The following is a 72,089-nucleotide window of genomic DNA, read 5'->3' as shown; positions in this document are numbered from 1 at the left end:
TCCTGACTGTAGCGCCTAGAACCGCACGGCCACTCCGGCCGGCACGCTTGGCATTCTCTGAGGCTAAAGATACTGAGATAATGAGCAGCTCAGTAGGCAGTTCAGTTGAAGGGGATTGGACATCCTCAAAAAGAACAGTCACAGAAATAGGAAAGAAAATCGTCGGTACAAGGAAGGAAAATGCGAAGAAACCACGGATAACAGAAGAAGTACTTCAGTTGATCGACGAAAGAAGGAAATATAAAAATGTTCGAGGGTATTCCGTACTACAGAAATACAAGTCACTTAGGTACGATGTAAATAGGAAGTGCAGGGATGTTATGGCAAAATGGCCGCATAAAAAACGTGAAGATATCTGAAAAGTAATGATTAGCGGAAGGCCTGACTGAGCATACAGAAATCTCAAAAGTCTTCAACGAAATTAAAAGCAAGGCGGTAACATTAAGAGTGGAATGAGAATTCCACTGTTAAATAGAGAGGAGAGAGGGAAGAAGTGGAAACAGTACACTGAACGCCTCTTCGAGGGGGAAAACTTGTCTGATCACATGACACGAGAGAAAACTCTTCAAATGTTCAAATGTGCGTGAAATCTTATGGGACTGAACTGCTGAGGTCAATCAGGCCCTAAGCTTACACACCACTTAACCCAAATTATCCTAAGGACAAACACACACATCCATGCCGAGGGAGGACTCGAACCTCCGCCGGGACCAGCCGCACAGTCCATGACTGAGGAAACTGTAGTCAGTAGGGAAGAGATAGGGGCTCTAAATATTAGAATCAGAACTGAAAGTAGATTTGGAAGACTTAAGTTCGAATATAGCAGGTAACATTCCAAAAAAATTTCTGAAGTCACTTGGGATGGGAGGGAGTGGAAACGAAATGGATATTCCCGCTGGTGTGTGGAATGTATGAGACTGGCAACAACCACCACACTTTCGGAAAAACATCATGCACACGATTCCGAAGAGGGAACAGTAAGACTGGATGATCACGAACTAAGTCTGGAATTAAAAATGGTCTAAGGTAAGGGTGTAGCCTTTCGCATCTACTGTTCAGTCTATACACCGAAGAAGCAATTAAGGAAATAAAAGAAAGGATCACGAGGTGGATTAAAATTCAATATGAGAGGATGTCAATGGTAAAATTCACTGATGATATTGCTGCCCTCAGTGAAAGTGAAGAAAGATTGCAAGATGTGTTGATTAGAATCAACAGTCTAATGAGTACAGAATATGAATTGAGAGTAAATCGAAGAAAAACTATAGTAGTGAAAAGTAGCGTAAATGAGAACACCGAGAAACTGAATATCTGGATTGATGATCACAAAGTAGATGAAGTTAAGGAATACTGCTACCTAGGCAGCAAAATTACCCATATCGGACGGAGTAAGGAGGATGTAAAAAGGAGGCTAGCACTGGCGATCAGGGTATTCCTTTCCAAGAGCACATCATTGCGTTGTAGTGAGACATGGACTGTTGGAAAACCGAAACAGACGAGAATCGAAGTGTTCGACATGTGGCACTATAGAAGAAAAGGAAATTTAGATGGAATGATAAGATAAGGGATAAGGAGGTTCTCCGGAGTATCGGCGAATTATGTTGGAAAGAAGAAGGAACAGCATGATACGACATCTGTTTAAGACATCAGGGAATAACTTCTGGTGTACTAGAGGGATGAGTAGAGGGTAAAACCCGTACAAGATGGGGACTGTAATTCAACCAGCATATAATTAAGGACATAGGTTCCAGTCTGAGATGCAAAGGTTGGTACAGGACAGAAATTCGTGACAGACCGCATCAAATCAGTAAGAAGACTGATAACTCCAAAAAAAGAAATGTTGATGACTTGTGAATATATAGAACAAAATAATTACACTTTGCGATTGTTATCCATGACACTGTTAGAGTTGTGTTGAAATTCTTTCATTAATGTTAAGTGTGACTTTCGTTTTAGCAGACTGGCTTTGAGTATTAGTTGTTGCTGTTCTCTGCCAGTCAGAAACTGAGCCTCTTATGCAGGAATGAGCTCCTGTCTCTATTTACTTATTTGTGCTCTGTCTATGCACAGCCTCATTTTCTTCCCTGAATGAGAAAACGAGCATTTCAAAACTCTCTCCGGTACAGTCACAGTGTTTGGTAGAGTGGTGTGGTTCGAAGTACTATAGTGCTGCCAACTCATACCCCTGGTAGGCTATTCTGGGACCAAATAAGGTAACTAGATGGCATAGTCAACCTCTGATTTTGTAAGAATTGTGGAGGGCAGTTGGTTTGGCACCTGCCCCCTGTCCCCGTCCCCGCTTCACCCAGGGCCTGACTATTAGGACAGGGAGAGCCGCGTGGATATTCGACTAGACAGCGAAGGTGTGGAGGTTCCTTGTAAACGCTCCCTTGATTGTCGGATAAAAGGCAATGGCCTTTTATAGTTTTCTCGAAATTCAAGCTCCAAATTGTAGATCTTGTTAGGGGGCATGTTTATTTTTCGGCGACTTAGTAAATTATTATATATTTCGTCCGTATTTGCGTGTGAAATTTCGTAATTTAAAATAGCATTCTTATGAACCACATGTTTGCTACTGCAGCTTTCAGCCAAGAACATGGTCCTCACACCACCCTTTGCTACGGTATAACCATAATAAAATGATTGCATGTGTTACGATGAGCCGAGTGGTACATAATTTGCGTGTACAATTTTGAATTTTTAAGTAGTTTTCTTTATGAACCGTGTCTTTGCTACGATGGTCTTCAGTCAATCACGTATTTTTGCTACCCTTGCCAGAGTGGAACCACAACAAAATTATTGTGTATGTTAGATAATATTTCCTGTGTATTAAACAATGTAGTGAAATAGTGAGAGAAAGTAACTTCGTAGTATGTCGCATTTGGTTTTTACTAGGAGTAATAAAACAATTCAAATTAAGTCAATCCAGTTTAGATGCTAATTACCTGAATCACTACTTACCCATCATGTCCTCCCTGAAAAACTGCACTATTTGTTATGATGGAAGTGCAGTGTTAATGATAAAAAGAGCTGATTATCTGTATGAAGGAGACAGAGAGAATCTCGTACGTTTGTAATTTCACTTTTACCAACGCTTTCTTGCTTGTAACAATTCATGGAGATTAACATACGCTTTATCCGTTGAGTAATTAAGTAATTATTAATGATCATTTTGTATCGTTAATAGAGCCAAGTTTTTCCCTCTGGGCTAAAATCTCTGCACGGTATCTCTGGAAACTGAATTTGGTGTATGAAAATAAAAGGTGAATGACCTCAGATAGTGGCAGCAACTATGGTAAAAATCAAAGAAAAACTGCAGTCGTATCACTCGTTTAAGCATGCAGTTTAATCTCAGACATTAATAGCAACCCAATTAGTATTGTGAATATAGTTCTATCATTGAGTAATGTCCTACTGAATTTGACACCTACATTTGATAATATTTCATGTATGTAATAACAGTCGCTGCAAGATACATATTTTATGTAACAGAATACTAAACAAAGAAGATTGTGAAATCATTAATATATTCAATGTTCTTTTTGTAATTTTTAGCTGCTTTTGCACAGGAAGTATTTAGATAGTAGGAACACGAATTTCTTACGTAAAATATCTGAATAAATTGTGCTGCACATTAACTGTTTGGCAATCGTAGCAGTCGCAATTAAGTGGTGTATAAAGCATTTCTGGTTGTGTTTTAGTTTATTCGTAGACAATTTAATTAAATTCAGATATGAGAATCTGATAATCCGTGATATTACAGTATCTAGAATTTTTCGATAGCAGTGTTAATTTGAAGCGCGACTGCACTTAAATGAAGAAAACCACTTACGTAATTTTAATATTCAACAAGTTGTAGTTTTCTAAGCACTCGAAAACTGAAATAAATATGTACAGGGAATTGTGATACACTAATAGAAAAAATGTAACTGGTGAACTTCATTTGATGTTCTCAGTCTTGAGGAATGAAGTTTTGTGATGAGGTGGGACTTGTTTCACTTGTTCTCTTCTGAAAATGAACTGTCCAAGCACATCTTACCTGCTTCACAATCTTTACTGGAGACTGGAGGTCTTCATTGTACTATTTTATGTTGCATGTACAGTATTTATATCTGGTATGTACTAAGGTCGATAATTACATAACGTGGCCTATTCAAGGTAACTGATGTGCTTATTGCGCAATAATTAACCAGAAACATTATGTAGTGATTTTGCAGTGTATAATAACTTAGCCCCTTGTAGAATACCTTCACCTGTAATTCATGTGCCCTTGTAAAATGAAAACAACATAAAAAACTTCCTCTTACCTCGATATTTAGAAACTTGTATATAAGAAAAACTTGCACAGCAGACAGGCCTTGCATTTATGAATGCAGAAATTGTTTGCTGTTTGAGGATTTTTTACTTTCCGTCGGTGTAAATGATTTTGGCTTGATGTTTTTCATTTACCTTTAATATTTCCTTTGTTCCATCTCAAGATGTCGTTTCACAAACTGAGTTTGTGCTTACCTATCCAGGCAATCTCGACGACACTAATTCCTTCTTAATCGTAACTCTTTGTAGACTAATGAACTGCATTTAAAAGTTCGATGCTCTTATTGCTCTATTTCTATAACAAACTTAGTAATTACTAAAGTCTCACTGTGCATTAATATCTAGCTGTTCTTAATATATACACAACGCTTGAATCTTCGTATACGAGTTAAGTCGACTGCAAGTGAAATTATCATGTCGTTTCTTTGCATATTGACAGATTTGCGTACCTAGGAATAAATGTTTTTTTTTTTCTTTTTGGCTTTAGTGCAAGACCAAGCTTGGAGTTCAGGTGTCAGCACTGAGAAGAGATTCATTCACTTTCAACGTACTCCGCAGTTCTGTTTAAACGTAATTATTCAATATCAGGTAGGGCTAATAGCGGTGTTTCAACCAAATACTAAGAAAGAAAACTAATAAACTCGTTTTTAGGCAGCAGTCTGTAACGCAAAAACTGAGAAATGCATACGATTGACTCTCAGAGAAAGAAACATAATTAGTCGTGGAAAACCGACTTAAGAAAATTTTTATCTAAGTTTGTAAGTGTAAGTCATGCATATTGTACAACAAAGGTGAAGATCGTGAAGATAAAGCAATTTTTTTACTTCGCTGAGAATTTCGTTGTCTTGTAAAGAGCTGCATGATTTCTCGATGCGTACAGAGCGGCCTTTCTCCATTGGTTGTAGAGAAACGAACAGAAACGTGTTTAACAACACACACATATTTTCGTGGATATACAGAAAGCCCTCGATAACGTAAAAAGGGAAATATATATGAGGTACTGTGAAAGTGGAGGTAGACTAAGGGACCCACACTTGGTATGAAACCTCTACAAAAACGAGACAGCTGTTGTTAACACAATAAGCCTCGATTTAAAAATAAGTCCGCCAAGAATGTATACAATTACCAATTATTTTAGAGGACAAACAGGAAGGCAGAGAACAGAGGTAGATGTAATAAAACATGACAGAAGCCGAGGAGGTAGCCGTCCTGTCTGAAATAGAAGTTCACGAAGCCATGCTACATAAAATCGATAAAGTTTTGGAAAACGAATAAAACATGAAAATAAAATAGCGTGAAACAAAGGAGAGAGAAAAAAGAAGGCAAGTGAAAACCCGTATACCTTATGTTCAGTAATCTGGTTTACCTACTTGTCATGAAGTGAGATGACGAGTGGTGGAAGAAGCAAAGCAGGATAATCTAATCTAATCTAATCTAATCTAAGATGCAGAATTTCCAAATCAACAAGTGCCACCTACAAATAGAAGACGTTAACACAAAGAAATATCAAACCACAAATCAGGGAAATATTTCTGAAAACATCTAGGATGAGGTAATGTGTGGCTTTGAGAACTGAATCTTAGGAAGTGAAGAAAGGAAAAGGCTGAATTTTACAGGCGCCCCCAGATTGTTAAAAAGATTCCTAAGGTCACAAGTCACGAAGTCCGCAACAGATTCAGAGATGAGTTTATAGACCACAAGTTTAAATACATAGTGCAGGTTATTGGCCATCTATTGAAACAGAACAGAGTCCTAAGACAATATCAACACAAAAAACTAGAGGAAGACGAGGCCTCAAGTAGATAAATTAAAACATAAATGAATTAGGATGTAGCTCCTACACACAGATGAAGAAATAAATAGAAGTACGTGTATACTGGAGATCTTCTGTCAACCAGACTGTTGTCAATCAAATCACAGAGTAAGCGCAAAAGGAAGAATGTTAGTATCCGTATCTCTGGCGCAATCGTAAAATTACAGAAGGAAGATCGCGACGCTTTTGATTAATTTCTCGATAAAACAGGGATATTTAATCTCACGTGAACACTGCTTGACAAGAGACGTGGGCATGCGCAAGAGGACAAACAATCAGATAGTTAGATTCTCTGTACTCTAATATAACCACATGTCTTTATTTAAACAAGAAATTTTACTGTACTTTTACTTGAACAAGGTAATTCTTTTTTGAGATACTATGCTGAAATATGTTGTTAGATGAATGACTATGTGAATACATAAAATGTGAATGCAAGAGCGAAGTTGAAATTTTGAACCTTTGCCAAATTAATTACCAGTTCAATTTTGTTACTTCAACAGAATGCGTCCCGATTCCGGATCAACTAACGGACTAGCAGAATTTCTCTATTCGTGCAGTGTTCAGTAGTGTAACTCTCAGATCAGCGCAATATATTTGGCTGTGATTCGCAAAATACACACGAACTATCTCACCAAAGAAGTTATTTGTCATGATCCCTTGCGCTCAAGACATTCACGACGAAATGAAAACCACCACCAACTGTACTGCTTCGGCAGCTTTCTAACAAGAATTTATTACCTCTTGTGACGTTAGTAACATCGGAACCGTAGGTTTGATAGTGTGAATTACAATGTAATAAAAAGCGACACACCACGAAGAAATGATCCGAATTGGATGGAAATCGGTAGACAAGACGTATGTGTATAGGGAGATTTACCATAACAGTTTCAGAAAGGTTGGGTGATTTATTGAGGAGGAAGAGCTTCTCAAATTCAGCAAGCCAATGACACGTAGGTCCATCTCTGGCTCTTAGGCAAGCAGTTATACGGGTTGTCATTGAATGATAGAGTATATGGATGTCCTCCTGAGAAATATCGTGGCAAATTCTGTCCAACTGGCACGTTAGATCGTCAAAACCCCGATCCCGTGGGAGGCCCTGCCCATAATGTTCCCAACGTTCTCAATTGGGAAGAGATTCGCTAACCTTCCTGGCCAGTCCATCGTTTAAAAAGCACGAAGACAAGCAGTAGAAACTCTTACCGTGTGCTGGCAGTCATTATTTTGCTGTAATGGGGCGTAAAATATCGTCGACGCACCGTTGTGCTGTAAAGGTGCCGCAGATGACAATCAGAAGAAATGAAATGACACACCAGACCAGACGGCTGTCGGACATCATGGCGGGCGACAGTCAGGTAGGTATCCCAACCATGTCTTGGGCGTCTCCAGACCGTCTTCGGCCTGGAATCTCATTGACTGGAGTAAATTGTCTTCATTGACGAATCCTGCTGACCCTATGACCAGCAAAGACGTGTCTGGAGATGCCCCGGACAGTGGTGGGATACCAACCTGATCGTCCCCTCCGTACTGCCCGACAGCCATGGATGATGATCTAGAGTGCCATTTCATTTCATAATAGGACGTCTTTGGTTGTCGCCCACTGCCTTCTTACAACACAGTGTTACGTCGACGATATTTTACGTACAGTTTGGGACACCATTCTAGGCTTACATTTCATCAAGATAATGCCCACTCCCACACAGCAAGAGTTTCTTTTGTGTGTAGACGTGCTTGCCAAACCCTACCTCGGCCAACAAGGTCGCCGAATCTCACCTTAGTTGAACGCGATTGGAGCATTATGGGCAGAGGCCTCCCACCAGATCCATTTACTAGAGACAGGGTTTTGGAGTGTCAACTTAGTTGATGATGGAATTCCCAGCAGATTCTAGAACTGCGGAGTTTCTGACGTTCCTAAAACGGTGGATAGGGGTCATTATGACTCCCCCCCCCCCCAAAAAAAAAATCATATTTGACTTAAACAAGTACTTTGTTTTAGTGTTTGTGAATCCATACCTTTCTTTCTAATAATCACAATGATTATTTAACACGATAATTAATAGTTACTTATTGATTTGAACAACAAAAATCTTACAAATTTATTGTTTCTGATGCTAAAAAGTTTAGTAAGCTGCAGATTTTCATTTCCTAACTATTTGTACAACCTCCTAGGCAGTATATTTAGTCCACATTACCCTCATGTGCGTTCTACACAGGGCTTTATATTACTTTTCACTGAAGTCATTGGAAAGTGCCAGACGCACTTAGCACACGTGACTTCTGTTTTACGAGGACATTTTCCGCATATGGCTTTGTGACAGTTTACTCAGTTTTCGCTGGTCTTGTTAACTTTGCAGAGGCAGATTTGGCACTTACACCACTTTCTAGGTAATTTCAGTCATATATTCTCTTCATTTGCCTGATGTTCTTGCTCTTTCATTCCCTTGAGTTCATTCGTCAGCTAAATTATGAACTTAGGAACTTGTTGCTTTCCATTTTCTTGTCCGATATTATATTGCAGACGACCCATGCATTTGCTGTCGGCATGTCCAAGATGTTGTAGAAGACATGGTTCAAATGGCTCTGAGCACTATGGGACTTAACAGCTATGGTCATCAGTCCCCTAGAACTTAGAACTAATTAAACCTAACTAACCTAAGGACATCACACAACACCCAGTCATCACGAGGCAGAGAAAATCCCTGACCCCGCCGGGAATCGAACCCCGGAACCCCGGCGCGGTAAGCGAGAACGCTACCGCACGGCCACGAGCTGCGGACTAGAAGACATGCATTGGCCATCTCCTACATTCAACCTTCGTAGTATATTTACCGGTCGTCTGGTCAACCACATCCACCCCATACTTCGTTGTACTGTAGACTGTAATGGTTTCACATTTCCTCTTTCTTTCCTTACTTCTTGCTACTTCAGCATGCAGTGTATTCATAAAAATGACATTTTTATTCTTCTATCCTTGGCGTAGAGTCATGGTACAGTCCGTGTTGCCACTATGGTGCATGATGCAGAGTATTTCTGTACTGGGCTTCCATATTTCATCGACGATTCCATGACGGATCTTGTTGATTTTACCAACTAAAGAAGTTTTCTTTTCTTTGAGTTTCTTAGCTAGATGGAGAGACGTAAAGTTGTCCGTCGCCACATTTCTTCCTTGATTTACAAATGGCTCCATGAGATGCAAAATGACGTACTCTCCAGGTGGTTGCTTCTCTCTAGGCCTGTCGTCTTTGACTAGGTATGGGAAAGCATTACATATATACTTTATCATTAGATCGACAGCCAACCAGAATCTGAGATCATGTTTGTCTGCTTTATTGGCCATGAACTGAATGAACCTGCATGTTGTTTTGCTTGGTAAAATTTGATCGTCAATGGTTTTATTTTCTACAGGGTGATAAGAACGAATACTTTTTTCAATGAAATTTAAACAAATTTCAGATACAAGAGCGAATTTTTTTGCCTGCCAAGCGTTTAGCTCGGGTTGATCTTTCTTCGAAACGGAGAAATCTGAGAAGCTTTAGAAATATTTCCCTTGACATAATATCTTTGATAAAAATAGGCCTCCAAGCGTGCAACCAGAGATCATTCACAGACATATCTTTTGTACAAATTATTCCCCGAGCATTCATGATGTCTATCAATTTCTCCAGTTCCTCGAGTGATACAGTCATGTCACTGTTTTTTAATACTTTTCGAGCATTTGATTCTGTGTATTTCTCCATGAGATGTAGAACTGTCAAAAAAAAAGATACTGGTGATACAGCCGTCTGTTCGTTGGCAAGCTTAAGGAATGGGACATTCTCTCTCCTTCCGAACGTTCACAGCTGACATTCTTCCAAAAGATGAAAAATTGGCAATCTCCCAAACGTTGCCATCCTTAGAAACTATCTTCGTAGACGCTTTCAAATGTGCCAGCTGAGGTGAAAGCGCTGATGATTGAAGTAGATCACAATGTCTCCATCTTCACGTGTTTCAAATACATAAATGAGCCGTGTGTGGCTCGTGTTCCCACCGTCATGTATTTTACACCCTGTTTTTAACGTACTTCCTCCTCACTACGTTAATTTAAGTTACTACTGTCACTAAGTTGCTGCTTTACCTGATCGTGAGCGGCGCTAGCAGCACGTATCGATATGTCACCTCTCGTGGTATCTTTGCTCGAGTGCTATTACTTCCCGGTCGTTGCCTGTCGTAAGGAGTTCGGGTTGCGGGTTCGGTCTGCCAGTCAGTTGGAACGCGTCTGGAGCACAGTCCGGACCTGCCAGTCGGGGAGTTGCAATGAGGCACAGGTGCAGTCGGGTTGGAGCAGCGGTGCGGTCTGGGTCGAAATGGCTCGCCCAGGCATTGCCGCCACGCGTCACGTGAGCTGGGCCACGGTCTTTGTGGATCGTCGGTCGGTCGTCCTACTGGACGGCGCGATTTGGCTCGCCGATCGTCCATGAGTCGGCTGTGTGTGTGTGTGTGTGCATCGATTCCAGATTTGTCTTCTTGCGTGCTTAGTTACTGTTGTGTATCGTTCAGGTCTTCGCGCAAGTGTTTTCAGGTTGTGTGTGTAGTTGACATTTTTTTTTCACTGACAACGATTTTAGATGTTGTCGGCATTCTGAGGCGAGTCGGTCGGTTGCTGCGGACCAGAGAAGTTATCTCCGTGCCGTGTAGTCGGCTGGGTACGCTGGCGGTCCCTGAACAGTGTCTGAGCGTGTATGGAGCAGTCTGTTCGCTAGGAGCTTCGTGGTTCACCGACCCCGGACGTCAAATTCGAGTTGTTGTTTCAACTACCCAAGCCACGTCCATTCATGTTGTGGTGGTTCGTTTCAGTGGCTCACTGTTCGGGAGGTTTCCCTGTGAGCAACACCGAGTGTTTCTATTGCTGAAATTTAGCCGCCATGCGGTGCAATTAACTATATTGGTTGACTACAATTCTAGTGCACCAGCGAAATTTGCTGCCTTGTGGCCGTTATTGTTCTGGTTACCTGCCCTGGCCACTGACGTAAATTCGGGCAGTGTTCTTATTGGGTGAAGTTAAGTATATCACCATGTTCCAAACTCAAGTGTACCAGTGGAATTTTCTGCCTTGTGGCCGTTAGTGTTCCAGTTACCTGCCCTGGCCACTAACGTAATTTCAGGCAGAGTCCTTTCCTCACCTGTTGTCGCTGTCCAACTTGATGTGTAATTTTGACAGCTAATATATATATCATTGTGGATTATCACGTTCGTAGCCTTTTGTGTTTGAGTTCTCATGTACTGATTGATATCAAGCAACTCGTTGTGTCGGTCGGTTCGTGGCTGTCCCCTGGTTGGCTTCCGATGGATCAAGTGTAGTTGGTCTCACCACCTGTCTCACGTAAGTGAACGAGGGCAGACCGACGTCCCTGGAAGCTTCTGAGTGTCGTTGTCTTTACTGTCTTTCTCACCGGTGTTTAGTTATCTTTGTTTAGCTATTTAACATTTAAGACTTATGGTTATATTTCTTTTTTAATTTTGGAAAATTAATTGTGGGCTTTCTGCCTTGCAACCTTATTCTTAAAATTATCTTTCAAGCTTAAACATTGCAGCCTTCTGCCTTAACAAATTGTGGTATTTTAAAATTTTGAAATTTAATTGTGGCCTTCATCCATTTGTATTGCACCTTGCATATGTTTGTTCTATCTATTTTTGCCTTGAGGCTTTCCACCTAGCTGTGATATGTTTTTTTAATTATTTTATTTGCTATTTTAACTGCATTTTTATCTTGTTTATTTTTAAGAATTCTTATTTGGAGATCTTCAGCCTTGAAGGAGTTGCATTTTGTAACAGTTCGGCTGTATGCCGCTTTGGCTGTAAATGTGTTATTAAATTACAATAAATTACAATTTTAAGGTGAAACTGACCCCAACGTTATTTGGCTCTTTCCAAAATCCTAATCACTTGTTCTGCCCAGCGGGTTTAGCTGGTGTTTCAATAATCATCATCTTCTCATTGAAGTCAAATTTTTATCCAGCTTCAGAATTCTCTAAGAGATGTAACAGTTCTTGATCAGAAAGTCCACGCTGAGGATACATGCTCGAAAACGTGTTTCGCATACAGAGATTACTGCCAATGACACGATAAAAACAGTGGTAGATTGGAATTTAAACATGTCAGGTTGCAACAATGAGCATCAACTTCTTTACATGATTGCTGACGGATGCCACATGATTGTTAGATAATTTACTTATATTCAGAAGAGAACTTAAAGTGGTGTCATACAGACCACTTCCGCCATTATCGGTATGTCGAGTGAAATGTCGAAGAAGATATAAATATTTTGTATATCCTAAGAATCATCGTAAATGGGATAAAAAATTAGGAAAAGTCATACAGTATGAATTCATTAACGAAGCAAATAAATTAGATATGACAGTGGAGGAAAAAAATGTGACAGTGGTCATTTTGACCAATTCCGCCGTTCTAGTGTTAGGAGGTAATAAGCATTTTAGAATGAGATTTTCACTCCGCAGCGGAGTGTGTGCTGATATGAAACTTCCTGGCAGATTAAAACTATGTGCCGGCCCGAGACTCGAACTCTGGACCTTTGTCTTTCGCGAGCAAGTGCTCTACCAGAGAAAGGCAAAGGTCCCGAGTTCGAGTCTCTGTCCGGCACACAGTTTTATCTGACAGGAAGTTTCAATAAGCATTTTGTTCATTAAGTTGCTATTTGCCTTTTGTATATCAGTATTCATATAATTCCGCTGAGATTGTTTAAGTACGTAAGCAATACAAATGCTATAAGCCTTTTGCATATCAGTATTCATGTAATTCCGCTGAGATTTTTTAAGTCGACTCTAGTATTAGTGATATGTTTGTGCTTCCCTCACTGTTACGTAATCCCGTGGTATTATATACAGCATGTTTGAACGACTTTACATTAAACGTCTACTGGTGATAGATCACGTCGTGGGGAACAACATTTTGGAGGAAAAATATTTTCTGACGCTTCCCAGCGACTCTAGGCGTCCATCGCCGGCACTAGGACGACGAGATTTCACCGGACTAGCACGGTCTATTAACCAGGTACGCTGCATAGTACATATGGCTCTGAGCACTATGGGACTTAACTTCTGAGGTCATCAGTCCCCTAGAACTCAGAACTACTTAAACCTAACTAACCTTAGAACATCACACACATCCATGCCCGAGGCAGGATTCGAACCTGCGACCGAAGCGGTCACGCGGTTCCAAACTGAAGCGCTTAGAACCGCACGGCCACACCTGCCGGCTGATAGTACATGCCTCAGTAAATTGGTAGAGTGGTTACCAACTAGGAAACCTTAAGAATTAGTGTCTGTAAGGGGATAAAGATACGTTAGAAGCGAATCGGCAACTTTAATTTTGCTGTTTCATAAAGAGTTGATACGTAGTTTATAGGCCCACTCACGGAGAAGAGTGCTTACGCCCTGCCGCCTGTCAGGGGCATAACCAGTACAAAAGGACACTTAGTCCTGACGGAAAGTGTCAAGGAACATTTTGTCTCTCACAAAAGTTGTTTCTATGACATTTGATGCAAAGTCTTTGAAGCACCCTGTATACACTGTGGTGACAAGTAGTGGGATAGTGACATGCACATTTGCAGATGACGCAGTATCGTATAAGCAAGTTGCAAAAGTGCAGTGCATTGGTGGAACTGTCATTTACACTTAGGTGATTCATATGTAAAGGTTTCCGATATGATTATGGCCGCACAATGGGAATTAACAGACTTGGGAATGACAGTAGGAGCTACACCCATGGGACATTACATTTTGCAAATCGTTAGGGAATTCGGTATTCTGAGATACACGGTATCAAGACTGTGCTGAAAACCGCAAATTTCAGGCATTACGGAGACACAGTGGCCGACGACCTTCACTTAAGGACACAGAGGAGCGCTGTTTGCGTAGAGTTGTCAGTGCTAACAGACAAGCAACACTGCCATCAATAACCGCAGAAATCCATCTGAGCCGTACGACAAAAGTATCCGCTGTAACATTATGACGTAATTTGTCGTTAACGGGGCTATGGCAGAAGAAAGCTGATGCGAGTGCCGTTGCTAACAGCACGACATCGCTCCAGCTCCACTCGCAGGCTCGTTTCCGTATCGGTTGGACCCTACACGATTGGAAAACCATGGCCTGGTCAGATTAATCCAGCTTTCAGTCGGTAAGACCTGATGGCAGGGTTTGAGTGTGGCGCCGACTCCACGAAGCCATTGATACAGGCTGTCAACAGTCACTGTACATGTTGGTGGTGGCTCCATAAGGAGATGGGCAGTGTTCTCACGAAATGGACTGGTTCCTCTGATCCAGTGGAATCGACCATTGACGAAATGGTTATGTTCGGCCGGCTGTTTGAAGACCATTTGCAGCCATTCGTGGAATTCGCATCTCCCCCCTCCCCCCCGAAACAACGATGGAATTTTTATAGATGACATTGCACCATGTCACCGGGCCACAGTGGTTTGCGGTTGGTTTAAAGAACATTCTGAACAATTCGAGCGAATGGTTTGACCACCCAGATCGCCCAGCACGAATGCCGGGGACTTCAAACGACCCGACGAGTCCAAGTAACGTCGACTTGCTGCACTACGCACCAGGAGCAATCGCATCCATTAAATATCTGGGAGTACGCGATTAAAAGTGGAACAATCACATAAAACTAATTGTAGGAAAGTCATATGCTCTTCATTACAAGAATCTTTAGAAAGTTTAGTGCACAACGAAGAAAGTTAGTTTAGATACCTCTCGCCCGCCCGATCTCGAGTATTGTCCATCACTTTGGAACTGTTACAAGATTTGAGAGAGGAAATGTAGAAAATCCGGAGTCACACATGTTCTTTCCGATTTGTCTAGTAGGGGCAAAATTATCACAGAGATCACCGTCTAATTCTAGTGGCAAACACCACAAGAGAGGCGTTTCGCATTTCGCTTTGGCCTATCGTTAAAATTCTGAGACTCTTCGTTCTTAGGACAGTCTACGAATACATTCCTCCAGCCTATGAATACTTGTATGTCATGAGAAGATCATGAAGGCTTATCAACAACAGGTCTTCCTGCGCGTTACTTGTTGACTTGAACAGGAAATAGAATAATGACAATTGTACAAAAACTACTCTCCGTGACATACCACAAAGTAGCTAGCGGAGTATAGATGTAAATACACGAATGAAACGTTTCAAGACTTACCAGCTCTTCAAAGTAGGCTTTCCAGCAGTCAGTGACTAATCTGTGCGAAGGGTATAAGGCGGAAAAAATCTCAGGATTTTGCAGAGTATTGCTCTTCGAGCGTTGAACCAGAGGCAGGATAGTTGCAGATGAACCGTATTTGTAGTCTCGTTCTTCTAGTGATATCTGTAGTTATGACTGCTGTGGATCGGAGACTAGAAACTGGAACTGCTTGCGTGATACGATGTACTGCTCATAGTACTGTGTTTTCCGATAGAATCCTTGTTCTGCACAGATCATCTGCACCGAGAAGTAGTGGGAATATTATCCTTCGTTCTTTTGGGCTTCGTTAGGGCCTGAGGCTATTACCAAAGGCGTCCTCCCAAGAAATAAGCTACGTCAATTGCGAACCATCTACATACCTTCATGGCTTGATCCTTCCTCAGTCGTTTACAGAGCTTTCCCAGCTGGTAGATTCGCCTGACACCAGAATGTTAAAATGCTTTGAAGGAAAACATCACTCCTAGTTGTAATCTTGGCTACCAAAACTTAAGATAACTCTGTTACTATTGAGTGTCACCTCGGAACTACTTGTAATCTGGTGTTAAATACTTCCATACCCAAAGCCAATTAGCAAGTTCTCCATTGTAAACAGGGTACTTCGCTCGATATAATCAAAGCAGCTGAGGATCTGTTGAATATCAGTCGGTGAAGCACTTGTATGGACAGTATCTCCAAGACATTCAGTGGCAGAGTGATGAAGGACTTGAGACACTACACGACGAACAAACCGGGGTTTCAAAATGAAACGTAGCATTTGCTGAGCCTATACGTGTTCAGTGACGAGATATACATATCCTGTAGTGCAAAATCATCTTAAAACATTGACTGTTCGGTAAATAGCAACACAGCAAAAATTTGTTTCAGAGACCTGCGTAAAATTAGTAAAAATTTAAACTACACTTCAACACGTAAATATAACGAAGGATGACTATAATACAGTTCTCCAATATTTTATTGGTATTGTTGCGTATTAGGATCTACGACAACATTTAGGACAGTTTCAGTTTGTGTTAAAATATTAAATCCTCATTCTGTTTGTACATCGTAGAGTCCTTGGAGGACTTGTGTGTCTCGGCTTGAATACCTTCATTTTCTGTTTACCCTTGTATCAGATGTGCAAACCCTAAGACAATTCGAGTAGCCACAGCAATTCCTTCATATTTAGTAACTATCGACATTTCAGAAATCGTGATTTCGAAAAGTGGCACCAACTGTGACAATTTTCTCCGTCAGAGAAAGTGTTGCATCATTACAAGACAGATTTTTTCTGCCCTGAGACTAAACAGACCCATTTTATAGTAGAGTAAAAGTAATGATGCCGTACAGCAATAGTATGACATTCGCTTTAACTGTCACTTTATTCAAATAAAACATAAGCGCATGTATGTGTGTACATTTAGGATATTTCTGCATTCGTGCATGAGGAGCGATTGTTTATCTATACTGTGTCTTCCTTTCCACGTGGTTTACTAACACCTGTACTGGAGAGTCATGTGTGTGTTGTCGTCATATTTACCATTGACAATATTGTGAAACAATAAACAAAACAATTGCTTCAAAGTACAGCTTACTGTCACACTCAGCCTCGGTTGTGCACCCGGCTCAGCAAAGCGTAATATGTATACGAGGCATTCACCAGCTGAAAAACATGAATTTACATCAAAAAGTAGCACTATTTAAAAATTGGTTTGTTTTATACACAGATAAATCCTTAAAAGTTGAATACACAGCACAGATTGTGAATGCAATAGTCATAAGAAGCAGCAGCTGAACAGTTATTGTCGACGGAGACGGTAGTTTTCGAGTTATTGAAGAAAAACGTACAGGAGAGCCCTTAGAATGCACTCCCACTCCCACACTCAGCCCCCACCAGTGCACTGTTCATGGCACTCTCCCCCACCACTGTTCAAAACTTTGGGACTGTAGGGCTTACTTCCACATCCGACCTTTTTGGTCTTCACTGACTGGCCTGTTTAGCCGAACACTCACAAGTTGTAAAACTGATGTTCGTATAAATTTTAACTGAAAATGTAGTGAATTTTAACAGTATAACAAAACAGTTACATCGTTGTATCCGCCAGCCCTCCTGATGGTGAAACTACTGTTTTTGTAAAGGTCGAATTGTATTTCTAAGCGTAGCACTCACAGAAACCGTTTCCCTTCCATTACACTCACGGGCATGTGTAAATCAATAATGTTAACTAAATAGCCGACTATGCTGGTGGCGTAATAGTGCAGTCAATAAAGACAAAAAAAAAAGATCGAATATCGGGAATAGTTCCATAGTCGGAAATTTTTTCACAGTGGTGGGAGAGAATACCATGAACAACATACTACAAATCGTGATTTCTCGTAAATGAGTGTGGGTATGGAGGTGCGTTTCAAGGTCAGTTCTGTACGTTTTTCTTCTTAAAACAGGCCATGTTCATTTTTTCTGTAGGACTAATAGTTCTCGCATAGCGAGCGAGATAGAATAAAAATCTCGCTTGTGGTTTTTGAAGGCCCGCTCCTGTATATGCATGAACTGCATCTTTAATTTGACTGAAAGTGCTAGGCGTATATAAGCAACTCTGCGGAAACTACATTGTCTTCACAGTAACCATAACAACTCGTGACTTGCTATGACCTATGAGCGCACTACTGTATTAGTCAAAAACTGGTTATGGGACAAAATCTAATGTCTCCAAATTCGGTGGTGTATTTAGTTTTTTTCTGCTGTAGCATCGACAACAGATAACTCATTCAGTGCGTTTTGAACTTGAAGATGTGCCCAGCAGCGAAAGACGGCCATTCCTAAGCGTCAGATGAGGGAGTTATCCACCTCTCGCTGCTAGCATAAGGAATGTGAGAATAGTCAATCCCTTGAGAACTTTTACGTGAAACATCCCCTTTAGCATTAATATCGAAGTTAATAAACGTTTTTGGAAGACAGTCTCCTACACACACACTGGGGAAACTATTTAATGACATTAAATTCAATTTAAGATTCTTTACATTTTGTAAAAATTCGTAGGTTATGTAGTATCTTAATGAAAGTACCTGGATGTGGCTGACTGTGTTACATCACGTTGAATTGCACGCTGAAATATAACTAGTCGGCACCTGGAACTTACAAAAATATCCGCGCCAACATGTCATCACCGGTTTCGTTCAGATTTCCTGTTACTTCTTTTATAAAAATACTAATAAATACAATTATTGACAATTATTTCGGCTTCTCTACAGTGTAAGTAAAGCTAAAAATGAAAATAAAAAAGAAAATTTTCCGCATAAAGAGTCGAACACGCTAACCACTGCCTGGAAACTAACATAAATGGCTTATGCCTCGCCCGATCCGCGCCAGAGACACTGTTTTATCTAAAGACTTGGCCATCTGGAGCTCCGACTTCTATGACTTCATTTATGGGCAAGCTTTACATACACCATAAATTTGAACGAAGTCGGTGATGACGGGTAGACGCGGTGCCCTTGTTAGTGGAGTCAGACACGCGAGAACATTCTAACAAACTGAGCCGATTTAATGTCATTTTGATGGGAGATTATTACTGCATGACCAGAGTTGGTCACGTATACCACAAAAAAACTGCAGGAGATAAGCGAAAAGAAAAAAAGAAATCGGACTTCTGTTTGATGATCACCCACCACTGTCCAAAATGCCACTATGATGATACATTCAGTGATCACAATTAAACCGCTACCTTGGGTACCAAAAGGCTGAAGGTCACGAAGTCAGGAATGAGATTACTTTGAGGCTACTCCTGAGTCAAGAGCCTCAAGAATGAAACAGATTCCGTAGCAAAGATGCACCTTGTTACATAGCTGTGCGGCATTAAGTTAACCCATGCCACGCAGTTGGCTGTGCGGTAGCTCTTGTATTACGTTCTGCTGTCAGACTGTGCCACAAAATAAACAACTTTCGATGCTTCGCCGCAGAGACGTGTGGGACTAACCGAGACGAAGGTGGCCCTGCTGATGGGGTATAGCTTGCCCGCGGTGACCACCAGCGGCTTCTGCGCGCGACACATGACGATGCGGAGAGCTCGCTTGAAACGCGGGCTGCCCTCGTACCACGAGCAGTCGTACGCCGCCTCCGACACCGCAGCCCCCTGCAACACACGGTGGTGGCACCTGCTCAGCTCCACAACCTGCTTTCATTAGGGATCATAATGAAAAAAAGGGACATGTCGTAAGTTATAGTACTAGACGGACACGAAGAGGGCAAAAACTCTAAGGGAAGCCACAGAATTAACCATATCTACTCTGAAATGAGTTGGCTCAGGAGGGGAAAGCGCTCATAAGACTGATGACCGAAAAGTATATGGATGGCTCTTTGTAAATGGGGATGGTGTATTTGTCGCACTAAAAAATGAAACATATTGACCACGATAAAACTTGAGACTGCTTGCACAGTTTCATCATTATGACAGTGACGTCCTCGGCAACGAACGCATTTCTCCCAACGGCAGAATACTGTCACTGTAGAATATTTCAGTTTGTTGACGGGGCCACAACCTCACCTGTACTTGCCCTGTTTCATCGCTATCAAAGTGGAATCCTAGAAGGTGTTGTTTAAGTTATGGAAACAGAGGAAAATCGGATGGGGCCAGGTCGGGATTATAAGGAGGATGATCATTGACAGTGAAACCCAAGGCGTCGGACTGTTGCAGATGTCGTGGCGCTGTTTTGTGATCTGACATTGTCATGCTGAAAGGCTGAAAGAGAGGGACCCTTCGAATTCGAAACTCGATTGCACCACGCTATTCGTCACACGCTGACGTAGTTACGATACATACCGCCATTTTACACGCTACGATATGGTGCCTTCTAGCGGCAGAGGTCTGCAAATATGTAGACATGAAGAACAATGAGGTAGAATGTTAATATCGTTTGTTTTATTGAAAAAGCTTTAACAGTTTCACATAAAAATTCGGAGCCATTACTTTTCGGCACGCTCTCGTACATAACCGTCAACTGACAATACAGACTAAAATGACATGGTATCAATTGTTCTTACAAGGGAACCTCCCCATCGCACCCCCCTCAGATTTAGTTATAAGTTGGCACAGTGGATAGGCCTTGATAAACTGAACACAGATCAACTGAGAAAACAGGAAGAAGTTGTGTGGAACTGTGAAAAAATAAGCAAAATATACAAACTGAGTCGTCCATGGGCTACATAAGCAATATAATGGAGAACGGGAGCTTAGGAGCGCCGTGGTCCCGTGGTAGCGTGAGCAGCTGCTGAATGAAAGGTCCCTAGTTCAAGTCTTCCCTCGACTGAAAATTTTACTTCCTCTATTTTTGCATAGTTATTATCTGTCCGTTCGTTCATTGACATCTATGTTCACTGTAATAAGTTTAGTGTCTGTGTTTTGCAACCGTGCGATTAGTAGACGAAAGGACGTGCCTCTCCAATGGGAACAGAAAACATTTGATCGCAAGCTCATAGGTCAACCGATTCCTCCACAGGAAAACACATCTGATATATTCTATACGACACTGGTGACGGCATGTGCGTCACATGACAGGAATATGTTGTCGACCCACCTAACTTGTACACTTGGCGAATGGGTAAAAAGATTTTTCTACCTTGCCCGATTTAGGTTTTCTTGTGGATGTGATAATCACTCCCAAAAAAGTGATGAAAACATAAGAGTTTGTCACATAAACTGAAAATAAAAAATTAAACTTTCCACTCGATGGAAGATTTGAACCACGGACCTTTCGTTCCGCAGTCTGCTCACGTTACCACGAGACCACAGCGTTCCGGCTTTCCCATTGTCCTTAATGTTGCCTATCTTACTTTGAACTACTCAGTTTGTATATTTTGCTTATTTTTTCACAGTTCCACACAACTTCTTCCTGTTTTCTCAATTGATCTGTGTTCAGTTTATCAAGGCCTGTCCACTGTGCCAACTTATAACTAAATCTCAGGGGGGTGCGATGGGGAGGTTCCCTTGTTAGTACTGGTTGCTTCACGCTAACAACCAATCATTTTCAGGGTCCCTGTACCCGCTACCAAAGCCAGTTCGACAACCACCTATTTTTCGGTAGGATCGCAACTCCTCAGTTTCAAGTCACATACACGAAGAGAGAGCGCTTTGTAAGAAAATTTAAGACCTTGGTATGCTCAGATGGTTCAAATGGCTCTGAGCATTATGGGAATTCACATCTGAGGTCATCAGTCCCCCAGAACTTATAACTACTTAAACCTAACTAACTTAAGGACATTACACACATCCATGCCCGAGTGAGGATTCGAACCTGCGACCGTAGTAGTCGCGCGGTTCCGGGATGAAGCGCCTAGAACCACTCGGCCACCACGGCCGGCACCTCGATATGCGGAGGTATGGTGTCCAAGAACGGTGATACGGCACATGCAGAAAGACAACACACCTAATATGCAAGTAGCACTAACAGAATACCATAGATGACGAAAGTCAGAAGTTAGCGATAGTGAATACTGACATCGTCAAGCAACAGACACAAACGGTTGATATTACCAAGTCAGTTGATACCACCTAGTCATCTGGTCATCAGTTAGTAATTAATATTGACTATATATAAAACTTCAGACTGTGCACTGCTATGATATCCCCGTCCCCCACTTACTGAAGTTTTAAATTTCTCTACACAGCGCTCTTTCGTTGCATTTATGGCTTGAAAACGACTGTGTGTGCACCTGTCAAAATATCGGCGGTAGTCCAAGATGTCTCCCAGCTGCAACCCAGTAATTTGTTACAACATTTTATGCGTAATGGAAACTCACGTTTCACGTGTTCCATGTTGCAGAACTTTCCTTACCTCTTCGAGAACGTTGTGTGCACTCCAGCAGTACAAATACACCTGGATGCCGGGTGTAGGCAGATAGGACACGCTGTTCAGGACGGAGCTGCTGTCGGGGCTCTGAAAACAGCGCACGCGTGCGTTCATCGCCAAATTTATCGTGTACCTAGCACATATTTATAGCAGTGTGTAAGCAGGAGTAATATTTTATGTGATAACATTAATTATGCACCTCATCTTCATATTATGCCTTGATTTCAGAGGGATAACACACCTCATATCTTCCGTGAACACAATAGAAACTTCACATAAGAGATAAATAAATATACAGAAAATACTGTATGAAGAAGGCAACATAAAAACACTTTGCGAATGGAATTTGTTCTATTGCTCTTTATAACTTAGAAGGAGAGGAAACGAATCATGCATCGATAGTTTTCCTTTTGCAGTGAATGACTTTGCCAACGGCCTTGCCGCAGCCGTAACACCGGTTCACGTCAGGTTATCAAAGTTAAGCCCTGTCAGAGTTGACAAACACTTGGATGGGCCACCGTTCGGGTCTGCCGAGTGCTGCCAGCAAGCGGGGTGCACTCAGTTCTTGTGAGGACAATAGAGGAGCTGCCTGACGGAGAAGCAGCGGCTCCGGTCACGAAAACTGATAGCGGCTGCGGGGGGCGTTGTGCCGACCACATGCCCCTCCGTATCCGCATCCGGTGACACCTAAGGGCTAAGGAGGACACGGCAGCCGGTCGGTATTGTTGGGCCTTCAAGGCCTGTTCGGACAGTGTTTCGTTTTTGATTAATCATTTCCGATGATAAGCAATAGTTTTTAGTTCACTGAAATGTTGTTTCACTATGCTCTATCCATGTTATCTAGAAGTTCGTACTTTCAAAACTTCAAGACAGGTAAATGTCTACTAACAAAGGTAAAATTGTTGATGCAATGGATGACTAGCAACCAGATCGAAATATGTAAGTCGCTCATGTAATGTGTTACAATTTTATCTTGATTCACGTAATAAGCAAACTAAAAGAATACAGACCGACTTAACAAAGCTTATGAGACGCTGGAACCTTTCATTTCCCAAAAATTTGCGACAACACCACAATTATAAGAATCCGTCAAGGGGAGATGTATTTAAAACAGCGGTGATGTGCAACAGGTCAAAGAAAACGCACTGTATTTCGAATTCAACTCCAAGTAGATGTTATGGTCATATTTTGTTGATGATTGAGTAGGTCACACAACAGAGATATACCTATAGGAGAAGGAATGAATTAGGTAACAAATGTTAAGGGAGAGAACGACACTGTCATCAGGTACTAGGCACTGCATAAGCAATAAGCGAACTGTGCTCAGAGAAGGATCAAAATTGGTATTGACCTATAAATCAAACCAGAGAATATGCTAAAATTTCGTCTGCATGAAGTAATTCGTTGATCTCAAAACTGTAATCTGAATATTAATGTTGATCAAATACACATTTGCGTGAAAGAAATGAAACAGATAGACGCAATGACTATTTCTTTTCTTTTGATTCATCAGACTTCTGACTGGTTTGATGCTGCCCGTCACAAATTCTTCTCCTGTGCCACTACTTTTATCTCAGAGTATCACTTGCAACCTAAGTCTTCAGTTATTTGCTGGATTCATTCCAATCTTTGTCTTCTTCCATAGAGTAAATATCTCTGGAGTGAGCATTGCGTTCTGCGCATGTTGTCAACATTAAACCAGGATTGTCACGTGCGGGACTTCGCTGCGCGTTTGTGCTTTCCGCAGCGTTTGAAGTTTGTGATATCAAGAGTTTTTGTAGTGTTTCACCGTTTGTTGATAGTGTAATAGCGATGGTGAATTACTGTTGTTGCTACGGAAGCAAAGAAAAATATGTGAAAGGGGGGATAGTAACTGTTCATGGGTACATACCATGTAGTTCTAATTATAGTTATCATATTAGTACGAGACACTGTATATGTTAAAAATTTCCAGACGCATTATAATTCCGGCTTGATTATGTAGACCTATTTTTCTACGATTTTATGACTATATAATAGATATAACGGCTCGCACAAAAGCTTACAAACAGTTGCTTCCTCTCGTAAATTTGCTAGTGGAACAGGAAAGGGAATGGTTAGTTGTTTCAGCAAATACTATCCTCCATGCATTTATGAGTGACTTTTCGATTATGTATATAGATTACTCAGTCTATTATTTATTTAACAAACTGGGAGGAAGTACGTAAAATGCATTAGATAAGTACTTCAAAGTGTCACCAGTAAGAAAAATTGTGCTTTAGGTCGCAAAAACGAGAAAATAAATACGCGCAAATAGCAGAAAAAATGACGAATTAGCAGGGATATAATCGCTAATGTGTGGCAAATTCGGTGTTTTTCGGACACTTGCAAAATTACTAGCGTACTGTCGAGTCTTTTTGCAAGACTATCACTGCAAAAATGTACATCAGGCTCTGTAATACTATAAAGTGCCGTATCATACCGAAAACTACCAAAAATCGAGTCCATCTGAACTATAACACCTATCGGAAAGAAGCAGAATGCAATATCACTTGCCTTAAAAGTTACGTAGCTCGTTTATTCCCGGTATCAAATGGATACTGTTAAAATGTCTGCGCAACATATATACATAATCCACGACACGTACCAAAAGAATCCGTCTGTACTAGGGATGTAGTGACATTCTAAATATACAGGGCGCAATACGGACAAACACACGACGTCCCGAGAACACGTGACCAGGCCGGCAATGTATGTTGACAACACAAAATCTGTTCTGCGCATGTGAATGCTCACTCCAGAGATATTTACTCTATGTCTTCTTCTATAGTTACTGCTCTCCACTGCTCCCCCTAGTACCACGGAAGTTGTTCCTCGATATCTTAAATTATGTCCTATCATTAAGTCCCTTCGACTTCTCAGTGTTTTCAATATATTCCTTTCCTCATCGATTCCTTATCTGATTACTCCAACAAATTTTCATCATTCTTCTGTAACACGACATCTCAGATGCTTCGATTCTCCTCTTGGCCAGGAATGTCCTTTTCACCATTGCTCGTCTGCTTTTAGGTCCTCCTTGCTCCGCCCATCAAGGGTTATTTTCTGCCTTGGTAGCAGAATTTCTTAACTTCATCCCCTTCGTGACCATCAGTCCTAATATTAAGTTTCTAGCTTTTCTCGCTTCTGCTACTTCTCATTACTTTATTCTTCCTTCGATTTAATCTCAATCCAAATTCTGTTCTCATTAGACTGTTCATTCCATTGAGCACATAATGTAACTCTTCTTCACTTTCACTCAGGATAGCAATGTCATCAACGAATACTACAATCAATATCCTGTCACCTTGAATTTTAATTCCGTTCTTTAACCTTACTTTTATTTACATCATTACATCATCAATGCGCTGATTAAAGAGATGGGGCGAAAGACTACATCCCTGTCTTATACCCATTTTAATCCTGGAACTTCGTTCTTGGTCGTCCACTCATATTATTTCCTCTTGGTTCTTGTACAGTCATGCTGAAAAGAATCCGAACGACCTGAATTGCATTTCGCCTGATTTGAATGCAACCCACATAACGCAGCTGTCTAGCAGGTCCTCTAAGCGCTCCTTGGTACAGTCGTTTGACTATTGAAAATGGCTCCAACAAGTCACCACTAGGAAACTCTGCTCTATATCGCAATAACTCAAGATGTAAAGTAATAACATGATACCACAAATATCAGGGAACACTTTATCACAGATAAGACTGTCCTTAAGGCTTGTAAGCTCACATTTATTGCAATAAATGACATACCTGAAATGTTACCACTCTCATTATTACGTCATTTTTACGTAGTAAGTTCGTCGTATTCATGATTTCCTCTTCGAAGTAACATACCGTACTTGTTATTTAACACAAAATGACATTAAAAACTAAGTAATTCACGAGCAGCTAGTTGGGAATATGTACGAACTTCAACTGACACGACGAACCGTCTCGTTCTGCATATGAATTCAAACCCAGGTCATGCAGACTAAGATTTCGTGACTGACGGAAACTAGAAGTCATTCATGATTGGCATACAGAGAGTGATATACCTCGATTTTAGACAGTATCAGTTAGCAAATATCAACTTTAGATTACATAACGTAAACATTTTTAACGGACGCGAATTCCTACCCAGCATCTATTGTCCCTGTTAACGAACTACGAGAGATGTTAAATATTGCTTCTTCACAAGTAACTTACTTGAAACGCCGTGAGGTAAAGCTTTGTGTTGGAAAGAGATTCGAACCCAGAAACTAATCGGATTGTTATCGAAGTTCAATCAACTGCGACATATCGGATATTCTCGGCAGTAGCTAGATGTTTTAATTGAAATGACGAGACGAAACATTATTTTTTTCCATCCCACGACTCCAGCCCAGAACCCATCTCTGTTATATTCTAGAGAAAACGAACTTTAAATTTGGGTTTGTTACATCATCAGCGACATGTGAGCATGATTGAACTAGAAATAATATGACGAAGAGTTCAGTGCTGACTGGGAATCGAACCCCACACATAGCGTTGTTAACTACACACAAAGAGACGTCAGCTACCGAATGTTTTCTCCACCACCAGCTCCGAATAACATCCTTGAACTTACAGTGATCTCTCAAATAGTTGTGTGTCTGACTGAGAGTCAAAAACGTCACATACCGTTAGTGTTGACAACCAATGAAAATGTATTAAAAATCAAAATTATTATCCACCAGCAGATAGGTGTTCTCATGCTAGAGCTTGATAATACATAATGAAAACTTAAGTGCCGGGCCAGCATTCGAACCCGTTCACGCGCAATATGTGGAGATTCTGAGGAATCTGCAGTTTTGAACTAGCAACAAATTGTAGTCGAGCTGTACTGTCACGAAGCGATCAAATTCCGCGTTAAGGGCGGTCTGAGTTGCATTCCAAGTTCAGAACCAATTTTATCGACATACAGAAGCTCAAATAAAAGATGGAATAACGGTCCTGTGACCCTACATTGCGTTTGCTTCGATATTAGAAATAGATAACTAGTATAAGAAAAGTTACTGGTGATAGAGTTCCCACATTTGGCCACTCCCGACTTTCGTGTGGTTCAACCTAACGTCTACATGGTAGAGAAGGAATATCATGTTTAATGTGAATTTCAGATCACAATGCCATTATATCTTCTTCACTTTGCGTAGCCAGAAGAGAATAGAATCTGTCTATCCCTATTAAAAATCTTCGGCAGAAGTCGGAATCGAACCCACACCATCAGCATAGGAACCCAGCATAAATCCAACGGACCACCAACTCCTCTGTCGTACAGCTCATTTTTCTATCATAACACCCATGCGGCACACTCGATGAGAATTCTGTCCCACAGGCTCCCTGTAGTGGTTTGCAGCATGTTCAGTACAATCATTTACTTGGTTGACCGTATCGCCATGAACTAGCTGCCTCGACTACCCAGTGCATACATTCGACTCTATTTTGTAATCACCGAAATAAAATCACGTAACTGCCACCTACACCGAACTGCTAACAGTGTAGGATGCAGAAATTTAAATTGGAAGTGTTCCTTTCCATTTGAGCTACTCTATTGCGCTATCTGTTTGTTGAAAACGTCCTGCAGTGAAAAAGAAAAGCTGTAACTGTCGGTCTCTCAGAAGTCTAGATCCGGCCATATGCATTATCTCTCAGCAATGTGGAATGCGCAAGTTCTGAAGGAACTGTTGTTGACTTCTGGAGGTTCTGTAGCTAGATGACAGCTAGTAGCGTCACGGTAAATGTCGCGCACTGTAGATAAAAAGTCGCAGGATCTATTACATTCGCTGCTACATTTTTTAAAACACAGTTCCGCTGTCTGCTGAAGTTACCAATTTAATGGAACTTTGAACATAATTCCCTTCACTTCTCAACTCAAAATAGCCTCATGTGGAAAAATGGGTAACTTCTGCGACATTTTGTTCTTTTCGGGTTTAATAGACGGCCCGGCAGCAGATGCATCTCGAAGCTTTTGTATTATGTATGGCGAGGCCGCATCGTGCCAAAATAGTCAGAAAACTATTTTCTACATTAACTGTCGTCTGGTAGTGGCATTTTATTCTTCTTCAAACCTTGCTTGACAGCTTTAACTCAGAACAAGTCTCGCTGAATGTAACGTTTTTATCCCTTCTGTGAAAGAGCTAAAAGCAGTCAGCTCACACATCGATAAGGAAATCGCAAGAAAATACTTTCAGCTAATAGTGCAATGGTGAAAAACTCACAATGTTGCACAAACAAATTTTGGGTCTCGAGGAATACATAACTTTATTTATGAAATGCCACAATTGCATACCTGTTGAGTATGACACAGCATACCAATTAAACACAGACCCAATAAAAATCAAAGTGAGTGGTATTTTACTAATTCGTGCCGACAGAGACACGCTTGTGCACAGATATTCAGTTTTATCAAAACAGACTTTCGTCGTAAGGTTATCGTGGGTAGTTTTATTTCATTTCTTATAATACAGTGCACAATTTTCGTAAAGTTTATTTTAGTGTTGTTAAAACAATACTAAACACGAGAGAGAAATTAATCATCAACGATATATGCGAATTCTCTGATCTCTAACAGTCTGACAATGCACATGCAGTTTATTGATTACATGCATGTAGAAAACTTGTTCTGAGTTAAAGCTGTCAAACAAGGTTTGAAGAAGAATAAAATGCCACTACCAGACGACAGTTAATGTAGAAAATAGTTTTCTGACTATTTTGGCACGATGCGGCCTCGCCATACATAATACAAAAGCTTCGAGATGCATCTGCTGCCGGGCCGTCTATTAAACCCGAAAAGAACAAAATGTCGCAGAAGTTACCCATTTTTCCACATGAGGCTATTTTGAGTTGAGAAGTGAAGGGAATTATGTTCAAAGTTCCATTAAATTGGTAACTTCAGCAGACAGCGGAACTGTGTTTTAAAAAATGTAGCAGCGAATGTAATAGATCCTGCGACTTTTTATCTACAGTGCGCGACATTTACCGTGACGCTACTAGCTGTCATCTAGCTACAGAACCTCCAGAAGTCAACAACAGTTCCTTCAGAACTTGCGCATTCCACATTGCTGAGAGATAATGCATATGGCCGGATCTAGACTTCTGAGAGACCGACAGTTACAGCTTTTCTTTTTCACTGCAGGACGTTTTCAACAAACAGATAGCGCAATAGAGTAGCTCAAATGGAAAGGAACACTTCCAATTTAAATTTCTGCATCCTACACTGTTAGCAGTTCGGTGTAGGTGGCAGTTACGTGATTTTATTTCGGTGATTACAAAATAGAGTCGAATGTATGCACTGGGTAGTCGAGGCAGCTAGTTCATGGCGATACGGTCAACCAAGTAAATGATTGTACTGAACATGCTGCAAACCACTACAGGGAGCCTGTGGGACAGAATTCTCATCGAGTGTGCCGCATGGGTGTTATGATAAAAAAATGAGCTGTAAGACAGAGGAGTTGGTGGTCCGTTGGATTTATGCTGGGTTCCTATGCTGATGGTGTGGGTTCGATTCCGACTTCTGCCGAAGATTTTTAATAGGGATAGACAGATTCTATTCTCTTCTGGCTACGCAAAGTGAAGAAGATATAATGGCATTGTGATCTGAAATTCACATTAAACATGATATTCCTTCTCTACCATGTAGACATTAGGTTGAACCACAATAAAGTCAGGAGTGGCGACATGTAGAAACTCTATCTCCAGTAACTTTTCTTATACTAGTTATCTATTTCTAATAACGAAACAAACGCTATGTAGGGTCACAGGACCGTTATTCCATCTTTTATTTGAACTTCTGTACGTCGATAAAATTGGTTCTGAACTTGGAATGCAACTCAGACCGCCCTTAACGCGGAATTTGATCGCTTCGTGACAGTACAGCTCGACTACAATTTGTTGCTAGTTCAAAACTGCAGATTCCTCAGAATCTCCACATATTGCGCGTGAACGGGTTCGAATGCTGGCCCGGCACTTAAGTTTTCATTATGTATTATCAAGCTCTAGCATGAGAACACCTATCTGCTGGTGGATAATAATTTTGATTTTTAATACATTTTCATTGGTTGTCAACACTAACGGTATGTGACGTTTTTGACTCTCAGTCAGACACACAACTATTTGAGAGATCACTGTAAGTTCAAGGATGTTATTCGGAGCTGGTGGTGGAGAAAACATTCGGTAGCTGACGTCTCTTTGTGTGTAGTTAACAACGCTATGTGTGGGGTTCGATTCCCAGTCAGCACTGAACTCTTCGTCATATTATTTCTAGTTCAATCATGCTCACATGTCGCTGATGATGTGACAAACCCATATTTAAAGTTCGTTTTCTCTAGAATATAACAGAGATGGGTTCTGGGCTGGAGTCGTGGGATGGAAAAAAATAATGTTTCGTCTCGTCATTTCAATTAAAACATCTAGCTACTGCCGAGAATATCCGATATGTCGCAGTTGATTGAACTTCGATAACAATCCGATTAGTTTCTGGGTTCGAATCTCTTTCCAACACAAAGCTTTACCTCACGGCGTTTCAAGTAAGTTACTTGTGAAGAAGCAATATTTAACATCTCTCGTAGTTCGTTAACAGGGACAATAGATGCTGGGTAGGAATTCGCGTCCGTTAAAAATGTTTACGTTATGTAATTTAAAGTTGATATTTGCTAACTGATACTGTGTAAAATCGAGGTATATCACTCTCTGTATGCCTAGTCATGAATGACTGCTATTTTCCGTCATTCACGAAATCTTAGTCTGCATGACCTGGGTTTGAATCCATATGCAGAACGAGACGGTTCGTCGTGTCAGTTGAAGTTCATACATATTCCCAACTAGCTGCTCGTGAATTACTTAGTTTTTAACGTCATTTTGTGTTAAATAACATGTACGGTATGTTACTTTGAAGAGGAAATCATGAATACGACGAACTTACTACGTAATAATGACGTAATAATGAGAGTGGTAACATTTCAGGTATGTCATTTATTGCAATAAATGTGAGCTTACAAGCCTTAAGGACAGTCTTATCTGTGATAAGGTGTTCCCTGATATTTGTGGTATCATGGTATTACTTTACATCTTGAGTTATTGCGATATAGAGCAGAGTTTCCTAGTGGTGACTTGTTGGAGCCATTTTCAATAGTCAAACGACTGTACCAAGGAGCGATTAGAGGACCTGCTAGACAGCTGCGTTATGTGGGTTGCTTGCGATTCAGGCGAAATGCAATTCAGTTCGTTCGGATACTTTTGAGCACGACTGTACATATTGTATATTACCTGTCTCTCCTTATAGCCTACCTCTACTTTTCTGAGAATTTCGAACATGTTGCCCATTTCATTTTGTTGCACACTTTCTCCAGGTCGACAAATCCTATGAACGTGTCTTCCTTCATCTTTAGTTTTACTTCCATTATGAACTGAAACGCCAGAATCACCTCTCTGGTGCCTTTACCTTTCCTGAATCCAAACCGATCGTCATCTAACACATCCTCAGTTTTCTCTCTTATTCTTCTGTATATTATTCTTGTCAGTAACTTGGATGCAAGTGCTGTTAAGCTGAGTGTGCGATAATTCTCGCACTGTATGTCAAATTAACCTAAGAAGCCTTCCTACACGTTGGGCTGGGGCCTGAAGATGGCGTAGTAAAACACTGAATCTGGTAGCCAAATAAAATAAGTTTGGAAACCAGATCACTGAAATGTGTTTAATTTGACATCCTTTATCGAACAACAGAGTCCCACAAACATATCTAAAAAGATGGTCATAAAGAGAATTCTCGCACTTGTCTGCTCTTGCAGTCTTAGGGAGTGTATGGATGATATTTTCCCAAAGTCAGATGGTATTTCGCCCGAATCATACATTCTAAACACCAACGTGAATAGTCGTTCTGTTGCCACGTCTCTCAATGGCTTTGGGAATTCTGATGTAATGTTACCTATCCCTTCTGCCTTATTTGATCTTAACTCTTCCAAGACTTTCCTGAATTCTAATACAGGTTCCCTTATCTCTTCTAAATCGACTTATGTTTCTTCTTCTATCACATCAGATAAATCTTCTCCTCGCCTCATATAGGTCTTCAATGTACTCTTTCCACCTACCTGCTCTTTCCTCTGCATTTAACAATGCAATTCTTAATGTTACCATCCTTGTTTTTAATTTCACCGAAGCTCAATTTGACTTTCCTATATGCTGAGTCAGTACTTCCGGCAGTAATTTCTTTCTGTATTTCTTCACATTTTGAGCAACTTGTATTTCTGTATTCCTTTTCCAACTGTACCTCCTCCTCTTATGATTTTTCGACAGAGCATTCGCTATTACAGTGTTAACTTTATTGGTGATTAGTTATTCTCCTCTCTCATCCCTTGTCCGAAGCCCATATTGTCCTGCAACCTTTTCTTCTACTCCCTCCGCTACAAATACATTCCAGTCCCCCACGGCTTAGACTCTCATCACGCTTTACATACTGTATTAGCCTTTCAATATTCTCATATACATTATCTACCTCTTCATCTTCAGCTTGCGACGTTGGTATGTAGACCTGAATTATTGTTTCCAGTGTAGATTTGCTGTCGATTATGATAAGAACAACCCTATCGCTGAACTGTTTACAGTAACACGCTCTCTGCCCTATATTCCTATTCATAACGAATCCTATCGCCGTTATACATTTTCTGCTGCTGTTGATATTACCCTGTACTCATCTGACTAGAAATCCTTGTCTTCTTTCCATTTCACTTCTATGATACCTATTATATCTAGATAGAGCCTCTGTATTTTCCTTTTCAGATTTTCTAGCTTCCCTACCACGCCCAAGCTTCTGACATTCCACACACTGCCTTGTAGGACGTTATTGTTTTGTTGGATATTCAGTCTTTCTATAATGGTCACGTCGCCCTTGGCAGTCCCGTATATCCGAATGGAGGACTATTCCGATATCTTTTTCCAATGGAGAGATCATCATGACACCCTTTCAATCAAACGCCACATGTCCTCTGGATTCAGGTTATGTGTCTGTAATGCAGTGGATTCTGTTGCCTTCTCTGTCCTCATGCCGCTGATCATTGCTGATTCTTCCTCCTTTTAGCGGCAGTTTCCCACTCCTAGGTCAAGAGAGTGCCCTGAACCTGTGTTCACTCCTCTGCCTTCTTTGACAAGGCCATTGGGAGAATGAGGATGACTTCTTATGGAGGAAGTCTTCAGCCGCCAATGCTGATTATCAATCAAAATTTAAGCGATGGTGGTTTTCGAACCCGGGACCGAGGACTTATATAAAGACGCTACCCCTAGTTCACGGGTACAATGACCAGAATGTCCTTTAATGAATGAATGAAGATTGGTTAAATCAATATATGTAGAATTAGAAATTATTTAAAAAAAGGAGATAGCAAGAGTGTTACTTCCGGTAAGACTTGAAATAAAAATTAGATGTCTCGTCATAATTCATCAGTCTGAGAAAATGTATGATAGTAAATATGAAGAGATAGATACGAGATACAAAAACTATACGGTGAAGCGAAAATTCGTCAGACAGACTGAATTATAATAAAAAAATTAGGAATAAGATGCTAATTGAACTGAAAACTAATTAGAGTCGTCGCTGTATCTGGATAAGTATATACGTTTTGAAGTTAGTGGAAGTTAGGTGACACTGCATCCACATTCTTAAAACATAGAAGAAGACCAGATTAGGGGAAAGAAAAAGAATAAGAATGACCTAACTACATTCTTTCGTCTGAAAACAAATGTGTTTTGTGCTCGCTTAGTTGTATGAATGAACTATCTTAAAAGTTACGCATTCTAAGGAGGAGAAATATAAACAGTGAACGTGTGCGTGACATTCGCCTGACGGTAGCTCAAGCGTATCATTATTCCAACACTGCAAGTGTGTTGGTACCGATATTAAAAGTTTCTCTGGATCTCTCATTTCCGGCATTGGTGCGGACAATATACTCCGAAGATATGCTATCGAGTATGGAGAATATTTGATAACTTCCAAGATACCATCATTAACAGGAAGTGGAATGCTCGTGTATAAATCTTGCGCTACTGATGTGCAACTGGGATGTCGTATATCTAGACGCTTGGACATATTGTCATTGTAGTTGTATGTGATAACAGAATCAAAGGAGGGGGGACGGAGAGGAAGAGGGAAGAAAAAGATGACTGTAACGACAGATGAACAACTGTTGATGCACTTTGGTGGCGTAAGACAGGGACAGTGAGAGAGAGGTTTTGAAGTGGTACCAATAAAACATTATCCCCTATAATCAGATTCTAGCTCGCATGCCAAATATGAATAGTAGAGAGATAACGAAGTGGATAGTCGTTTTCACAATTAATTAGCCGTCATCTGGACGATCATTTAAAGATGGATTTCATATGGGCCCTAGGCAGCCATCCTAGAATGATTTTCGTAATCATTACGCAGATTCGCTGCAAAATCTGTTGAATTCATGTTAGAATGTAACATGTGTGTGTGTGTGTGCGTCGGTGCACCCGTGTGTGTGTTTCTTTTCTTTTTTTTTTTTTTGGTTGGAGTGGGTCCCCTGACGTCTCAACACATGCCCCACCATCCTATTCCTGCTTATGAGTTTTCGACACATTTCTCTCCTTCACGATTCGGCTGCGAACCTCCTCATTTATTATCTGTTCGTTTCATGTAATATGCAGTAAGTTTCTTTAACACAACGTATCAAACACTTTTCCTTTCACTTCTCATCTTGTTTTGCCACAGTCCATGATTAATTTTCAGACATTTCTGTGCTTCAGTTGTACAAAGAAATTTCTTCTTATAATTAACATATTTGTTCTGTATGAGGTATGTCTTCTTTGCCTGAGCAAGATTGCTTCTTGTGTCTTCCTTGTTTCATCCATACTGCGTTATTTTGCTTTCTAGGAAACAGAATTATTTCATTTCGTCCCCTACGTGTTTCCTAGTTTCCATGAGAGCCTCATTTCAGCTGCTCCTCAAATCTTTTTTCATCTGGTTGACTCTCAGTTCATAATCTGTTAATCTGTTATTCCTTTCATGAGGTCATTTAATTCTTCCCTAGATTCACTGGAGGTACCTGTTGAGATTGTTTAACTCTGAATTTTTATCCCTTACCTGAACTTTTATTTTATTTCTATCACTGCTTTTTCGAAGTACAGGTTGAAAAATAGGGGTGAAAAACTGCGCCTTGCCTTACGCCTTCTTCCATCCATTTACTTCTCTCTTCTACTCATGCTGTTCCTTTTTGGTTCCTGCAAATGTTACCCGTCTTTTCCACCGTCTTATATCTAATTTTTGAGAATATGTAAAATGTTGTCGCACTTTATATTGCGGACACGTTGCATTTCCCGGTTTATAAAAAGAAGAAATGTTGCTGTCACAGCACATTACTGCATCTGAATGTGCTAACTACGTAAGTTGGTTCATACGTAAGTTGTATATGTAGGATTACATTGGATAAAGAGCAAGAGTAATCCTAACACTGTTCTTAGTCAGTCACTGACGGTTGGTAGACAGGACTATTAATTCATGTCTTCTGAAGAAGCTGTCCCTATGGAAATTCTCCCCCCCCCCTCCTCCCGCCCCATTGTTCGCAGCTTCTAACATAGCTGTTTTCAACAATGAAAGTAATGTGGGCATGGGGATCGCTACCATTACTACTTAAATAATGTTCACAGTTTTAATGTAAGAAAACGATTTTACATATTTGTTCATTTTCATTAAATAAGGGAAACGTACAATGATCAGCCAGAATATTATGACCACCGATCTACTGTCAATATGAACCCGTCCAGGCGACAGCAGCGTCACCTGGCGAGGAATGACTGCTAGTCAGACACACGCACTGTGCGTGCAGTATCAGTGAGTGTGCTGTCCATGTTTAGAACGGGGAAGGCGAGCGATCTGTCTGACCGTGGGCAGTTTGTGATATCTCGGAGGCTCAGCACAACGTGTCGGGTGTTCGAGGAGTGCTGCAGTGAGTGGCTTCAACACGTAACGAAACCAAGTTGAATCCACGTCCAGACGTCGTGAAGTAGGGCGATGACTCATTACAGATGTCGTAGGCTGGGCAGACCGGTGAAGCGGTGGCAGAACTAAAATCATACTTTGATGCTGGGTAGAGTAAAAGTGCGTCTGAACACACAGTGCAGCAAACATTCCTAACGATGGACCTCCGCAGTCGACAACCCATGCATATGCCAATAGTAACATCGCGACATCGGCAACTAGGTTGGAAATGGGCAGGTAACCATCGGCACTGGACATCGGCGCAGTGTCAGAGCGTTGCATGATCTGATGAAACCCGATACCTTCTTCATCATGCCAGTGGGCGGGCCGGGGGGGGGGGGGGGCGCAATTACGGCGTCCTTTGTTTTTTTAGTTATGTATTTAGCATTTAACGGTTTAACTTAATAAGTGAAAACAATCTCGCTTGATAAATAATTATATAAACCACGTTCACATGACAGTTTTTTGTACGGAAATCCGCAGAAAATTGTCCACTGAGTTATTTCTTAGATCACATCTGTTCTCCAGGACGGAGACAATCTGGCGGTGACTCCATTAAGTTGTGGCAGCACGCACGTCCCTTCATGAGCATCATCTTTCCCGACGGCAGTGGCATTTTTCAACAAGATTATGTGCAACGCCACAACGCCAGAAGTGTGATGGAGTGGGTCGAGGAAAACAGTGGAGATTTACAGTTGATATGCTGACCCCCATCTCACCAGATGTGAACACGATCGGAACACATCTGGGATGTGATTGAGATTGGCGTCAGAGTTCATTGCGCCCCCCCCCCCCCCCCCCCCCAAGGGTCCCCTCCCTGGAACTTCCGGGAATTAGGTGACTTGTGTGTGTGCATATGTGGTGACAATTACCTCGAACGAGCTAGCAAAAGCCTCATTGCTTCCACGCCAAGACGCGTCGCCTCTGTTGTCCGTACCAGAGGTGACCATACCGGCTATTAGGTAGGTGGTCGTAAAGTTCTGGTTGATCTTTGTATCTAGAGGTATGGTAAACTCACTAAGGTATGTGAATCACTAAAAATACATATGAAACTCTTAAAAATACATATGTTTGCGATGTCTGATCACAGTGTCGAGCATCTTCGTGTTATATGGACGTCCCTCGTTGGTACATCAACAGATCGTGTATCTTCAATCAGGGTTTCGTCACAGACACGTCCAAACAGAACAGCTCTTTCCCTACTGTCTGTCACGTCTCCTCGTCGACTTGCCTTACTGCAAACGACTCGCACATACACACAATTTCAAAACCATGACTTACGTCACTTGACCACCTGGTGTCATTTCTCCTTTATGCAAAACGCTCCAATGCGATCAGTATCCTCTTTCGTGTGGTGATTAACATTTTAATATTTATTTCCGGTAGATGTACGGTTCTGTGCTGCTTGACCGCAGATATAGTTTCCCGCGGTGGCGATACAAATGAGTATATTTCAGTCTCATTCTTTTTTGTACAGCTGCTGTATCTCTGGTGTACACTTGTTCAGTATAAGATGAACCCGGTAAATTTTCTATATTCAGTGTGAATGCTACGAGCCATGGGACTACGTCAGTATGATAGAAACAGTCTGCCGATAGGGATGTCACTTTATAAATGTGCATTCTCTTTCTCAGTCTCAGGAACATAGAGACGTATTAGGCTGCTACAGTTCATAGAATCACTGCGATAAGTGCGCTGAAATTCCAGTAGCTGACGCCTCACACTGCGCTGACGACAGTAATGCTGATGCATCAATCTCCGACGTAGGCAGTGAGGTATAAACCTATTAAGTAATCGTCTGACTCTCTGTTCCTGTCTTAATAACATTATCAGAAGCCAGTAGAAGATTTTATACTTTCTTGGAATGTATGTTCATATTGTTTACAAAGTGAGACTTGAGAATTTTGTGTGCAGAGTACAAAAGCACTGAAGAGAGGAGGAAGGACCATACGTCTACGTCTATGCTGATACCCTGCAAACCACCGTGAAGGCCATGGCAGAGTGGACGACCCATTGTACCAGTTACGAGTATTAAGGCTTTTTCCCGTTCCATTCACTTACGGCCCGTGAGAAGAATAACTGTTTAAATGTATCCGAGTGAGCTGTAATTAGTCTGATCTTGTTGTCACAATCCCTATGGGAGCGATATGTAGGGGGTTGTAACAAATTTCTAGAGTAATCTTTCGAAACCGGTTACTGATACTGTGTTAGTAGTTTTTGTCGGGATAGTTTAGATCTTTCTTTAAAAGTCTGCCAGTTCAGTTCTTTCAACAGGCACACGACAAGAAAAACGGAAGGGAAAGACGTTGAGAGCACGAAATAAGCGTGTTTCTTGTAATGGTCTTACGTATGATTCCAGGAAGAGGGTGACGCATGCAGCCATGACGCTCAGCATGAACTGAGTTAAGGCGATTGGGTGCATCACGCTGTCCAGGAACGACACCAGCCTGCAACAGAAGAACAAGACGTTCAATGTGGGGGCATTTCGGCTCACTTTAGATAATTTCGATAGGAGGTTTTGGGTGTAAAATCATGCTATTGTACAAAATATTCGAACATTACTGCCCCTAACACAAGTAGCCACAATTTGGATAGTAATCTTGATTAATAACCCACTGCTATGTGTATGTTAATTATCTCGCCATGACCATAATACAATAATACTAAACTAAACTCCTTCGAAACATGTCTCGGAAGACCCTAAATGTACTGACCGACCACCGTGTCATCCCCAGACGTCAAAAGTCACTGGATGTGGATATGGAAGGGCATACTACTCTCCCAGCCGGTGTCTGTTTTCATAACCGGATCCTCTGCATCTCAGTCAAGTAGCCCCTCAATTTCCCTCACAACAACTAATTCCAACCTGCTTGCCAACAGCGCTCCGCAGGCCGGACAGTCACTGGTCCAAGCGATAGCCCAACCCGACAGCCCTAAACTTCGATGATCTGAGCTGGTGTTACCACTGCGGCATATAACAACAGCGATGTAAAACGCGTCTGCTGAATGAATGACGAGGTTGAGAAGAATATCAACAGCTGTCACGTTCCACAGGTGTTTCCCCCTACTTCTTCCACCTTGTGCCTGTTTCAGTGTAGATTCTACACCATACATCTGTCATAATCTATTGTAAATATTTAATTTTTGCTCATTTCATGTTTTACAAAGCCTATCAATGATCAGTTAGCTTTTCATGGATGCTGCACCAAATTCCCGACGGTTGTTTTTGTTTTTCTTAAGTTTTACTATACATTTCTTTTCTCGTTTATTCTTTTAAACACTTTTCCATATCCTGAGTCACCTGCCCACTTCCATAGTTCCACATTTCCAATGCTTTCATACCTTCTCTATTTTTCTGACCACAGCTCTCTCATACGTTTTGTCGAGAATACACGAGTTAATGTACTTACAGTAAAATAAGAGCAAAAGATTTCCCAGCATAAGTCCATTTCAATAAAATCTTTCTGGGTCTATGACTGCAGAATATGTGATAAAATATTCAACATTTCAGCTGTCATTTCAGACAGACTCTATTAGAGTGCCTTTTGAAAGTAGCCTGCAATTGCAGCTGAAACGTTGATACTCGCAACCCACAGGAATTTAATTGAAACATTCTGTTCTCAAGTCTCTTCCATTCTGAATTCTACTGACAAGCCCAATTTAATCTCGCGATTGTTCTTTGATAATAAGGCAAAGAGAGATGATGTGTACAGGCACCGGACCAGTACTGTACAGTTTCCTTCATGAAAATGATCCTTATTAGGGGTTAGTCAACAATATGGGTCTGTCAGGGAAGCTCAGTAACTTCGAAAGTGGTCACTTGATCTCACCTGAGAAACAAATCCATCAAGCACATTTCAGTTCAAAATGGCTGAAATGGCTCTGAGTACTACGGGTCTTAACTTCTGAGGTCATCAGTCCCCTAGAACTTAGAACTACTTAAACTAACTAACCTAAGAACATCACACACATCCATGCCCGAGGCAGGATTCGAACCTGCGACCGTAGCGGTCGCGCGGTTCCAGACTGTAGCTCCTAGAACCGCTCGGCCACACCGGCCGGCTCACATTTCAGTGACGTACTTCAGTTAATAATTCCACACTGAGTGACCGTGATCGACACACAAAATTATTCACTGATGTTTTCTTTCGTCTTCGTCTGCAGGAGACAAGAAATCCTCAGTTGCTGATGACTCCGACATGTAGGGAACGATACGTCAATGAATAGCTTTATACCACATCTGATCAATAGTATTCCGAATCGCACATGTAATACGGAATTGACCACAAGGTGTCATGAGAGGCTGACCCGCCAATATAAAATGAGATGGAGGGTACTGTCCGAGAAAAGCAGTAACAGCAGAATGGGTGGTCGGTGACTTCGAACGTGGACTAGTCACCGAATGTCATGTGAGTAATAAATCGACCAGCGACATTTGAACCCTTCTGAAGCTCACCAGGATGAACGTTTGTGATGTCACAATCACAGCTACACCAAGACAAACACGAACAGCTGTTAGCATGTTTCTTAGAAGTAGATACCTTAGGGGTTGCGAAGCAACTCAAATCGCTTGATACTGGTAAGTCTTCAGGTCCAGATTGTATACCGATTAGGTTCCTTTCAGATTACGCTGATACAATAGCTCCCTACTTAGCAATCACATACAACCGCTCGCTCACCGATAGATCTGTACCTACAGATTGGAAAATTGCGCAGGTCGCACCAGTGTTTAACAAGGGTAAGTGGAGTAATCCATCGAACTACAGACCTATATCACTGACGTCGGTTTGCAGTAGGGTTTTGGAGCTTATACTGTATTCAAACATTATGAATCACCTCGAAGGTAACGATCTATTGATACGTAATCAGCATGGTTTCAGAAAACATCGTTCTTGTGCAACGCAGCTAGCTCTTTATTAGCACGAAGTAATGGCCGCTATCGACAGGGGATCTCAAGTTGATTCCGTATTTCTACATTTCCGGAAAGCTTTTGACACCGTTCATCACAAGCGACTTCTAATCAAGCTGCAGGCCTATGGGGTATCGTCTCAGTTGTGCGACTGGATTCGTGATTTCCTGTCAGGAAGGTCGCATTTCGTAGTAATAGACGGCAAATAATCGGGTAAAACTGAAGTGATATCAGGTATTCCCCAGGGAAGCGTCCTGGGACCTCTGCTGTTCCTGATCTATATAAATGACCTGGGTGACAATCTGAGCAGTTCTCTTAGGTTGTTCGCAGAAGATGCTGTAATTTACCGTCTAGTAAGGTCATCCGAAGACCAGTATCAGTTGCAAAGCGATTTAGAAAAGATTGCTGCATGGTGTGGCAGGTGGCAGTTGACGCTAAATAGCGAAAAGTGTGAGGCGATCCACATGAGTTCCAAAAGAAATCCGTTGGAATTCGATTATCGATAAATAGTACAATTCTCAAGGTTGTCAATTCAACTAAGTACCTGGGTGTTAAAATTACGAACAACTTCAGTGGGAAAGACCACATAGATAATATTGTGGGGAAGTCGAGCCAAAGGTTGCGTTTCATTGGCAGGACACTTAGAAGATGCAAGAAGTCCACTAAAGAGACAGCTTACACTACACTCGTTCGTCCTCTGTTAGAACATTGCTGCGCGGTGTGGGATCATTACCAGGTGGGATTGACGGAGGACATTGAAAGGGTGCAAAAAAGGGCAGCTCGTTTTGTATTATCATGTAATAGGGGAGAGAGTGTGGCAGATATGATACGCGAGTTGGGATGGAAGTCATTAAAGCAAAGACGTTTTTCGTCGCGGCGAGATCTATTTACGAAATTTCAGTCACCAACTTTCTCTTCCGAATGCGAAAATATTTTGTTGAGCCCAACCTACATAGGTAGGAATGATCATCAAAATAAAATAAGAGAAATCAGAGATTGAACAGAAAGGTTTAGGTGTTCGTTTTTCCCGCGCGCTGTTCGGGAGTGGAATGGAAGAGAGATAGTATGATTGTGGTTCGATGAACCCTCTGCCAAGCACTTAAATGTGAATTGCAGAGTAATCATGTAGATGTAGATGTAGATGTAGATGTAGATGAAGGCAGACTTGATACAATCGTAGACGGGAACCGTCGAGAATTGAGTAGAGTGGTTGTAAAATTAGCATGAAATCAATTAAAAATATGCACTAGTGGGTTCCAAAGTACCACCAGCAGTCCAGCTAACACACTGACTGTGCATAGGAAATTACAAAGGGGCACAATCAGTGGCGGCTGCTGTGTAAGAGCACAAGTGGGCGTGAACCCCCTAACTTTCGACAGCTTGCTGATTTAGTGGTTATTTTTCGTTGGATGGTGTTATACATAAGACAGATACTGCAATCTGAAAGATACAGCACTTAAATCTGCCGCGCTACTGCTCCTCTGGACTCAGTGAAACTTGACAACAGGGTCGAGAGCACATCTTCAGTTGTGCACGTTTTAAGGAGCTTTTGCACTTGCGCAATTCTCGTGACATAATTGACTTACGGGCCAAATATATACGGAATTGATTGTCAACGTGCACGACTCATGATATGCACAGTTAGTCTGTGCCACACAACTAAAAGTTTACGTCATTGTCACCATGTGGTACCACACCGCAGCAGACTTTTATCCACATTCGCTCAGCATAATGTCTGCTAGATGATAGCACACTCCTCAGATATGCTAGTTCACTCGCTACATATGGTAGTAAAATTAGATCGGACCTCAGTACATGTAGAAGTCGTACTGACGGTAAACCTGTTTTGTGGGTTTCTGATTGAATTGTAGTACATTAAGTTACGAATATTTTCATACAGGCAATGACAAGGGGAATACCCCATCGCACCCCCCTCCGATCTTATGGTAAGAGGGCCCAGTGGACAACAGCCCGTCAAAACCTGGCACAGATCAAACACGAAAACAGGAAGAAGCTGTGTGCCGGCACGGTAGCTCAGCGTGTTCGTCAGAGGGTAGGCTTCCGTCTGTAATAAAAAACAAAACCTGAGTGAAAGGCTCAACGATGAACTTGAACAGGTGCCATGGGACGTCTGCCCCGAAAAATGTAACGAACAACAACTGTCGGCACAGTGGCTCAGCGTGTTCGGTCAAAGGGACAGCTACCCTCTGTAATAAAAAACTGAGTAAACGAATTAACGACGAACTTGACAAGCGTCATGGGACGTCCGCTCCGAGCAAACACAACGGCCAATAATGAACAAAATGAGATTGCAATAAATAAATAAATAAATAAATAAGTAAATAAATAAATAAATAAAAAATTTGGTCACGGTGTTGGAGTACCACGCAGGCGAGCCGTGTTCATACCTACCCTATACCACCCTATACCACGTATTTTTACGCTGTTGTCTGTTTTCAAAATTGTGTCTGTGTTGTGGTGTGACGTCAGTTCCGTTTGCAAAAGCGAGGCGTAAGGAAGGGACCTATAATGACTTCATTCTGCACAACTACTCAATTATCAACCGAAAGGAAGTAGCTTTCGAATGGGAGCAGCAAACGGTTGATGGCAAGGCGTCAAGTCAACCGAATCTTACATCAGGAAACACGTCTGGTGTGTCATATGATAGGAATCTCTTGCCCATGCACGTAATTTGTACGTCTGGTAAGTGAGAGAGATACGCCTCCTTACACGATTTAGATGTTCAATGAATGGGAAGGTGATCACTCCCAAGGAAATTATGAAAACGTAATTATTTGTCACATAAGCTGCAAAAAAATAACGCAACAGTTTCAGAATCACACAGCTTCTCTGTGGTCTGTCAGCACAAATTTTTAACATTTCTGAAGTGGTGTTCCACTTTGGAAGTTTTGACTCCTGAATTTCTTTCTTGTAACATAGTTCACACCCGTTTATTTGTTGTTTTCATTTCTGTGAGAGGTCTATATGGTATCTCGCCTGCTCTCACCATTCATCACGTTTACTCGCGACGGTAAGGTATTCTTACCTTATGACTCATGTATTATAACCAGTGTATAGCATGAAAACTGCCGAGACTGCAGAAAGAGAACAAATATTTCAATGACTGGACGGACTGCTCATAATGTTGTGGAAAAAAAAACTCATGACACGAGCGACTTTTCAACTTGGCCCGTGCGCTGCAAAGTACAACACCGTGAACACTTAACCATGCCGATGCGCCTTTGAATGTGCGCATAATATGGCACTTGTTGAGCTTGGACAGTTCACTGTTTCCATTTTTTTCCAGTACACCTTCTGTAGTATCCTCCCCACTCGTCTAACATACGATGCCTAGGAAGATGTTTTCTAGACAACAATTCAAGCAAATCATGTTAATGGAGTTTATTACAGTAAGTTAAATTGACAAGACTTAACGTTGCGTATTCACAAAGGTGTGTCGCAAGCAAATGGTTACAGCAAATAATGTCCTTCGGCATATACAATTTCAATTCAAGCAAAACTATACAGTTCATAAGTCACTGCTACTGCGTTTGTATGACGGCTGTTCTTTCGGTCCCCTCAGCTAGGCTGGGCGGAGCTTATATTCCCTTGGCCTGGATGCCGCTCCTGTCTTCGTATCGTCCTAGTCAGCGTAATATTGGCTGACGTCGTCTCACAGCCCTCTCTGCGGTTACGTGCTTCATCGTCGTACCGGCGCTTGTCGTTACGCCGGGACACCTTCTCCCAGTTCTTATGCTTGATCTGTGTTCAGTTTTTGACGGGCTATGCACTGGGCCATCTTACCACTAAATCTGAGGGGGGTGCGATGGGGAGTTTCCCTTGCGAGAACATAGGGGCATAAATCACATCACTGTCGATTTATTGATGCTTATAAACCTGTTGATCTTATGGTGAGTGAGATTTCTCTGTGCTGTGTAGATCCACACTGCGTATGTGAAAATTCACGAAAAGCTGTATCACTGGTTTCTCCGGTGTTGACTGAAATGTGGGATGGAAGGCGGTGGGCTTTAGGCCCGTATGGATCTCAGCGCTTCATTTGCATTCTAATCAACTGACCATGTTGGTAGATACTACTTGCGTTTCATCATTTCCACAAACGGCACTTTGTATTAGGAGTTGGTTATTTACTGGGCGGGAACTGGCTTTCATGTGCAATGTAAACATGAACAATGCCGTATCTATTTTAGACGCTAACAGGAAAGTGAAGCTGTGAGGACGGTCGCGAGTAGCGCTAGGGTTGCTCAGTCGGTAGAGCACTTGCGCTCGAAAGGCAAAGGTCCCGAGTTCGAGTCTCGGCACACAGATTTCATCTGCCAGGAAGTTCCATATCAAAGCACATTACGTTGCAGAGTGAAAATCTCATTCCAGGAAGAGAAAAGTAAATTACCGGAAAAGTTAGCTGCAAAGAGACTAGGGTCTCCGAGAGCAGATTCTTTGACTGACAGAGTGACGAAATCAAATAAGCGTGACTACAAGCGAACATTTAACAAGGCAGTGTACAGTTAGCACAAGTTGTTGTGTGGATGCAGCGTAAGAATATCTGATTTTCAGCCTGGAAGCATATTCGTGGACTAACACATCTCTTATGGATCTTGTATGCTTGTCCGAAGAAATGGAAAAGGACGAAAACTCCCACATACAAGAAAATGCTAAATGGTGAGTTGCGAAAGCTTACACATTATTTCGTTATTGCCCTAAACTGTACTCAATTATATACAAAACAACAAAATTCCACAAATACAATTCTTCTTTTGTCAGATAAGTTTTACTTTATTATTATTATTATTATTATTAATGTTGTTATTATTATTGCCAGTGGCTGTGGTTGTATAAATTTGTTGATAAGCGTAGTTCTTATACAGCAGATGCTATTAATTTCACACTTTCAGATTTATGCGAATTTAAAAATTTGTGAACGTCCAGAAAGTATACTCAAATGTATACTGACGAGCCATCACTGAGCAAAATGGTCGAGGGACTCCTCATAAGCCACACATTTCTGTAGTCAGATGGCGTAAAACGTGACGGCACCGGGCAGTGGATAATTGGAAACGAGTGATTTGTTGCAGTGAAAGTTTTGGGCTCGGCAAGTGACCTGAAGAAAGTTCCCTGTCATAATTTGTAATGCCAACAGTGAAGTACAGATGAGGTAGTGTTCAGTGTGTGATTGTTTTTCTTAGTTTGGCTGTGATCACATATTTCGCCGCAATCAGCGTTAAACGCGGAAGAATATGAATATTTTTCACAGCAGGATTGTGTACTGCGTACGGGAGAGGAAAAGTTCGAAGACGATGATCGTTTGCATCAGCATATCAAAGCACTATGTCAAAAAGCAGCGTCTGTGAGCCGCTGGTCTGTGACAATAGCGTTCCTGCAATAGCCTGGCCTGCTCACAGTCGACACCTAAACCCAATGGAACGCGTTTGGGATGACTTAGGAATCGGCTTTGGCTCAGACCCCAGCGGCCTCCAATATTACACTACTGGCCTTAAAAATTTCTACACCACGAAGATGACGTGCTATAGAAGCTAAATTTAACCGACAAGAAGAATGCTGTCATATGCAAATGATTAGCTTTTCAGAGCATTCACACAAGGCTGACGCCGGTGGCGACAGCTACTACGTGCTGACATGAGGAAAGTTTCCAACCGATTTCTCATACACAAATAGCAGTTGACCGGCGTTGCCTGGTGAAACGTTGTTGTGATGCCTCGTGTAAGGAGGAGAAATGTGTACCATCACGTTTCCGACTTTGATAAAGGTCGGATTGTAGCCTATCGCGATTGCGGTTTATCGTATCGTGACATTGATGCTCTCGCTGGTCGAGATCCAATGACTGTTAGCAGAATATGGAGTCGGTGGGTTCAGGAGGGTAATACGGAACGCCGTGCTGGATCCCAACGGCCTCGTATTACTAGCAGTCGAGATGACAGGCATCTTATCCGCATGGCTGTAAGGGATTGTAGAGCCACGTCTCGATCCCTGGGTCAACAGATGGGGACGTTTGCATGACAACAACCATCTGCACGAACAGTTCGACGACGTTTGCAGCAGCATGGACTATCAGCTCGGAGACCATGGCTGCGGGTACCGTTTACGCTGCATCACAGACAGGAGCGCCTGCGATGGTCTACTTAACGAAGAACCTGGGTGCACGAATGGCAAAACGTCATTTTTATCGGATGAATCCAGGTCTGTTTACAGCATTATGATGGTCGCACCCGTGTTCGGCGACATCACGGTGAAACCACATTCGAAGCGTGTATTCGTCATCGCCGTACTGGCGTATCACCCGCCGTGATGGTATGGGATGCCATTGGTTACACGTCTCGGTCACCTCTTGTTCGCATTGACGGCACTTTGAACAGTGGACGTTACATTTCAGAAGAGTTACGCCCCGTGGCTCTACCTTTCATTCGATCCCTGCGAAACCTTACATTTCAGCAGGATAATGCACGACCGCACGTTGCAGGTCCTGTACGGGCCTTTCTGGATACAAAAAATGCTCTACTGCTGCCCTGGGCAGCACATTCTTGAGATCTCTGACCAACTGAAAACGTCTGGGCAATGGTGGCCGAGCAACTGGCTCGTCACAATACGCCAGTCACTAGTCTTGATGAACTGTGGTATCGTGTTGAAGCTGCATGGGCAGCTGTACGTGAACACGCCATCCAACCTCTGACTCAATGCCCAGGCGTATCAAGGCCATTATTACGGCCAGAGGTGGTAGTTCTGGGTACTGGTTTCTCAGGATCTACGCACCCAAATTGCGTGAAAATTTAATCACATGTCTCTTACAGTATAATATATTAGTCCGATGAATACCCGTTTATAATCTGCATTTCTTCTTGGTGTAGCAATTTTAATGGACAGTAGTGTATATTCTTTGCTTCTGGATCTCTGGAAGAATGTTCTGCCATTTATCTACGGGCATTGGAATGTCACTGAAATGTCCCCAGCAGAGTTCATGTCATCATGAAGAGTGGACACAGAGCATATATCGACCACGACCTTTCAGCGCAGAAGTATTACCTAAAGGGTCTAGACAGCGGGAACATTGTTCATCTTGCCAAGCCCATAGACAAAGAAATTTTGTTATAATACGTAGAAGCTACTCTCATACATACCTGATAATATCTTCATGAGTATCAATACAAAGACAGAGTTCCTTGTACATTACTTCATGCCTGTCTGTTACTGTTTGGTCTGGAAGCTGCTTTTCTTTCTGGATTTGTCGATCTCCAGTTGGAGGAGCGTACAGCTGCTTGATGCGCAAGTTCAATACCATCAGCTGCTCGGTGACGAATATCATTACGACAGCAAAGAAACAGTCGAAGGCGAAACTGATGAAGACGTATATGACGGACGACGCGCTCTGGACGGCGTACGAGAGCTCGTAGAAGAGCGGGATGCTCTGCGGCTCCCAGGGGATGTGGTTGAACGGCAGCTGGCGCTCGCCGGGGTGCGCCACCAGCGGCATGAACATCCAGATGAGGCAGAGCACCGTGAGGTAGGCGAGGGCGGCCCGCGTGACGCGTCGCGCCGTGCCGCGGCAGCCGACCGCCACCGCCTGCATGCGGGCGTCGGCGTCGCAGTAGCCGCCCTGCGAACGCGCCAGCCGGTCGACGCGCCGCACCAGCAGGCAGTAGCGCTCCTCCTGCAGCATCAGGTGGCACGCCTTGGCCACGCCGGCGCCTATCGTGAACGCGTTCAGCAGCGAGTAGGTGACCTTGTAACACGGCGCCACAAAACCTTATGCAGTTGCTACATTTAAAATGTTTCATTTTTTTGCTCGTCAGTAATAATACAATTGTCATGATTCGTGTACTTATGGACGAAAGTAACTTTAGCATGATTCATCACTGCCAATCATGTAGCTCAATGAAACTCCGAATATACACACAAAGAACTGTTACAAATACAGTACAAAAGATGTTATTGTTGTTGTTGTTGTGTGGTCTTCAGTCCTGAGACTGGTTTGATGCAGCTCTCCATGCTACTCTATCCTGTGCAAGCTTCTTCATCTCCCAGTACTTGCTGCAACCTACATCCTTCCGAATCTGCTTAGTGTATTCATCTCTTCGTCTCCCTCTACGATTTTTAGCCCTCCACGCTGCCCTCCAATGCTAAATTGGTGATCCCTTGATGCCTCAGAACATGTCCTACCAACCGATCCCTTCTTCTAGTCGTGCCACTAACTCCTCTTCTCTCCAATTCTATTCAATACCTCCTCATTAGTTATGTGATCTACCCATCTAATCTTCAGCATTCTTCTGTAGCACCACATTTCGAAAGCTTCTATTCTCTTATTGTCTAAATTATTTATCGTCCATGTTTCACTTCCATACATATCTACACTCCATACAAATACTTTCAAAAACGACTTCCTGACACTTACATCTATACTCGATGTTAACAAATTTCTCCTCTTCAGAAACGCTTTCCTTGCCATTGCCGGTCTACATTTTATATCTTCTCTACTTCGACCATCATCAGTTATTTTGCTCCCCAAATAGCAAAACTCCTTTACTACTTTAAGTGCCTCATTTCCTAATTTTATTCCTGCAGCATCATCCGACTTAATTCGACTACATTCCATTATCCTCGTTTTGCTTTTGTTGATGTTCATCTTATATCCTCCTTTCAAGACACTGTCCATTCCGTTCAGCTGTTCTTCCAGATCCTTTGCTGTCTCTGACAGTGCCGTTTGTGGAAATGATGAAACGCAAGTAGTATCTACCAACATGGTCAGTTGATTAGAATGCAAATGAAGCGCTGAGATCCATACGGGCCTAAAGCCCACCGCCTTCCATCCCACATTTCAGTCAACACCGGAGAAACCAGTGATACAGCTTTTCGTGAATTTTCACATACGCAGTGTGGATCTACACAGCACAGAGAAATCTCACTCACCATAAGATCAACAGGTTTATAAGCATCAATAAATCGACAGTGATGTGATTTATGCCCCTATGTTCTCGCAAGGGAAACTCCCCATCGCACCCCCCTCAGATCGTCGTCATCGGTGAAACTAAAAGTTTTTATTTCTTCTCCGTGGATTTTAATGGCTACTCCGAACTTTTCCTTTGTTTCCTTTACTGCTTGCTCAATATATAGATTGAATAACATCGTGGAGAGGCTACAACCCTATCTCAATCCCTTCCCAACCACTGCTTCCCTTTCATGCCCCTCGACTCCTATAATTGCCATCTGGTTTCTGTACAAATTGTAAATAGTCTTTCGCTCCCTGTATTTTTTCTCCTGCCACCTTCAGAATTTGAAAGAGAGTATTCCAGTTAACACTGTCAACAGCTTTCTCTAAGTCTACAAATCGTGGAAACATAGGTTTGCCTTTCCTTAATGTTTCTTCTAAGATAAATCGTAAGGTCAGTATTGCCTCACGTGTTCCAACACTTGCACGGAATCCAAACTGATCTTCCCCGAGGTCGGCTTCTCCCAGTTTTTCAATTCATCTGTAAAAAATTCGCGTTAGTACTTTGCAGCTGTGACTTATTAAACTGATAGTTCGGTAATTCTCACAATTGCCAACACCTGCTTTCTTTGGGATTGGAACTATTATATTCTTCTTGAAGTCTGAGGGTATGTCGCCTCTCTCATACATCTTGCTCATCAGATGGTAGAGTTTTGTGATGATTGGATCTCCCAAGGCCGTGAAAGATAACTGAAAGAAATTCGCAATGAGGAGAACAAAAATGAGTAATTTTTGAGAACATTTCTCGTGGAGCACAGCAGTTTTTCTTAGTAGTTTAAAATGATCGTAAGTAATCTCGACTGCAATAAAGATTTATTTTAGGGCTTACCGGTTTCGGTGAATTACTGACCATGCCATACAATGTTGGTAGGCGTCGGTGGTGATCGGAGCACGGGGTTACGAACCCTACGCACATCAACTGCTCAGCGGATCTAAACCGGTAATCACAAAAAGGAAATGTTTCTTGCGGTCGAGACCGCTTAGTTCACTTTAAAGAACACTTTTATTGAAAGGTAGTAGTTACACTGAAGTGACCGAGACGTACGATGGTCCCTTGGACATTACAAATGGCAGAAATGATACCTAATAGGGTGCATGATCCCCAGAAACGCCAATGCTGGCTCTGCAACCTGCTCTCATGCTAGCCGAAAAGTTCTTAAGGAATTGTTAAGGTAGGGCGGTCCTGTCCTACGTCAGTGCGGTTGAAAACTGCTAGATGGTCGACTGTGCATGTGGACATGCTCAGACTCATCTCCCTAATGCAACTCACGTACGATCAGTGGAATTTAGCAAGGGGGAACGGCAGGCAAGATCCTTCACCGAATATCGTCCCGTTGCAGGAGCTCCTCCACCTGCGCTGTGCGATGCGGTCGCGCATCGTCGTCCATAAAAATTTTAAATGTTCAGACTTCCACCACCCGTATTTTAAAAGACAGAAATTAAAATCGCTGCTGGACTTCCGATTCCCAATTAACACTGACATTTAACCTTAACTGCGATTCTTCAGCTTTTTTTGACCACGACCAGCATCGGACCTAATCTCTTCTAGCAGGTTTTTTCTGAATATTAAGTGAAGGGAGTTGGGAGACAACAGGGGAATTCTACAGACGCGAAGTCGGACATAAAAAGGAAATGAGCATTTGACGTTGTTGGCCGGGAGGCCCCTTACGGGGCAGGTCCGGCCGCCTTGGTGCAGGTCTTGTTACATTCGACGCCACATTGGGTGACCTGCGCGCCGGATGGGGATGAAATTATGATGAAGACAACATCCAGTCCTGAAAGGAGAAACTCCCCGACCCAACCGGGAATCAAATCCGGGCCCCTTAGGACATCAGTCCATCATGCTGACCATTCAGCTACCGGGCCGGACAGAAGTCGGACAGATACGTTAGAAATCTTGCAGATATTACCAAAAACACACACATGGAAATGTGAAGTAGTTTCAACTGATATATCGCATACTACACACACAGGAATAGCGCGAACCTGATACAGGAAGAGTCTTGCTGCACGGCAAGACAAAGGGAACAACTTGCAACATAAGCAAGCGTCCTGTTAACTCTCTAGCCTTCGATCGGAGAGAGAGAGTGTGTGTGCCCTGGAAGATAAATTGTAATTATTCTTATTATTCACTCCCTTCTGACCTCCAGAAGGGAATGTTCATTGGCTTTCAGGACAAGGAAGAATGGAAGCATTTCCGAAACAGCTGAGATGGTTCAAATGGCTCAAATTTTATTTATTTATTTATTTATTTATAGTTCCGTGGGACCAAATTAAGGAGAAGTCTCCATGGTCATGGAAAGAGCCAATACATGAAATTATAACACGATATTAGAAACAGATAAAATGAAATATAAAAAAAAAACATATTCAGGTGACAAGTCGTAAGTTTAAATAAAGAAAATCAACAATGTAACACTGGAATTTGCTTAATTTTTTAGCTCCTCCAGGAGCTCCTCGGCAGAATAGAAGGAGTGAGCCATGAGGAAACTCTTCAGTTTAGACTTAAAAGAGTTTGGGCTACTGCAAAGATTTTTGAGTTCTTGTGGTAGCTTATTGAAAATGGATGCAGCAGAATTCTGCACTCCTTTCTGCACAAGAGTCAAGGAAGTGCATTCCACATGCAGATTTGATTTCTGCCTAGTATTAACTGAGTGGAAGCTGCTAACTCTTGGGAATAGGCTAATATTGCTAACAACAAACGACATTAAAGAAAAGATATACTGTGAGGGCAATGTCAGAATTCCCAGACTATAGAATAGGGGTCGACATGAGGTTCTCGAACTTACACCACATATAACTCGAACAGCCCGTTTTTGAGCCAAAAATACCCTCTTTTAATCAGAAGAATTACCCCAAAAAATAATACCATACGACATAAGCGTATGAAAATATGCGAAGTAGACTACTTTTCCTGTTGAAGTGTCACTTATTTCAGATTTCTAATGGTAAATAAAGCAGCATTTAGTTTCTGAACAAGATCCTGGACATGGGCTTTCCACAACAGCTTACTATCTATCCGAACGCCTAGGAACTTGAACTGTTCCGTCTCGCTTATAATATGCCCATTCTGCCTGATCAAAATATCGGTTCTTGTTGAATTGTGAGTTAGAAACTGTAAAAGCTGAGTCTTACTGTGATTTACCATCAAACTATTTTCCACAAGCCACGAACTTATTTCATGAACTACATTATTTGTTACTGTTTCAATATTACACACAACATCCTTCACTATCAAGCTGGTGTCATATTTTTGAATCACCTGTAATACTAGAAGGCATATCATTTATGTAAATAAGAAACAGCAGTGGCCCCAGCACCGACCCTTGGGGACCGCCCCACTTAACAGTGCCCCATTGGGACTGAACATCAATACCACTCTCAATATTGCGGAGAATTACCTTCTTCTTTCTGTTTTTAAAGTAAGAGGCGAACCAATTGTAACCTACTCCCCTTACTCCATAATGGTCCAACGTCTGCAGTAATATTTTGTGGTCAACACAGTCAAAAGCCTTCGTTAAATCAAAGAAAACACCTAGCGTTCGCAACCTGTCATTTAATCCGTCCAAAACCTCACAGAGAAAAGAGAATATAGCATTTTCAGTTGTTAAACCATTTCTAAAACCAAACTGAACATTTGACAGCCAGTTATGTGAATTTAAATGCTCCAGTAACCTTGTATATACAACCTTCTCGATAACTTTAGCAAACACCGATTGTATATAAATAGGTCTAAAATTGTCAACATTATCAATGTCTCCCTTTTTATAAAGTGGCTTCACTACCGAGTACTGTAATCGGTCAGGAAACCGACCACTCCTAAAGGAAATGTTACAGATATGGCTAAGTACTGGGCTAACATACATAGAACAATACTTCAGTATTCTGCTAGATACCCCGTCATATCCATGAGAGTTCTTGGTCTTTAGCGATTTAATTATTAACTCAATCTCCCTCTTGTCAGTATCATGGAGGAGCATTTCAGGTAACAGTCTCGGAACACTTTTTTCTAAGAGCGCTATATGATTCCCTGTTGGGACTAGGTTTCTATTTAGTTCACCTGCTATATTCAGAAAGTGATTATTAAATAGTGTACATATATGCGACTTATCAGTAACACGGACATTCCCACTACGCACTGATTCTATATCCTCGACCTGTCTCTGCAGACCAGCCACTTCCTTTACGGCTGACCATATGGTTTTAATTTTATCCTGAGACTTAGCTATTCTATCTGCATACCACATAGTTTTTGCCTTCCTAATAACATTTTTAAGTACCTTACAATACTGTGTGTAATGGGCTGCTGCATTTAGATTTTGACTGTTTCTAACGTTTTGATATAATTGCCACTTTGTTCTACAAGATATTCTTATCACTCTAGTCAGCCACCCAGGCTGCCTGTTTGTGCTAGTACCCTGTTTTGAACGTTCTAACGGAAAGCAACTTTCAAAGAGCATGAGAAAAGTCTTGAGAAAAGCATTATATTTATCGTCTACTGTAGCAGCGCTATAAACACCTTGCCACTCTTGTTCCTTGATAAGGTTTACAAAGGTCTCTACAGCAACTGGATCAGCTGATGACTATATTTAACACGTGTTGCTGCACAAAAACCTTTTAAAGTTAAAATTTGTGCATCATGATCTGAAAGGCCATTCACCTTTTTGCTAACAGAATGCCCTTCTAGTAATGATGAATGAACAAAAATGTTGTCTATGGTTGTTCTACTGTTCCCTTGCACTCTTGTTGGAAAGAATACGGTTTGCATAAGATTATATGAATTAAAGAGGTCTACCAGCATCCTCTTCCTTGCACAATCACTTATACAATTAATATTGAAGTCACCACATATAAATAACTTTTTGTATTTCCTATAAAGTGAACCAAGAACCTCCTCTAGCTTTAGCAAAAATGTTGTGAAATCGGAGTCTGGGGATCTGTAAATAACAACAGTTAGAAGTTTAGCTCCGTTAAATTTAACCACACCTGCACAACATTCAAACACCTTTTCAGTGCAGTACTTTGAAACATCAATTGACTCAAATGGGATACCGTTTTTCACATACATGGCTACTCCCCCACACCGCAAAGAGCTCCTCGAAAAGCTGCCAGCCAACCTGTATCCTGTTAAAGGAAGCCTCTGAATTATCTCCTTATTTAAGAAGTGTTCAGATATACCAATAATTTCAGAGTCAACATCTATAAGCAGTTCACTAACTTTATCTCTCTCTAACACCCACTACTGTAGGAATTTTCCCATGAGTGATCCCACCAACCCCACCTGTGCTGTCACCTATAAGCTTTGCCAACCTCCCCTTCCCATACCTGTTGAGGTGCAGGCCATGTCTAGTGAAACCTGTCCTGCTGATAGACTCCACCGACACTACTGAAATGTGACCCATGCTTTCTGTCATAGGCGCACCCCCAAGTCTCATGTTAATACGCCTGACGGCTGTATTAAGATGAGGCCGATCGTGACGCTGAAACAGTTCAACGAAATGCACATTCGTGTTGCCAGTCTGAGTGGCTATCTTTTCCAGGTCACCATCTATGTTATACTCCCCATCCCTATCAACACTATTACCAGCTCCACCCACAATCACTACCTGATCCTCTTTAGTAAAATCCCTACATAGCCCCCCTATGTTAACAGTCACCTGAGCCAATCCTGCATTAGGCTTCACAATGCTGGTGACCTGGTACTCACTCCCCAGCACTTCCTGCAACGGCTGGCCTACACCTCTGCCATGAGAACTACCTAACAGCAGAATCTTCTTCTTCCTCTTCGACTTTGCAACTGTTCTAGCCACCGTAACTACTGAGGTCTGCTGCATACTTCCTAAATCTACAGCTACTAGAGATTCCTCTCCGCCCGCATCTCGTGGTCGTGCGGTTGCGTTCTCGCTTCCCACGCCCGGGTTCCCGGGTTCGATTCCCAGCGGGGTCAGGGAGTTTCTCTGCCTCGTGATGGCTGGGTGTTGTGTGATGTCTTTAGATTAGTTAGGTTTAACTAGTTCTAAGTTCTAGGGGACTGATGACCATAGATGTTAAGTCCCATAGTGCTCAGAGCCATTTGAACCATTTTTGATTCCTCTCCACTAGACTCTGACAGTTGGTCATATCTATTGTAAACACCAATCTGAAAATCTTCTTCTCCTAGCAGATCTCTTGCCAACAGCCAGCTCCCATTCCCCAACCCCATTCTCCCTCCTCATCCTATCTAGCTCTTCCTGTGCGTTTTTCAACTGCACCTGAAGGGCACAGATCTTACGCTCCTGCTCCTCTATCAACTTACTCTTGCTACATAACCTGCAGTTCCAGGAGAGGATCTCACCAGAATGCCCACTGGCTTCCCCACTGCATTCCCCCCAGTGAAAATACTTCGCACAAGTCTCACACCGCAATCCACTACTCACGAACCTACGGCAAAGCACACACTTCTCACTCATGGTAAAACTTTACTTTTTCTAAGTTCCGCTACTACAATAAGAAGATGTTAAAAACCTGACTACAATAATCACAAACTTACTCTACAAGGGAAGTAACTACTATTATTAACAACATTAATAAACAACAAATGTGAATATAACAAAAGACTAATACAGAAAGAGAATCAAACGTCTAATGACACAGTAACGAATCTGAAAACAGTTCCCAAAAGGTTCTTCCGAAATTATTTCACCAGAAAACACCAAGAACATCGGTTGAAGACTACTAAAGTTCCTAAATAAACCACTATACACAAACAATTAATTAGTACTTAGCTTTCGATGCGCCACTACAGCTGCAACTGGTCAGCGCGGAATGTAAACACAGGCAAGAGGTTAAGTTGCTCGATACGAAACACTCACAAATATCCGGTCACAACACAAGAAAGGCAGAGTTGAATGAAGAAACCACTAATACGTCACTTTTATAGTAAATATTATCACAAAAACCGTTAAAATATGTATCTGAAACCTAAAAATATATAAAAACTACTGATGACTATGGGACTTAACATCCGAGGTCATCAGTCCCCTACACTTAGAACTACTTACACCTAACTAAGCTAAGGACATCACACACAGCCATACCCGAGGCAGGATTCGAACCTGCGACCGGAGCAACAGCGCGGTTCCTGACTGAAGCGCCTAGAACCGCTCGGCTACAGCGTAAAATGATGGCCAATCAGGGGCAGTACATAGTACTATCGAGCAACCATGGCTAGCTTTCTCGAACCTACGGAATGGCGTTCAATTTATGATGGTTTAATAGGAACAGTAGACAAGGACATACACATACAAATGGTGGCAGTTTCTGTGCTACTAAATTCCACGAACTGCTCCTACTAACTACTGGAAGCCGCTGAGGATGAGAGGCCCTCTCAAGTCAACGCTGGGTAGCCGCACGGTCTGAGGCGCCTTATCATGGTCAGCAAAACACCCCCCGTCTGAGGTTCGAGTCATCCTTCGGGCATGGGTGTGTGTGTTGTCCTTAGTGTAAGTTAGTTTAAGTTAGATTAAATAGTGCGTAAGCTTAGGCACCGGCGACCTCAGCAGTTTGGTCCCATAAAACCTCACCACAAATTTCCATTTCCTCTCCCGTCATTGTCACTGAGTGTATCGCAAAAGAATGGTCCAGCAGGAGAAAGAGGAGCCCGCAGCCAACCTAACCAGAGTGACGGTTAAGTTTTCTTCTGGCCTGCAAGGCCTGGTCTCACGGTTCTGAAATTCGGTTGCCTGGAGTGGCCGGAACTCGCCGAAAGAGGATGGACAGACTGGTGACTCTCCGGCAAGAAGAATCCGTGGTCTGGAATTCAAAATAACGCCTTAAATAGGCTTTGTGAGTGTTCGCCGCATTGTAGTCGGAATACCGTTCCGCTCCGACGTGACAACAGTCCCCTGACTGCTGGTGAAAATTAGCTTGATATAGTTTTAGTGACGATTAATTTCATCGTCTTTTTGAATGTTAATCGCGTCTACCTTTGCGATATGTCAAATGGTTCGTAAATTTGCGTGTAAGTGAAATTTACTGACAGAAAAGTAAAAGGTATTTACGACACTCCGTTTGTCAGAGAGGCTGGAGAGGACGGCAGTCGTTTCTACCGCACACCTTATAGCAAGAAACAGAAAAGTGTTGCTCTACAAAATGAAGTCAGGGCCGAGTTCAATCCAGAAAAGTAGCTGTGGAGGTGGAGTACAGTGTCAGAATAACGTTGGCCGATGAGTGTACCATGTTCAAAGATTTGTAGGTCAGTACGTCCAAGCAACATCATGTCTACACACACTGTTACACATGAAACAACAAAACGGTCACGTCAGACGATGTTACTGGATTCATTACTTCCTATCTCTCGCTATAGGAGCGTGTGTCCATTATTTGTCTAGTATGATCGTTTTTTTTCTTAGTTCTGGTGTTGTAATGTTGTGAGGATTAGTGTTGCATGGCTGTATTGTATCAAATCCATCAGTCCTGACGACCTATTGCACTCGGCTATTGTACTCCCACTGAATGAATACCCGCTCCTGTTGAGCAATTCCACCAACCAATTGCACGAAACCTAGCCACTTCCGTCGACTTTCTGCCATCGCCAGACCCTTATCTCCTGGATCCCTACTCATCATCGTTGATGCCACACCCTCTCCCCCCTCCCCCCCCCCCATACCCAAATAACCCTCATGTCCATGGTCTTGCCGCTATCGAACGATACCTCTCCCAGCATCCTTCACACTCCAGACCAACTACCTCGTTACTTACGCACCTTACCAAATACATCTCACCCAAAACTTCTTTTCCTTTGCAAGGAGAGCTTATAAAAATGTATACGACACAACCGTGGACACCTGCAGTGCACCTTACAGTAACAAAGTATTTCTGGACCATCTAGTAAATTTTTTCTGTCGTCAGTCTTGGACTGGTTTGATGGTCGCCACGAATCCTTCCCCTGTGCCAACCTTTTTACCTCAGAGTAGCACTTGCATCCAAAGTCCTCAATTATTTGGTGGATCTGTTCCACTCTTTGTCTTCCTCTACAGTTATTGCCCTCTACACTTTCCTCTAATACCGTGGAAGTTATCTCCTATCACCATGTACCTACTTCTTGTCAATGTTTCCATATAATCCTTTATTCGCTGATTCTGCAGAGTACCACCTCATTTCTTGCCTTAATTTTCAACATTACTCTGTAGCACCAGATCTCAAATGCGTCGATTCTCTTCTCATCCAGTTTTCCCACAGTCCATGTTTCACTATCATACAATGCTGAGCTCCAAACGTACATCCTCAGAAATTTCACCCACAAATTAAGACCTGTGTTTGATACTAGCAGACTTATCTTGGTCAGGAATGCCCTTCCTGCCAATGGTAGTCCGTTATTTATGTCCTCCTTGCTTCTTCCGTCACAGGTTTTTTGTGCCTACGCAGCAGAACTCCTTCCACTCTCAATCGCAACGTCAGAACTGACTCTCTGGTGCGTTTACCGTTCCTAAAGCCAAACGGAGCGTCATCTAACAAATCCTCAATTTCTTTTCCGTGTTTCTGTACATTATTCTCATCAGCAACTTGGATGTGAGCTATTCAGCTAATTGTGCGATAGTTCTCGCAATTGTCGGCTCTCATACGTTCTACACACCAACATGGATAGTCGTTTTGTTGCTACTTCCCCCAATAATTTTATAAATTTTAATGGAATGTTATCTACTGCTTCTGCCTTATTTGATTTTGAGTCTTTCAAAGCTCTTCTAAATCCTGACGCCAATACTACATTCTCTCTGTCTTCCCAGTCGATGTCTATTTCTTGTTCTATCACGTCATAAGGTAAGTTCTCGCCTTCAGAGAAACCCTCAATGTACTCTTTACATCTGTACGCACTCTCCTTTGCACTCAACAGTAGAATTCCTCTTACACTCTTGATGTTACCACCCTTGCTTTTAATGAAACCGAAGTTTGTTTTGACTTTTCTACAAGCTAAGTCATCCTTCCGACAGTTATTTCCTTTCCGATTTCTTCACATTTTTCATGTAGTCATTTTGCCGTAGCTTCCCTGGACTTCCGATTTATCTTATTCCTGAATCACTTGTATTTCTGTATTCCTACATTTCCCGAAAACTTTGAACTTTCTTCTTTCATTAATAAACCGCAGTATTCCTTTTGTTACCCAAGTTTTCTTCGCAGTTAACTTCCTTGTACCGTTTCTTTGTCCAACATCTCTAACTGCCTTGTTTAGAGATGTCCATTTATCGTCAACAGAACTGCCTACTGAACTATTCCTTATCATACAATTTTGAACATGGCCGATAATGCAGCAACCGTAGACGAAATTTATAATATTACTTGAAAATACAGCTCTTCGGTTGCACAGGTAAAAATTTCCAACTTTACCTAGGTTTAAATTGCTCTAAGGCAGCCTTCATCAGAAGTAAAAAAAATTTACATTTCCTATAACAAAGTTTTGGAATAAAATAAAAATTATTAAATTAAACATATGTAATAAAATTACATCATAGCTAACTGCTACGGTACAGTAGACAAAGAAAACATACTTACATAGAGTAAATAGTTATGAAATGGTTTAGAGCAACAGTGCTCACGTTAAAGATAAAAATATATTTGTACATTATAAAATATTCCTAGGAATGCAACTTGATTAAGACGCGCCGCTAAGGGTCGCGTGTGCGGCCGGCACTGTAAGCAGCACCAGACTGACAGGGGCGCGCGCCGTCTATGTTAGCAAGTCGGCACCTTGTATCGCGCCATCTAGTATTGAATGCTTGTAATTTACAGTGACAACAGCTGTCAGAAGCATTGGAACAGGAGTGCAAGTAATGTGCTGATTACATTATGTCAGATAGTATGTAACAGATCGAAAGTTGAACAAAATATTATACTGTAAAACAGAGAGAGAGAGAGAGAGAGAACAATATTTAAGGCTACAGTACGGGAAGCATAATAGCAATATTCCGCGTTAATTGATTTTAAGCAAGAGCTTTACACCATCATAGAAATTTTTATTACGTAATTGTAATAGCTCATTGAGGAATAAATGGTCGTTACGGGAAAAATGTTTGAAAATTTCCAACTGTTCAAGAATATCAAGCCTGAACCCTTTCTTTTCTGTATGTAAGATACTAATATCATCTTTAGGTTTGTGTCCTCTGATAAGAAGGTGGTCGGCGAATGACGAATTATGTACGTTCGTACGTTTTTTTCCCTAATAGATGCTCTTTATATCTAATCGAAAATGCTCGTCCAGTCTGTCCTATATAATAAGCTGAGCAAGTGTCACAGGTGATTTTATAAACGCCTGAGTTTTGCAGAGGCGACCGTCTTGGTTTTAAATTATGAATAAGATTATTTTTGAGAGAGTTGTTGGTAGAGAAAACTATGTTGCAGCCATATTTATTTTCAAGGAGACGTTGCAATGTGTAGGTTATTGGCCCTACATACGGTAAAGAGAAGTATTTCTTCAAATCGCTAGGCATGTCAATAGTGGTCCCAAGCGTGGTAATTCTGTTATTGGTTTTCTGTCTGAAGACATCATCTACTATATTTGGTTCGTATCCATTATTAACTGCAATGGTTTTAATTAGATTCAATTCGGTTTTTAAATTTTCAGAGGACAAAGGGGTAGAGATTGCTCTATGAACAGCAGAGTGAAAAAATGCTTTTTTGTGAGATTGTGGGTGTGTGGAACAGGCTGGCACAATTTGGTCAGAAAAAGAATCCTTACGAAAAATATTGAAAGAGATTTTGTCATTCACTATTGTCAAAGTTAAGTCTAAATAATTTAACTGACGGGAGCTGTTTTCAAGTTCACATGTGAAGGTGATTTTTTCATGTAGTTCGTTAAAGATCTCTAACAGGTGGTTAATGCCATCGTTCGTTCCGTTATAGACGATTAAAATGTCATCGACGTACATAGAATATGAAACAATTCCTAAGGTGGTAGGGGAAAAATTTTTGAAAACTGTCTCTTCTAGAGTTGATAAAAATGTCTGCTAGGATTCCAGCTAAGGGATTGCCCATAGCAAGATCATCAGGTTGTTGGTACAGCTGTCCATTGAATTCGAAATAATTGTACTTTGTTACGATCTGCATTGTGTTGTTGTTGTGGTCTTCAGTCCTGAGACTGGTTTGATGCAGCTCTCCATGCTACTCTATCCTTTGCAAGCTTCTTCATCTCCCAGTACTTGCTGCAACCTACGTCCTTCTGAATTTGCTTAGTGTATTCATCTCTTGGTCTCCCTCTATGATTTTTTCCCTCCACACTGCCCTCTAAGGCTAAATTGGTGATCCCTTGATGCCTCAGAACATGTCCTACCAACCGGTCCCTTCTTCTTGTCAAGTTGTGCCACAAACTTCTCTTCTCCCCAATTCTATTCAATACCTCCTCATTAGTTATGTGATCTACCCATCTAATCTTCAGCATTCTTCTGTAGCACCACATTTCGAAAGCTTCTATTCTCTTCTTGTCTAAACTATTTATCGTCCATGTTTCACTTCCACACATGGCTACACTCCATACAAATACTTTCAGAAACGACTTCCTGACACTTAAATCTATACTCGATGTTAACAAATTTCTCTTCTTCAGAAACGATTTCCTTGCCATTGCCAGTCTACATTTTATATCCTCTCTACTTCGACCATCATCAGTTATTTTGCTCCCCAAATAGCAAAACTTCTTTGCTACTTTAAGTGTCTCATTTCCTAATCTAATTCCCTCAGCATCACCAGACTTAATTCGACTACATTCCATTAACCTCGTTTTGCTTTTGTTGATGTTCATCTTATATCCTCCTTTCAAGACACTGTCCATTCCGTTCAACTGCTCTTCCAAGTCCTTTGCTGTCTCTGACAGAATTACAATGTCATCGGCGAACCTCAAAATTTTTATTTCTTCTCCATGGATTTTAATACCTACTCCGAATTTTTCTTTTGTTTCCTTCACTGCTTGCTCAATATACAGATTGAATAACGTCGGGGAGAGGCTACAACCTTGTCTCACTCCCTTCCCAACCACTGCTTCCCTTTCATGTCCCTCGACTCTTATAACTGCCATCTGGTTTCTGTACAAATTGTAAATAGCCTTTCGCTCCCTGTATTTTACCCCTGCCACCTTTAGAATTTGAAAGAGAGTATTCCAGTCAACATTGTCAAAAGCTTTCTCTAAGTCTACAAATGCTAGAAACGTAGGTTTGCCTTTCCTTATTCTTTCTTCTAAGATAAGTCGTAAGGTCAGTATTGCCACAAGTGTTCCAATATTTCTACGGAATCCAAACTGATCTTCCCCAAGGTTGGCTTCTACTAGTTTTTCCATTCGTCTGTAAAGAATTCGCGTTAGTGTTTTGCAGCTGTGGCTTATTAAACTAATTGTTCGCTAATTTTCACATCTGTCAAGACCTGCTTTCTTTGGGATTGCAATTATTATATTCTTCTTGAAGTCTGAGGGTATTTCGCCTGTCTCATACATCTTGGTCACCAGATGGTAGAGTTTTGTCAGGACTGGCTCTCCCAAGGCCGTCAGTAGTTCTAATGGAATGTTGTCTACTCCCGGGGCCTTGTTTCGACTTAGGTCTTTCAGTGCTCTGTCAAACTCTTCGCGCAGTATTGTATCTCCCATTTCGTCTTCAGCTACATTCTCTTCCATTTCCAGAATACTGTCCTCAAATACGTCGCCCTTGTATAGACCCTCTATGTACTCCTTCCACCTTCCTGCTTTCCCTTCTTTGCTTAGAACTGGGTTCCCATCTGCGCTCTTGATATTCATACAAGTGGTTCTCTTTTCTCCAAAGGTCTCTTTAATTTTCCTGTAGGCAGTATGTATCTTACCCCTAGTGAGATAAGCCTCTACATCCTTACATTTGTCCTCTAGCCATCCCTGCTTGGCCATTTTGCACTTCCTGTCGATCTCATTTTTGAGACGTTTGTATTCCTTTTTGCCTGCTTCATTTACTGCATTTTTATATTTTCTTCTTTCATCAATTAAATTCAATATTTCTTATGTTACCCAAGGCTTTCTACTAGCCCTCATCTTTTTACGTACTTGATCCTCTGCTGCCTTCACTACTTCATCCCTTAGAGCTACCCATTCTTCTTCTACTGTATTTCTTTCCCCCATTTGTGACAATTGATCCCTTACGCTCTCCCTGAAACTGTGTACAACCTCTGGTTCTTTCAATTTATCCAGGTCCCATCTCCTTAAACTCCCACCTTTTTGCAGTTTCTTCAGTTTTAATCTACAGCTCATAACCAATAGATTGTGGTCAGAGTCCACATCTGCCCCTGGAAATGTCTTACAATTTAATACCTGGTTCCTAAATCTCTGTATTGCCATTATATAATCTATCTGATACCTTCTAGTATTTCCAGGATTCTTCCATGTGTTACAACCTTCTTTTATGATTCTTGAACCAAGTGTTAGCTATGATTAAGTTGTGCTCTGTGCAAAATTCTACCAGACGGCTTCCTCTTTCATTTATTTCCCCCAATCCATATTCACCTACTATATATCCTTCTCTCCCTTTTCCTACTGTCGCATTCCAATCACCCATGACTATTAATGCGATCTGCATTAGGTTAATGAAATCAGTGATCTGTTCATCAGAGAGTTCTTTTTTGAATAAACGTAAGTTATTCTCTATGATATCTAAAGTCGTTAGTACAGGCACATTGCTATAAAGGTTTTTAATATCAAATGAGAACATCTTTGTGATTTCATCGCAGTGTATGTCTTTCTTTTTGTTGATAAGGCTCTGACTGTTAGTTATAGAGTAATTATTTCGAAAAACATCTTTTTAATTTATCATGAAGGAATTTTGCTAGATCGTGGTAAGCGCTGTTCATACTATTAGAAATAGGCCGAATAGGGTGATTTATTTTGTGGACCTTAAACTGGGACCAAGACGGTCGCCTCTGCAAAACTCAGGCGTTTATAAAATCACCTGTGACACTTGTTCAGCTTATTATATAGGACAGACTGGACGAGCATTTTCGATTAGATATAAAGAGCTTCTATTAGGGAAAAAAAGGTATGAACGTACATAATTCGTCATTCGCTGACCACCTTCTTATCACAGGACACAAACCTAAAGATGTTCATGATATTAGTATGTTACATATAGAAAAGAAAGGGTACAGGCTTGTTAGTCTTGAACAGTTGGAAATTTTCAAACATTTTTCCGGTAACGACCATTTAATCCTCAATGAGCTATTACAATTACGTGATAAAAATTTCTTTGATGGTGTAAAGCCCTTGCTTAAAATCAATTAACGCGGAATATTGCTATTATGCTTCCCGTACTGTAGCCTTAAATATTGTTCTCTCTCTCTCTCTCTCTCTGTTTTACAGTATAATATTTTGTTCGACTTTCGATCTGTTACATACTATTACTTGCATTACATACATTACTTGCACTCCTGTTCCAATGCTTCTGACAGCTGTTGTCACTGTAAATTACAAGCATTCAATACTAGATGGCGCGATACAAGGTGCCGACTTGCTAACATAGACGGCGCGCGCCCCTGTCAGTCTGGTGCTGCTTACAGTGCCGGCCGCACACGCGACCCTTAGCGGCGCGTCTTAATCAAGTTGCATTCCTAGGAATATTTTATAATGTACAAATATATTTTTATCTTTAACGTGAGCACTGTTGCTCTAAACCATTTCATAACTATTTACTCTATGTAAGTATGTTTTCTTTGTCTACTGTACCGTAGCAGTTAGCTATGATGTAATTTTATTACATATGTTTAATTTAATAATTTTTATTTTATTCCAAAACTTTGTTATAGGAAATGTAAAAATTTTTTACTTGTGATGAAGGCTGCCTTAGAGCAGTTGAAACCTAGGTAAAGTTGGAAATTTTTACCTGTGCAACCGAAGAGCTGTATTTTCACGTAATATTATATATTCCTTATCATGTTATCTACAGCCACAGGTAACTTGATGCGTACCTCTTCTTTCCCTAGTACCTCCGTATTTCACTGCTTTGCGCATTGGCGCTTCCTGAACAGTTGCTGAAACTCCACTCCAATCTTCATTATTACCAAATTGTGATATGTGTCTGTATTAGCCCCTCGGTACGGCTTATAATCCAACATCCGATTGCGGAATCTCTGCCTGTTCATGATTGGATCTAAGTTAAATACCACCGTATCTCCCGACCTTTTCCGTGTATACTTCCTCATCTTGTGTTTTCTTGAACGGAGCATTCGCTATCTCCATCTGAAAGTTATTGCAGATTTCAGTTAGTCTTTCTCCTCACTCATTGCTACAACAAACCCATGTTCTCCCGTAAATCTCTCTTCTTCTCCTTCCCCTACAAACACATTCTAATCATATTACCGTGCTATGCACTCGCTGGTAATACACCGCGTCCTCTACAAGTTCACCGCGGTCTCGGGCTCACAGCACTAACTAATAACACCTGAAGATCGGGTCACACCACCAACTAATGACACCTGAAGAGACCGAAACACGTCATGTTCTAAATTAAAAAAACCTCACAACTGTAGCGGTATTTTCAACCTATAGTATTAGATTTTCATCTCCCTTTGCATACTGAGCTAACCGTTGAATATCCTCAAATACTTTCTCTACCTGTTCTGTTTGTGACGTCGGTATGTATTACTGAACTATTATTGTCGGTGTTGGTTTGCTGTCGATTCTGATGAGACTCACTCTATCAGTTAACTGTCCACAGTAACTCTCTGTCCTGCCTTCCTATCCTCTTAGGCTCGCAAAACTTCCAGAATCTTATGGATCGGGTTATTTGATGATATTTGCGTGATAAAGACACAGAATCAAGTTACCCTGTAATTCCTTCACAACTTCAATTCCTTCTCTTCGATCCGCTTTGCTTAGTCCTCCTCAGTCTCCTCAAACCAACTTGCCACCTCTCCACATTAAATCCACTAATCGCCAACAGTTGCTATATGTCTGCAGCTCCCATCCTTTCCACCCGAGAAAATCCATCCAATACAGTCTGACAACCTGCGGACGATGTATCCGCAGTGAAGTCAACTTCCATTCCCTGTATGCTGAAGGTAAGGTGTTCTGTCACCCACCCAACCGACGTAAGATTCAAGTCCATCCCTACGCCGCTCCCTTAGGAAGGTAAAGATGTAAGACCTCCACAATCCACCAACCCAGCACTTCCTACTCCAGTCCAATCACAGGCTTAACCTACCTCAGCAGAGGCTGGACCATCTGAAACCTTGTAGATCTCAGAGTGCAGATTTTTGATACTAGTGAGCTCATTTCGGTACATACGTTGTTTGATGTCAATAAGGAATCGGATAACAACAACCTCACAGCCATGTCATATACCAACTCTGCTGCAAACACTGTACAAATTTTTATGCCAGTATGACAAACAACTAGCTCCTTACTGGCGCGAATGACCACTGAAAAACTGTTGGTAAGAACAAAGCTAAGCAGCCTGTGGCACAACATGCTGCTTCACAACCTGGGCCGTCTAGATCCACACAACAACCATCAGCTTCCCTGAACTACGCATATGGGAGCTATTCTAGCAACAAATCCCTCGCTCCCGTACTCGTCCTTAGCTCAGTTTTTATTAACTCCCCACCAACTTCATCCCTCTTCCGTCGGGGTGTCACCACTTTCCAATTCACGTCATCACCTTCAACGTGCGGCGCTCTGTACCAGCTCTGGGAACCGTGCATTACCTGCCTAGCCCTCGCACCATGTATTCTTGCTCGAAAAAAGGATTACTCTGAAAGCTGGAAATTTTTCTTTATTTTTCCTGTACTCTTCTGGTTTCCGATTTGTGGTTCCCCTTACTCCTAAAGTATTTACATTCTACCAGAACTTACCTATACACTCACTGTCAACGTTTTTTCGACCTATAGTAACAAATGTTATGAAAGTTATTTTTGTCCATGATTTTGCACACCTGTGTATTTACACAACGTTCCATAGGAATGTAATCACACTTCTCAGCAAAATCAAATGGGTAAACAGAAACTTAAAGCCAAGTGGTATGAGATGGGTGAGAGAAATGCCTGTGAAGCTACATTAGTAACGTGGCGGTTACCATGGAGGTCCCATCAGCCCATAAGTTTTAAATATAAACAGTGTTAGGTGACATATGAAGCAGATCGAAAATTACACGAGAAATATAATGGTGTCTTTCATTTGAAAATAGCTTCTTTCATTCTCGAGCTATTTTGAACAGAACAATGAAAATGTAGGCTACAGGATGTGCTTGCAACATTATTCAGCGGTTTGTGAGGTTGTTGTTATCCGATTCCTCATTGATATCATCCAACGTATGTACCGAAATGAGCTCACGAGTAGCAAAAATCTGCACTCTGAGATCTACAAGGTTTCAGATGTTCACCACATAAACAACTGCCCCTAAACATTCCCACAAACGGAAATCTGAAGGATTTAAATCTGGAGAACGCAGTTGTCACTCCAGCGGATCTCTACCTGATCTGTCTATGGGGAAACCGGATATGCAGGTATGCCCGTATGTTATCTGATAATGAGACAGGGCGACACCGTCCTGAAAGAAAGTTGGAAACGCCACATCTTCACACAGCAGCAATAGCAGCACCTCCCCGTGTAAAAACTGTAAATAACGTATTGCTGAATGAAAACCCCATATTTTACAACAAGCATTACCTTCACTGCGCAGATACCTGCGATGGATCCGTCCAGTCAGGGTTGATATCTGACCAGTATCTGCGATTCTGTTTGTTTACTTTTCCATTTACACATGAGTTAGCTTCATTTGTAAACAGTATGTCACAGGTGAAACGACAGTTCTAAGGAATACAGCTATCTTTGCTGTCATAACATATCGATATTGTTATCCTTACTTGATCGCTAGCTTGTGGAAGTTTCGCAGCCTAGCGCGCCTCTTCTATGAGGAAGCACTGGCTCACTGTACAATGACAACAATGCAACCAGTGCTAGGGGACATTCATGTTATGTGACGGGTGATATTTAGTATTGACGGCTGACGTATTTTTTTACGGATATTGTTAAAACTGGGCCTTTTTTCTTGACGATTTATCTGGTTTCATTTAATTAAAAAGAAACCATACTTTCTTTGATACAACTATTACGAATACAAATCTTCGCGCACGTGCAATACAGTGCAATGGGTGTATTGCACTAAAACTCGAAGTTTCACTCAGTGTGTTGCAAAAACGGGCTGTTCTTCTGATTTTTTCATTAAAATTAAATACATGTAGGATATAGCCGAAAACTGAATTGAAATTAACTCCTTAGATTTCCTTACTATTGAGAAAAGTACATGGCTGTTTTTTTAGCTAACAGTATCAAATACCTCTGATGTCTGTCAAACTCAGCAAAGCAAACATAATGCGGTAGAAAATGGCTCTAATTTCTGTTCAAAGATACAGTAGTAAGCACGAGTCCCATACCAACGAAATGTGCGTAGGGAGCGGAAGCAGGAATCCTGAAACACCATCCAGGGAAGGGTCCGAGTGGAGGTCGTTTGCCACTGCCTCCTTTGACCTGTTGAGAAGTGTTGCGAGTGTTTTTGTATATAGGAGATGACTGTGATGAATGCTGGTACAATGTGGGGTCGTATTTGTGTCTTTATGGATGAGGAGGCAGTTGGCACAAAATGTAATTCTCTCGAAAAGCATCAAGGGTGCCGCCGAACTAAACATGACCATCCAACATCACCATCAACAGTGTCACATGTCCTCTCATCATGAGAGATTGTGGAGAGTTTTTGAGTTTAATCCAGGATTTTGGCGCAAAAACTGGTAATCAGGAAATTTAAACTACCATCTTTCCTCCCCAAGCCGGTCAAATACTGGTAGTGAAAGTATCATCCATCTCCAGGATTCGAACTGGCTTTCTGCATCTACATCTACATCTACATGGATACTCTGCAAATCACATTTAAGCGCCTGGCAGAGGGTTCATCGAACCACCTCCCAAATTCTCTATTATTCCAATCTCGTATAGCGCGCGGAAAGAACGAACACCTTTCCGTACGAGCTCTGGCTTCCCTTATTTTATCGTGGTGATAGTTTCTCCCTATGTAGGTCGGTGTCAACAAAATATTTTCGCATTCGGAGGAGAAAGTTGGTGATACCTTCGTGAGAAGATTCCGTCGCAACGAAAAACGCCTTTCATTTAATGATGTTTAGCCCAAATCCTGTATCATTTCTGTGACACTCTCTCCCATATTTCCCGATAATACAAAACGTGCTGCCCTTCTTTGAACTTTTTCGATGTACTCCGTCATTCCTATCTGGTAAGGATCCCACACCGCGCAGCAGTATCCTAAAAGTGGACGGACAAGCGTTGTGTAGGCAGTCTCCTTAGTAGGTATCGTACATTTTCTATGTGTCCTGCCAATAAGAAGCAGTCTTGGGTTAGCCTTCCCCACAACATTTGCTATGTGTTCCTTCCGATTTAAGTTGTTCGTAATTGTAATATCTAGGTATTTAGTTGAATTTACGGGTTTTAGATTAGACTGATTTATCGTGTAACCGAAGTGCAACGAATTGCTTTTACCACTCATGTGGACGACCTCACACTTTTCGTTATTTAGGGTCAACTGCCAATTTTCTCACCATTCAGGTATCTTTTCTAAATCTTTTGCAATTTATGTTGATCTTCTGATGACTTTATTAGTCGATAAACGACAGCGCCATTCCGAAACAACCGAAGACGGCTGGTCAGATTGTCTCCCAAATCGTTTATATAGGTAAGGAACAGAAAAGGGCCTATAATACTACTTTGTGGAACGCCAGAAATCGCTTCTGTTTTACTCGATGACTTTCCGTCAATTACTACGAACTGTGACATCTCTGACAGTAAATCACAAATCCAGTCACATGACTGAGACGATATTCCATAAGCACGCAATTTCACTACAAGCCGCTTGTGCGGTACAGTGTCAGAAGCCTTCCGGAAATCCAAAAATACGGAATCGATCTGAAATCCCTTGTCAATGGCTCTGAGCACTATGGGACTTAACATCTCAGGTCATCAGTCCCCTATAACTTAGAACTACTTAAACCGAACTAACCTAAGGACATCACACACATACATTCCCGAGGCAGGATTCGAACCTGCGACCGTAGCGCTCGCGCGGTTCCAGACGGAAGCGCCTAGAACCGCTCGGCCACCAGCGGCCAGCAAATCCCTTGTCAATAGCACTCAACACTTCATGTGAATGAGGAGCTAGTTCTGTTTCACAGGAACGGTGCTTTCTAAACCCATGTTGACTGTGTGTCAATAGAGTCTTTTTTTCGACGTAATTCATAATTCATTTAAATATACGATGTGTGTCTCTAGCACCAGAAGCACACTAACAAAAGTGTGCTTTGTTCTATGAGTGAATGCAACGAATTCTGGATAGTTGGCGTAATGCACTAGTGTACGGTACTTCTCGTGAATTGTAACTTGGCTTATGTCGATCGGGTTTTGCGGGCAGAAGGGAGAGCGGACAAGCTATGCTGCGTGTAGTGATGGGTTGCGAGATGAGGAGGTGGGGGAGAACAAACTCCACCTCCTTGTACAGTAAGCACCCAGTGAAGGCAACAGAAAACTAAGTTTTGAGCTTCCATGAGCTTCTGATAACCGGATTTCATTTCCCAAATTGAGTAGGAGATATCCCCTGTGATGAGCCAGCAAGTGCATCATCACTTATTTTCATAAAAATCACAATATATAGCATACCAAAAGACAGACAGTGACAGACAGCTCAGCTCAGCAACAAAGAAGACGACAATACAGTCAACACCGGCTAATGATACAACGCGCAGTTGGCAACGAACATCTCAAATCACTATGCCACGAATTTTACCCGCTGCTGCCGGCTGCTACCGATCACAACTGTGGAGTTGCATACCAGTTACAGACTACAGTGTTGTAGTGAGTTATTGTGTGTTTAACGACTAGTATCTAGTGCTCCTTTTGTTTGTTTTTACGACTGACTGAAGATGTCTGAAAAGAATGTCAAGCGCTATGT

General features: G+C 41.7%; 1 protein-coding gene across 1 annotated transcript; it reads right to left on the bottom strand.

Moving 5' to 3' along the window:
* Positions 1–16,933: 16,933 nt before the first annotated feature.
* LOC126235653 (odorant receptor Or2-like) lies at positions 16,934–38,596 on the bottom strand. Its single transcript, XM_049944368.1, has 4 exons — positions 38,541–38,596; positions 22,168–22,269; positions 19,314–19,469; positions 16,934–17,002 (listed from the first exon to the last, which is right to left on the bottom strand). The coding sequence occupies exons 1-4, from the start codon at positions 38,586–38,588 to the stop codon at positions 16,943–16,945; spliced, it is 366 nt and encodes a 121-aa protein (XP_049800325.1). The 5' UTR covers positions 38,589–38,596; the 3' UTR covers positions 16,934–16,942.
* Between the last annotated feature and the right edge of the window lie 33,493 nt (positions 38,597–72,089).

This window comes from Schistocerca nitens, chromosome 2, assembly GCF_023898315.1.
Source record: "Schistocerca nitens isolate TAMUIC-IGC-003100 chromosome 2, iqSchNite1.1, whole genome shotgun sequence".
In the NCBI taxonomy this organism is placed as follows: domain Eukaryota; kingdom Metazoa; phylum Arthropoda; class Insecta; order Orthoptera; family Acrididae; genus Schistocerca; species Schistocerca nitens.
The sequence above is the reverse complement of the archived record's forward strand: the minus strand, read 5'-3'. Positions and strand labels throughout refer to the sequence as shown.

Excerpts from the sequence above, each read along its gene's own strand:
- LOC126235653 (XM_049944368.1), bottom strand. The coding sequence starts at position 38,588 with ATGCTGAGCGTCATGGCTGCATGCGTCACCCTCTTCCTGGAATCATAC. Across the intron at positions 22,270-38,540 it reads CCCTCTTCCTGGAATCATAC|AGCCCCGACAGCAGCTCCGT; the intron begins GTAAGACCATTA and ends CGCTGTTTTCAG. Across the intron at positions 17,003-19,313 it reads GCAGGGCCACCTTCGTCTCG|CTGGTGAATGCCTCGTATAC; the intron begins GTTAGTCCCACA and ends CATGTTTTTCAG.